This window comes from Arvicanthis niloticus, chromosome 10, assembly GCF_011762505.2.
Source record: "Arvicanthis niloticus isolate mArvNil1 chromosome 10, mArvNil1.pat.X, whole genome shotgun sequence".
Lineage (NCBI taxonomy): Eukaryota > Metazoa > Chordata > Mammalia > Rodentia > Muridae > Arvicanthis > Arvicanthis niloticus.
In genome coordinates this window covers 66,315,675-66,378,211 of record NC_047667.1, presented here as the reverse complement: position 1 = coordinate 66,378,211, position 62,537 = coordinate 66,315,675, and the positions used below count along the sequence as shown (strand labels likewise).

Here is a 62,537-nt window from a genome sequence, read left to right as displayed (position 1 = left end):
TCCCAACTGCACCAACTGCAGGTGTCACTATAGTGATTTTATGTTTGACTGCTGATTATTATTATTTTTTTGGTTGATTGGTTGGTTGGTTGGTTGGTTGGTTGGTTGGTTGGTTGGTTGGGTTTTTGTGACAGGGTCTCATGAAAAGCAAGCTGCCCTTGAGTTCCCTGCGTAGCTAAGGATGACCTTGAAATCTGATCCTCTCTCCACTACCTCCTAGACTCTTTGATCATAGGCCATGTGGTGATCTCAGCTCATGTGGTGTCACAAAATGAAACCAGGACATCATGCATGTTGGACAAGCACTATTCACCTGCGATATTCCCCCTAGCCCCTACTGAGTGTACTGGTGTCATTTTAGTAATGCCCTAAGGTAGTCAGGCAGTAGGATTTTTAATATCCTTTAGGCCAAACATGGTTTGTGTACACCTACAATCTCTGTGACATAGGGTCTCCCCAGACCTGGGGCTAAGACCACCCTGCCCCAGAGCTACACCCCCATCCATGTCAACATTATTGGTATGACCATTTAACAGTGGAGAGGTTAGATACTTTTCTAACTCTGAATGAGCCTTCACGGTGAAGTTAATCCAGCTTCAAGCTGAAATAGTCCAACTTCCTGGTTCCCCTGAGATCTGTGTCCCAGGCCACTGGTGTGGGAGACAGCCTTGGGGAGTGAGTGGCAGAGGAGCTCTGTAAAGGAATCCTGCTATTCTGTGGACAGTTATCTCAGATCTGAACTTTTGTTCCCGTAGAACAATAAAGTTCACCTTAACAGTGTGAATTAAGATTTGTTTGCGTTGGGTTTGCCAGTGGCTAATAATTACCACAACTTGATGCTAGGACACATGGTTAACTTTCCAATAATAGAGAAATCATTAAACAGCCCTAACAGTGAAAAATTATGAAGACGTGATACGTATTTATAACTTAGCACCAAGTTTAAACAGAAAACACAACGATGGGTAAAAACTCATATGTAAAAACAAAAGATGGGTAACTGTGGAAAGAAACTAAAAAGACAAAAAAAAAAGGCAGGGAACTTACTGTGTTGAGCAGCGGGATTTTAAAAAATCTTTTAGGGCCAAATGTGGTGGTAAACACCTACAATCTCAATGCTTGGCAGGACCGAAGTTTAGTTTAAGACCACCTTGAGCTACATGAGATTATCAAAAGAAATCTTTCAATGGTGCTGTTATACTTTCTATAAAACTGAAGAAAGAGCTATCCTGAGCTCTTCCCAGCAAGTCTGCAGTGTGTCTACCTTCTCCCATAAGCTGACATTAGTGGGTCGGTTCAAGACAACTCCCCTGCATTGAGACCCATGACAGACCATGCCAAATGAGAACAGCTTTGAAAGGTGTACGTTACAAAGTAGAAAAGGCTCCGGGGAGAGGAGGGACTCCCTCCGGAGTGGGGCACCATTTGTGACATTATTAGGATAGTTTAACGAGGGCTGGGCCTCTCAGATAAATAGCAACCACACTACTAGATAACCACATCACTGTCGAGCCCAGGTCACTAGAATCAGACAGTACACAAGCGGTCACCTCTGCTGAGTCCTTGGGATTGTGAGCTGAAGCCACCGCTGAGGGTTCTAACCTCAAAAGCCATCGGAGTAAATGGCTCTTACAAGGCAAACAAGTGGAAGCACTTCACATCTTTGATTTCTAATTAAAGGATGATTTGCTAACTTGGTAATTTATATAAATATGTCCTTAAGTAAGTAATGTCATGCCTCAGTCTCCAAGTACTGCTTTTTGGCTCACGCTGCCTAGAAGAGGTGGGAGCTTAAGCTGGGCCCTGAATTCAAGGTGGAACACTTTCCAGTGTAGAAAGCAGCCCTGTGGGATGAGGGAAAATCTTAACTCGTGAGTATCCTGTGCTTTTCTTCCTGGCCACAGAGGAAGGAGGAAAGATGCTAAGCTGCTCTGAAAACCGACAGCAGTGTGTCCTGTGTTGGCTGGAAGGCCTCTTGTCAGCTTAACCCTAACTTTGCTTTTCTGTCAGTTACTACATATGTGTGTACCCATCCATACATGATAAATCCCTCCCCAGACCTGAAGATACATCTTGAAGAATGCTAAAATTAAAGCCTAGTATGCCCCCCTCTTATCAGCCTAGGACGAACAGTAACTTGCCTTTTGCAATGCTGAAACCTAAAAACAGATCCTGTTATAGGTGCACTATGGCAAGACTTCAGGTCTTCAGCACTGTTGAGCGAAAGAGCAGAGAGAGATGAGTTAGCCATGCTGACTCAAGACAAGCCCTGTGACAGACACACGTGTGCTACAGTAAACCTCGAGGCAGCTGGAGGTGAGGCAAGCAGAGTCTCTAAAAGCAAAATGGAGATTAGATGAGATCTCTTAGATTATCCCAGTGACAAAGGTCAATGACAGTGGTGGCATCTGTCCAAGATTAAACAGGGCAGATGCCCTTGCAGAAGCTGCGGGGTGTGTGAGTGTGTGTGTGTGCGTGTGCGTGTGCATGTGTGTGTGTATGTATGTGTGTGTGTGTGCGTGTGTGTGTGCGCGCATGTGTGTGTGTGTGCGTGTGCATGTGTGTGTGTATGTGTGTATGTGTGTGTGTGTATGTGTGTGTGCGCGTGCGCATGTGTGTGTGTGTGCATGTGCGTGTGTGTGCGTGTGTGTATGTGTGTGTGTGTATGTGTGTGTGCGCGTGCATGTGTGTGTGTGCATGTGTGTGTGCGTGTGTGCGTGTGTGCGTGTGTGTGTGTGTGTGTGTGTGTGTGTGTGTGTTACTGAGTGTATACATGTGTATGTATGTATGGGGTATGTGTGTGACTCTGTGTGTGACATAGCAGTGGGCTTTGTGAAAGCTTGTGGCTCTGGCTCTGATGTAATTATTTTTTTATGTAGGATATATGGGCTAGCCTCAGACTCCCTATGTAGTAGAAAATGACCCTGAACTCCTAATCTTCCTGCCTCCATACCCAGAGCTCTGAGATTATATGTACACACCACCATGCCCAATTTCTGTGGTACTACAGATGAAACTCGGCCTCGTGCATGTCGAGTGGATAGTAAATAGTTCTTGGTAACAGGTAGTCACCTCACAGAATCTATACAACAAACAGATCTTGCTCATAGTGAATACTTCTTACATAAAAAACTGAGATTTTTATGTCTAGATGTCACTCCACCAACAAGGCCCACACAGACCCCACAGAAGGGCCTGTTCTGCCACAGATGTGAACTGCAACTAGCTCCATGTAGCATAGCAGGCAACCTTGCAAATGTAGAAGATGAAAATTGTTACCTCCTTCCTGATGAGTGGATGCAGGACCACCTCTGAGATGTGTGGACATCTGATTAAATAGTGACCAGCAAAACCCTTGAAAGACCAAAGAGCAAAGTCTTTGAAAGTGTAACAGTCTGCCTACCCAAGACCTGACAGACTCGGGGTTTGTCAGTCAGCCTTCCCTTGCCTTAACAAACTCCCAAGAAAATCAGTTATGAACAGACGTTTGGAAGCTTCAGTCCGTGATCAGTTCCTCAGATGTTTCCAGGTCTGTGATGGGGTGAACAGCACAGCAGAACTTCATGTCAGAGCAAAAGCTCACCTCGTGACTAGAAAATGGAAAGTAGAAAGAAGAGCCTAGATGAATTCTCCCCTCTAAGGCCATGATGCCAACAGTCTAACTTCCTTCCACTAAGCCCATTCCCAAGATTCTAGCACCTTCCAGCAGTGCAGAGGTGCAGAGCTAGGCTCTGAGCTGTGGGACTTGGGGGATCCAAACTACAGCAAGTACTACAGATACCACTAATGTATTAATAAAAGTACCTGGAGCTTTATTCTAGAATAACTTGCTTGGGCTGAGAATGCACTCATGTGTCCATGCACTCATGTACCCATCCACTCATGTGTCCATCCACTCATGTGTCCATGCACTCATGTATCCATGCACCCATGCACTCATGTATCCATGCACCCATGAACTCAGGTACCCATCCACTCATGTGTCCATGCACTCATGCAATCATGTACTCATGTATCCATGCACCCATGCACTCAGGTACCCATGCACTCATGCACTCATGCACTCACGTATCCATGCACCCATGCACTCATGTATCCATGCACCCATGCATTCATGTATCCATGCACTCATGCATCCATGCACCCATGCACTCATGTATCCATGCACCCATGCACCCATACACTCATGTATCCATGCACCCATGCACTCATGTATCCATGCACTCATATACCCCATGAACTCATGCATCCATGCACTCATCCAACCATGCATTCATGCACTCGTGTACCCATGCACTCATGCACTCGTGACACGTGGCTTTGAGCACACATTATTAATGTATTAGTCCCAGTAGCACGAGTGCCGCATGAGAGTGCCCAGCCCTAGAAAATGTTCTGATCTCTGTATACTTTTCTATAGAGTTTTTAGTAAGGTCCACAGAATCTATAGCAATTCTGATACAATCTCCTGTCTCCCTGTGTTCTCAGGTACCTCTCACCCTAGGCACCTCTCTGATCTGGGTTCTAGTGTAAGAATCTGGCCTGTGTGCTTCCTTCTTGCCTGATTCTTGCCTTTTTCTCTTCATAGAATGACAAGGTAGCAGTAATGAAGAGGACTGTGATAAGTTCTCCATGTTAACAAAACTTATCCCAGCTACTTGAGCATCTGCCTCATACCTGCTTCACACCTGCTTCACACCTGCTTCACACCTGCTTCACACCTGCTTCACACCTGCCTCACACCTGTCATCTGCCTCATACCTGCTTCACACCTGCTTCACACCTGCCTCACACCTGTCTCACACCTGCCTCATACATGCCTCACACCTGTCTCACACCTGTCTCATACCTGCCTCACACCTGTCTCACACCTGCCTCATACATGCCTCACACCTGCCTCACACCTGTCTCATACCTGCCTCATGCCTACCTCACACATGTCAAACTGTATGGTCACACCAGCCACATCAACCATCCGACCTCCATATTGTGTGGCTTCTTCAGAAGGTTCCAGAGCTGTTCATGAACTTGCACCAACTCAGTTTCCTGCTTGTCTATCCTGAATTGCTCTGGAATTTCCCTCGTGTAATAGTTTCTATTTAATGCATCAGTTCTCTTTGATTTTTCCCAAAACTTCTTAGTTCAACTCACTGGGAATTTTCAGACTCTCCTGGCTGCCTGCCTTCTGCCCTCTGGCCATGCATGTTTCATCCCTCCACATTGCCTCATAAAGAAATGAATCCAGGATGCCCTCAAGGATCTGGAACTCCACAAAACACAGATCCTTCAGACCACAGGAGACTCTACTCAATGTCAACATCAGAAAGAGGTACCCAAAGGAAAGAGAGACTCGAAACAGCTAGAGATGGTATGAGGAACATTCCTCCTGGGTCTTACCACAGAAGTGGCAAGGTTTGGAGATGGCCCAGAATTCATCCCTGTGTAATCCTAGAAGATATAAAAATTTAAACAGGGTTTCATGCAGCTAGGGCTATCCTTGAACTCAATATGTAGCCAAGGATGATCTTGACCTCCTGGTTCTCCTGCCCCTACTTTCTGAATGTTGGGGCTTCAGGTCTGGCTTTTCATGTTGAGGATGGAATCCAGGGCTTTGTGCTTACTAGGCAAGCATGCATTCTACCTACTGAGCTACAACGCCAACCACAGGAAGTGAATATTGGGTTGAAACTGCCGGAGAGCAGACCAATCAGGTAGTTGGAGAGTGGGTGCCTGGGTGGACTTCCTCACCAGCCCTGGAGGCCCCAAGGGGGCAGGGGCCCTCTCAAATTGCTAAGGGCAAGGAGAGGAACTGAGGTTTGTGAGCACTGTGGCTTGCGTTTCCTGTTTCAGCAGGCTGCTGTGCAAAGAGAACGTCAGTATAAGAAGAAAATGGTGAGGGGGCTTAGAGCCTCTGCTTGACAGCTTCCCAAGCCATCTGAGACCAGAGAGACCTAGAGAGGGTTGAAGGCTCTCCTGAAACACTTGAGACAGAACCTGGGACCCAAGGTAACAGTGGAGGAAGATGCTCTGGGATCCAGGTTTGGGTCTGTTGACTTAGGGTGGGGCAGAATATCCTCTGCCATGCCAGCCTCCATGCTGCGTAGCAGCAGGTGGTGGAATTTACTTGCTACAGTTTCTATAACCAAAAAAAGAGTCCTGTGCCAGAGTCCTCAGGCAACCACGGGGTATGGCTGCCAACTCTGCTCCGTCTGTTGGTTTAGATTAAGTGTGAGTCCCATGGCATAGTGTTGGTGTGGTTGGCATCCATAACACGAATTAGATGATCTTTCCCAATCCCTTCAATGCCCTTCTCCTTCAGCTCTCACTGAGAACTCTGAACTAAGCAGGTCAGATCCATGCGGGAAGCCATCCATCACTTCCTCTGCATACACAGCCTGGGGGTAGGTGCAAAGATGTGGAAAACCAGAATGAATTTGTCTGTAGGTGAGGGGCAGTGCACTGCTGTCTTCCTGCACAGGAAGTAGAGCCTTCCCTAGCCAGTACCAGCCGGTCCTTCTAGCTCTAACTAGGTCCTTTCATGTTGGCAAGGGGTACTTCAGAGACTACAGAAATCCTAGGCAGTGGCCTTGTGACCTTTCTCTGAACTACAGGACCAGTTCCTTTTTTCTGTAGCCTGTCCCTGTTCATCACACCTTCCACAAGCCTTCTTGCGTTTAAGCAAGCCAGGATGATCCCACCATCCTAGAAGGCTGTGTGGTTCCATACAAGTGTCAAACTCCAGCAGGTATAGATGGTTATGCATCTGGAAACACTCTTCTCTCTAGGGAGACATTCCTATTGCAACTTCCTAACTGTCAAGTCCTAATGATGCAGAGAGTAACACAGCCATATTTCAGTAGACTTACAGACAAGCTAGATGGGGAACAGGAAGAGATATCATCACAGGCCTGCCCTCAACCCCTCAGACCTTTCTTCTTCTCATCTGGAAGGCAGGAAGAAGCACAGACCAGGGAGCTCCCTCTCGTATGAAGCCCCACAGTGGGGGAGCCGAAGCCCTCACACTTATAATGATGTCTCCTTTCTTCACCTACCTCTTCTTTGCTTTTCTGTCTGACCTAATCAAGTTGATGATGGCATCCAGATCACAGAGAAGTGCTTTGTCCTTTTAACCCAAACTCAGAGACCACAGGAACCACAGCGGTAAAATTATTCCAAGATGGAGCTACAAGCCCTGTTCAGAACTGAGAGACGAGAGTAGGGGAATTAGGGGGCAAAGGTGAACATTCTCAGCCCTGGAGTCGGGCTTTGCCTGGGGCATTTGCTTCACAGCACCAAGTCTTCCGTATCTAGCACCAGCCATGATAACTACAATATTTTTATATCTATTATTTTTAAAAAGCTGTCATTTATCATATGCCATGTGCTAGGTATATATATATAATGTGGGTGTTGGGTGTTGTCTTTTAATGCCTATGCCCTTTCAAGGGAAGTTTTAGCCCTATATCATAAATGACAACACTGAGGCTTAGCAAACCACCCCCCACATACCTGTTTGGTGGGTACTGACAACCTGGAAGTGAGTCACAACCTGATCCCAAAGCAAGGGTTCCCCTCCTTCGGTGAAGATAGAATAGTCAGGTGCTGTGGCTTCAAGGTGCGCATGTGTGTAATTCCAAGTCTCCTCGATACATTCATTTATGACAGAACATGAGTAGGCCTTTTGGCTCCTTTTCTACATAATTAAATAAACAGGGTGTCATGTGGCAAATTTAGGTAGTCCCAGAGTAAGAGTGGGAAGAAGCCTGAGGAAAAGGCAAACACTTAGCCCCTCACAGTCTCACAGTCCTTGGGGAAAGCTCTGCCCAAGGCGGGGAGTGTCCCCAGCCCTCTAGAGTCAGATAATTAAAAGCATACAGGACTTGGCCACATAAGAACCCTCCAGAGAGTGAGACTGCCAGCCACAGGCTTGTGAATGAGTACTGTGACCAGAGGAAGAGCAGGAACCCTGCACAGGATTCCATCATGCCAGGATAGGCATCGAAGTCCCAACAAAGAAACACAGGGGCCTCTCTTCCTGCAGAGTCTGTGCAGCCCATACACAGGCATGAGGAGCCAGAACTGGCCAGTGTCTGCAAGACCAGGATCTGAATTCCTGGGCAGTGGGATAATCTGGGCACAGAGAAGAGGCAGCAGCTGTGACTAGGACCTTCTTCCATCACCACAGTCTGACTCCAGAGGGCACAGGAGGCAGGGTACAATCTCTGGTGATAGAGTGTAGCTCATCTGAGTCCAGCCCTGATTCCACCAGACTGCCAGAGCCCAAAATAAGACCAGCCAAATCCACAGCAGGTGGGAGAAGATGAGGGTCTGGGTACTATCTGGATGCCAGACAAGGCCACCTAGAGGGGCATCCAAGGTGACCTGTCCTGAAAACTGTTACTTGGGGACTTTCCGTTATACAGGTTTTTCTACTTGTTTCTTACGATTTGTAGGACTCCTGTTGAGAGCACCCCACACGTTTGTTAGTTTAGATGGCAGATTTGGGGACCAGACTGAGTCTGGCAGGAAGATGATCTTAAAGGAATAGAACCTCCCCTCTGAGTCCCAGAGCCAGATTCTCTAAAATGAACCAACACCAAGCACCTTGAAGGTTCTCAGCTAACAGACTGACTTGATCAGCAGCTAAGAGTCAGAGCCAGCACTAGATACACAGTAGATGACAAAGAGGAAGGTCGGGGTGGTGATGGAGGAATCAGAGCAGGTTTCCCTAGGCCATGCCAGTCCAGAGCCACAAGCTGGCTGCTGAAAGCTAAGAGTGGAGCAGAAAGTACCAGTCACAAACCTGGTCACCTCCTTGGGGGGTTGTGGCTACCCTTCTAGGTCTCAAGAAATGTCACTTAGCAAGAAACAGTAAAGATGACATCATCTTTCCTTTTTTAGACTGGGAGATAAAATGGGTCAGGCTGTCCATAGTTCTATAAGCCACCCACATGGGAGGCTCCTTATGGCTATGTCATTTCTTCTTCTTCGTGTTCCCTCGCCTAGAGGCACCTACTCAAGGAAGAAAGGATTCCAGAGATAACCAGCCACTTTAAGAGATTAGTGCTAGAGAAAAGTGGAAAGCTATTACACCAGTTCACGCAGGATTGAGCCCAGGAGTCCCAACACACACGGATGGAGCCCCGTGTTACTTCCACCCTGACCCAGGGAGATAGACTGTCAGTTTTCAGCCCATCTTCTGACTCCTCCCTCTTGGCATCTGGCAGATCCAAGCAGCTGTTCAAGGAAAGTAAGCCAAACACAACAGGTGCTCGCGAGGCCACCATGATCAGCTCAGACTCCAGGTCCTCCCCTGGCTTGGCTCGGTGGGCCGAGAGCTATGAGGCCAAGTGTGAGAGACGTCAGGAGACCCGAGAAAGCCGCCGCCGCCGCCACAATGAGACCACTTGCCGCCAGCCAGGGAAGGTGCTGAGGACCCAATACAAGGAGCAGCTTCAGAGAGCTCGGCTACTCCTGTTCCTCAAAAGGAGAAACCTGGAAGAAGAGAAAAAAGGCCAAGTCAGGGAGCGAGGGCCCTCCAGCAAGACAGAAGGAGGAACAGGCCAAGTGTCTATCCTCGAGGAGTCCTTGCCTGGTGCCAACAAGACCTCTTTCCCTGGACAGCAGGTGCGATATGTCCGAGACAACGCTGCTCCAGGCCCAGGGGTGGGGGTCTGCTAGGCACAAGGGATGAACGTCACTAACAATCGATTTCCATTAATCCCTTCCTCAGCATGCAGTCAGGTTTCCTTTAGCCACCAGCCAGTGCTCTTTCAGAGACTCTGTGGTGTCTTTACTTAACTTCTTTTGAAGAGGCAGGTCCTATATCTGCCTATTGGGAGAAAGGAAATAATTGTACAATTGCAAGTCAATAACTAGTATAAGATCTTCTTTTTTCCCTTGAGATAGGGCCTTGCCATGTATTCCAAGACGGCTTCAAATTCATTATCCTTCTGAAATTACCGGTGTACCATAATTAGCAGATTCTACCATGCAGCTTTCCTTTTGTTCTCTCGATGCTGAAGGCCTTACGCATGGTAACCGAGCCACTGGGCCACATCCCCAGTTCTATAACCCAAAGTGTATCACACAGGCACGTGCTCTCTCTCTCTCTCTCTCTCTCTCTCTCTCTCTCTCTCTCTCTCACTCTCCAGTAAGGCTTCACATCCACTCTTTCTCTTGTGACACTTCATTTCTAACATCTTTGCCCAACTGAAGCCTCATCTGATCAGGGAAGCCTGCCCTGGCAAGTCAGGTCACCTCTGCTCTCTTGGGTCTGCATGGTTAATATCGCATAAATACATAGAAAGCCCATAAGCATGGCTTAGGAGGAGCAGTGCTTACAACAGCAGGTTCTGCATTATCCTACTATAGTGTCAGCACACTGAGGAGAGAAATGGGTCCATGTAACACTGGGTACTGCCATACATACCAAGAATAGGTACTTCATATAGCAGGTGCATGTGCGTGTGCGTTTCCATGTCTATAGGTGTTCATGTGGATGCACATGAATTTATATGTGAAATCTAAAGGTCTACTCCAGGTTTTGACGCTGGTTCTCTCACTAGCCTGGAGCTCACCAAGTAGGCTAACCTGGATGCTCAGCAAGCCCCTGAGATCCAGATGCCTGGCTCCATCTCCTTGGCAATGAAATTACAAGCACTCACCGCCAGTCTGGCTTTTTAAACAAAACAAAACACGGGTTCTGAGCTTCATGGTTACAAGGCAAGAACCTCACTGACTGCACTGTCTCTCTGGCCCCTTCATCAGGCTGCCACACAGCTGCCCAGAACAACCATCCCGGGACATAACTGCAAAAGAACTAGCTGCCTACTTACAGGGCAACAAGGCCTCTGAGTGGCCTGGTCGAGGGAGCCAGGGTATGAAGGATAGAACAGAAAACAGTGAAATAACTCCCTGCCCACAGTTATCAGGTCAGCCTATGATGGAATTCCATAGATACTTCTTGGCTTTTAGTGCTTTTTTTATTTTGTAGGAGAAAAGATCAATTAGACTAACCTGTGACCACCACTATCCCATCCTCCCAACAAGTTCCCTACTCTGTCTTCTTCCAGTGGGAAAGCTCAAAGGTCCTGTGGCTCCTAAGGAGAGGCAGACATCCAGTCTAGGCCTTCTTTGATAGGCAGGAGCCAGAGGCCTAGAAAAGGCCAGGTCTGACTACTACCAAGTCTCTGACCACTTCTCCCACTAAATCAGGACATGGCTGAGAGTCTGAGACCGCTGAATGAAGGAAGACTGGCCCGTTGTCTGGTCAAGGAAAGACATTCTCCCTGTCCAGGAAGAACAAGTGGTTTTCTAGGTGGGAAATATCATATGGACTGCCATGATAGGTTACCTACCACACACAGAACAGCTTGTGCACAGAAAGGTATTTCTCATCATTTATAAAGTTCAAACCCAAGCTTGAGGCTCCAGGGTGTCTGGAATCTGATGAAGACACTCCCCCCTCCCCGCCCCCCCCCCGTGCGCAGATGGTCACACACTGTGTCCACGCATGGGAGAAAGCAGGCAGAGGGGCAAGCTCCTGCATGGCTCTTCTGGTAGAGCACTGACCTCACTCATCAGGACCCCACACTCAGACATAAGTATATCCCAAAGGCTGCATTTCCCAACACTGTTAGAATTTCAACATGTGAGTTTCAGGAAAACTGCTCAGTGCACACAGATGTGATTATCATTTTGCCTTTTTTTTTTTCCCATGCTGAGGATGGAGCCGAGGGCCTTGTTCATGTCTGGCAAGTCCACTAGCACTGAGCTACATCCCCAGCCTCTGGTCCTTCTTTCTGCAGTTGTCTGGAAAACTTAGGAGGCCCTTCATGGTGGCATCCTTCTTCATCCTTCATTTGCTTTCCAGGAAACAGGGATAAGCTCTGAGGTTTCCCAAGCCTTACATCATTCCTCCTCAGGCATCCGGAGGGATCTGGATGACCGCCATGCTTCCCATGGGAGAGCCTTTCCACCACAGGACTCTGACATCAAGAAGCCACACAGACACCACAGGGGTGAGAGCACAGCCCTGACACCTGCAATGGCAGTCCAGCTCCCCCATCCCTCCCCTCGTCCTCCCTCCTTCCCTGGATACTGAATCATCCTATCATCTCAGGTACCCAGACAAAGGCAGAAGAGACATGGCCAACAATAAAGAATGATGCCAGTCAGCAAACCAAGTGAGTTCCTTCTGTGTTCCTGACCCCAAAGTTTCACATCTCATCTATCCATCCACATGTTTACTTGGAACAACTCCACTGGACACACCAAGATGAGCCCACCCCAGATGAGGAGGAATTAGCCTTACCCACACTATTACTCTTCAGCAAGGATGCCAGATGCAGCTGACATCCTGCCTGCTCGCAGGTTCCATTCTTTGACCCACTGTCATGTTTTTCTTCTCTTCCCAGCTGTGGAGTTGCTGTCCTAGACAAGGTAAGAGGTCCCTCATTTGGAGGGGTCTGGCTCAGACAGCACCTAAGCGTTACTATTCAAGGATTCTACAATAAACTCAAGCTGGGGTGGAGGGACACCTTCTTCCAGGATGGTCAGATGGTCCTGAGCATAGATGTGGGGCCAGAAGGACCCTGCCAGATCCAAGGCAAAAGAGATCTGCTACATGTTAAGCCCACCAGGGCTCTGGTTCTGTGCTGAAGTCCTCCTGAATCTCTTTCATCTCTCTCACTAGGATATCATTCAACTCTCTGAATACCTCAAAGTAAGTATCATGGTGACCCCTCCCCCCCCCCCACACACACACATGACTCTCCACCTACTCTTCCTCCAGGATAATCTTTCCTTTTGCATTTCCCCTCAAGGAAGCTTTACAAAGGGAGCTGATCCTAAAACAGAAAATGGTGATTCTCCAGGACCTCCTGCCTGCCCTGATCCGGGCCTCTGACAGCTCTTGGAAGGTAAGAGTAAAATCTTCAGACAAGTACGCAGGTTTCTATGCATGCCCACCTCATTTCTCTTAGCGTACCATCTAACAAGGGAAGGGCTGTCTCACTGGAAAGAGGCAAAGGTGGGGATACTCAGATGCAGAGGTCAAAAGGGTCACAGTGAGTGTATACCTAGGGAAGACCCAGAAACAAAAGGAGACAGAGACCTGCCTTTAGACCTGTGGGGGAAAAGAAGGAAACGCCTATGTAGTGTTGTTACTAGTACTGCCAAAGTCAAGGGCTTTCACATGGGATTCTGTGTTTGTTAGTTACCTTGGTTGTCGATGCATCGAAACACCGGACGAAAGCAACTTCCAAGAAAGGGCCAGTTTTGGTTTATGGTTCTATGATTCATCATGGTGGGGAGGAGGGTCATGGCAGCAAGAGACCATGAGGCAGCTGATCACATTGCTTCCATAGATAAGAAGTCAGTCAAAAGAGAAATGTTGGTGTTCAGCTGGCTGTCCTTGCTTTTTTTTTTTTTTTTTCCATTGGGAAGCCCAGCCCATGGAATGGGACAGCCCCTTACCAGGTGGGTCTAACCACCTCTGCAATCTAGAAGTTCCCGTGCAGACTTTGTCTTCAGTGTGACTCTAAATGTCATCAAGCAGACAATCAAACTTAATCATCGAAGATCCATACCAAGGTTCACACAGGTCACACAAGCCTGTGACAATACTCAGCCAGGAAATGGGTGCCAGAATAAAGAAGACTTAATGGGTGATCTAGTCTGATTTTCTGTTTGCTGTAAGAGGCCAAGGCCTTGCCCACAGTCATAAAACCCCCGTAGCTAAGTTCAGGTCTCTAATGATGGTCTGTTCTTTCTCTAGATAGTCAAAGGCCATGTTCCTGCTAACAAGTACTAGGAATTTGTTCTTTAGGAAGTTTCATAGTTCCTAAAATTCATAGTTTTGAAACTGAAACATGCCAAAATAATACAAAGACATGGTAAATAAAAGAAATGCTTCCAGGGTGGAGCAGACAACAGGAGGGACCAGACAACCCCAGAGAAGGGAGCCGAGGATGTGTCCTCTAAAAAAGGTTTATTTTATTTATATGAGTACACTGTAGCTGTCTTCAGACACACCAGAAGAGGGCATTGGATCCCATTACAGATGGTTGTGAGCCACCATGTGGTTGCTGGGAATTAAATTTTCTCTGGACCTCTGGAAGAGCAGTCAGTGCTTTTAACCGATGAGCCACCTCTCCGGCCCCTACATCAGGATTCTTTATACTAATTTTTAACTGAAAATTCCAAAGAACTTCGGATGTATACCATATCAGAACTTACCTTGTTAAAAATTAAAACAGAAATTTAGAGATATTAATCCTGAAATGACAATAGTCAAGCATCATTTGCTCACTTAAATTAAGTGTTTTAATGAAAAACTCTTGTTTTCAAAAGGATAAAAACAGAGAAGCGGCATTTACAATATACATTTACAATATCTGGCTGAACAAAAGACAGCTAAACTCTATTTGCTCCTGAATTCAACCTCCCGCAATTCACTCTTTGAGTTGAAGTGTTTGAAAGCAGTCAGTGTCACGGAGACTTGTGCTGAAAGGGAGAGAGACCTTGAGGATCCCTTGAAAGAGTCTCTAGGAGTTCATGCATTGAGCAGATGATAAGGAGGTTGGTGCCACCAAAGCCTAAGTCAGCAGGCGTGTTGAAGGAGAATGTCGGCCTCTCAGGCCCCCATGCACCTCACTTTTATGCTTAAAGAAGTGAAACAGGAAGTTATGAAACACTCAAGGAAGTTTGCAGTGACCCAGAAGACCACCACTCCCACTCTGCAAGCCAGTCACTGGGCCTGGATTCAGGAGTCTTTCTGGTCAGGCCTCTGCTTGCCAAGTCATTTCCACTAGCAGAGCAGGAGCCCGAGTCGGGGCAGCTGGGCATGTGAGGTGGTTTCCGGTACTGAGCTAAATTGAGCTCATGTCTTGCACCCCTTCAACAGATACTTAGTGACTTTCAACTCTATGCCGGGGTTTCAGGAACAAAAAGAAGTAGAGCCCTTGCTTTGAGAGACTCATGGTCCAGCAAGGAAGAGTCCCAGCAGACAATGCCAGGGAGACAGGGCTGAAAATGTATGTGCAGTGTGACACAGAAAGAGAGAGAGGTGCTGCCTGAGGTAGAGTAAGGAAGGCTCTGAGCAAAGAGACCGTGTCAGCTGGGCCTTACAGGATGAGCCAGAGCTCACCAATTCAGAAGTAGCTTGATGAGGAGGAAAAGCAGAAAAACACTTAGGGAATTAGAATGTTTACAGGCCTAGGTGTGCAGAGCACTGGGTATAGCCCAAAGCGGTAGACAGGAAGGGATCCTGTCTGAACAGCACCACACAAAGACCTCTCTCACAGTTTCAGAACAAGAGACATGAACCTTTTCTGTTAAGGTTTGCTTGAGATTTAATGAAAAGCCACACAAACAAATAAATACATATTTGTACATGTGTGTGCGTGTGTGTCACAGCAGACATTTTGTTTTGGAATGGCCCATGAGACTGCATGCCACCCCCAGGTTGAGCAACCTGCCTGTCTTTGGAGGAGCTCGGTCACTACAGAACTGAACCGAAAGGAATGATCTGATTTGTGTTCCTAGCTTCTCTAATCAAAGGCCCAGCTGAGTGAAGGGAGGGGGGGGGGGCCCTGGAGAAGTCTAGAAAGCCCAGGTCAACTGTGCTTAGTGGGAATGAGGCAGATACTGTAGGAGCTATTTGTATAGATCTCAGGAATCTGAGACAGGAGGCTTCCAAACTCCAGGCCAGCCTGGGCTATATGTTGAGGCCCTGTCTTCTTTTTTAAGCCATTTCTATCATAAATGTGGGAGAGGGTACTATTTTATCCCAGGCTCCAGCTTGGTTCCCCTCTCCCAACTTCCCACCCTTCCCAGGTCTCACGCACTTCTCTTGTTTCTCCCACCCCAAGCTTCTAGCTTCCTGTATTTAAGAAAAGTCATCCATAACTGTTCATTTGAGAACCCTTGCATCTCCCAAAACAAAACATTTCCAATTCCACCCCTCCTGAGAAAGCCTCAGTACGCCATCAGACCGTGGCCCCCTTTGGTGATTTTAGGAAAATAGTTGAATGAATGAGGTCAGAACTGGGACTCAGACTTCAGCCCAGTGTCCACTTTGTCCTTTCCACTCGAGTTCACGTATGAGTCTCCAGATCCTCATGCAAGTCTGTTTGTGGCAAGACCTAGAGGAGAATCCCAGGGTCGGTGCCCCTGAAAACACCCCTAAGAACTGCTGAGAACCTAGAGGTGGGTCTGACCACGAACACAAAAGTAGCTCTGCCTGCAGAGGAAGCTGGAGTCGAGCACTGGGGCTTTGAGATCAAAGCAGAACTGAGATCCTGAGATGACAGCACAGAGAGCTTCACACGCTATGCAAGCTGTTAGTGAAGAGATGAGCAGCCATGGGAAGGGGCTTCTGTGATGAGGCCTGGTGTTTCTGGAAACAGAGCTGAGGCAGGGGACCAAACAGCAGCGGGATCTGAAGCCCTGGACCAACACCATGTGTGTGTGGCCTCTTTGCTGCCTTCCTCCACCAGGGTTGGCCTTTCCAAGGTGCTCCAGGATCCTGGGGTAAGGTCTTTAACCTCAGAGCCTCTCAGATGCTCTAACACTGATGGCAACACAGGGAGAGCTGAGGGCAGGAAACCGTGTGCTCCATTTGCAGCAACTTGGCCGGGACTTTCCTGCTTGCCTTAGGGAGTCTGGGAAGACAGAGCTGTGGACAAGAGATTTTGTTCAAGACTTGGGTGGCAGCCCCTATTCCTACTTGAAAGGGGATACTGTAAATTGCCTTGTATTGCAACATAAATGGAAAAATAATCTGGGGGTTGGCTGAAATACATAAACACTTGGAAGAGGAAAATACTGAATGAACATGATACTACAGAATAGGAAGGTGCCCAGAGGACATTTCAAGGACACGGTCTGGGGCTTGTGTTCCTTCCAAGCTGTAAGGCGTCGATCTTTAAACTTGGTGGGTTTGGCTGGCTTTTGCACTGTAGAGTCTGGGCGAAGAAAAGTGCGTGCACTTAGTGGGAAGACCAACGCAGAGCAGGGCGGGATGGGGCCAGCTTAGTGCAGCCGCCAGACTGACAGTGAACAGGCCCCTCTGGGGAATGCAGCTGTTCTACCGCTTACCCCTGAGCCTGAACAGTGGAAGCCTTTGTCCTTCTCTTTCATTGGTCCCAAGCCCTGTGGTTACTGTAAATGCCAAATCCCTTTCTCTCCGCTCTTTCCCACATGCGGCTGAGAAAAACATTAATAGTAGGAGGCACTTTAAAAAATTGTTTTTGGCAAAGGTTTTTGCTTTTGCAAGGCCCAGCTGAGTAACACAGGAAGCAGCAAGGGTGGGGGCTCCCCCCTGGTCCCTACAGTTAGAAGAATTAAACAAATAAGATCAAAACGGGGGCAGTGTAATACCACTTCCTGCCTTCCCCAGGCACCCTGACTCTCAGAAAGAGAGGCTCACCTCATCCTAGACACCCTCATCCCCAGTTTTTTTAACCATGAGGGCTGGAAGTGTTTGTTGGTTTGACACCAGGAGCTACAACATCCAGGCCTGGAGAAAGGTTCCCCCAAGAGTCCCACAGGACTTGGGTGGACACGTCAGAGGAGGAATATGAAAACCATTACAGACTAACACAGCCTATCTCACAGCCCTATCTCTAAGAAGCATACTGTCATTGCTGGCACCCCGGCTACTCCAGACGGATACACCCTGGGTAAAGCTCAAGGCTGGCAAAGAGGTACAAAGATCAACAAAGTAGCTGAAATGCTACAAGACTAGAAACCAGAACTGCACCTCTGCTCATCTTTCTCTGCTTGGTGTTAGATCAAGGGATACCTTAAAGTGCCACGGGGTACCTTAGGACCTGGGGCTCATGGAGTTGGGGCAGGAACAAACCATTAAATTGATCCAGCTTCTGAATTCCTCTGTGACTTTCTCAGAAGCCCTCTTACCACCACCCCCACCACCCCCACCACCCCGCCTCGTGCCCACACCTACTCTGCTTCATATCTGTAGGTTCATTTCTCACTTTTCAAAGAATTTCCCAGGAGGCCTGCCAGACAGGGATGGACACAAACATCAGTAGTCAGTCCTCTAGAGACATAGGTTTCAAAGCCTCAATTCAACCAATGTTGGATTGAGAATAAGCGAAAGGGAAAAAAAATCCTGTTTTTCTTGTCTTTCTTTCAGTTAGTCCCAAGTCATACGTTATAGCTGACATTTATATGGTATTTCCAGTGTACTGTGAGTCAGAGACAATTTTAAGCATACAGGAAGGTATGCATACGCCTTAGATAAATGCACACATTTATATACAAGGGAGTTGAGCATTCTGAGGGGCTCTAGGAACTAACCCTCAGTGCATATGAAGGGACTGTCATGACAGAGACCTCCACCCCACTGTCCTGGGGCCTGAAATCAAGGAATCACCTGTACCAGTCTCAGCTCCACCATGCAGTCTCCGCTGCATGGGTTGCTGACATCCATCTTGTCTTCCATTGTCTTCCCTCAGTTTATCCTGGTGTTCTGGTCTTGTTTTAGAAAAACACCATCAGACTAGACTAGAATTAAATTTGACTGCATTGAACTTCATTGAACGTGCACCTCTGTCTTAGTTAGGGTTTCACTGCCGTGAACAGTCACCATGACCAAGGCAACTCTTATAAGGACAACATTTAATTGGAGCTGGCTTACAGGTTCAGAGGTTCAGTCCAGTACCATCGAGGTGAGAGCACAATAGCATGCAGGCAGGCATGGTACAGGAGGAGCTGAGTGTTCTACATCTTCAACTGGAGGCTGCTAGCAGAATACTGGCTTCTAGGCAGCTAGGATGAGGGTCTTAAGCCCATACCCAGTTTCACACCTATTCCAACAGGGCCACACCTCCTAATAGTGTCACTCCCTGGGCCAAGCACATACAAACCATCACAACCTCCAAACATGCTCCCATTCTAGATAGAATACTGCAGCATCCAAACCTGAAGGGTGAACACAGTTCAACCACTAACAAGGAGCTGGAACACATACAGATTCTCCCCAGGAGCAAAGCCCAAAAGCTGTGTGCCTGTACTTTACAGACAAAGGCCCAGGTCCAGGATGACAGGAGGCAAGGAAAGTGAGAGGGGGCCATGGGGGGGACGATTTAGGAACCTCTCTGTCTCTCTATGGCCTTCTTTGCTGTTTGGGGCATTTGTTAGAGAAACTCAGGGTACAAAGAGGATACAAGGCCAGTCTGGATCACCCTCGGCCTGCAGAGAGAAGACCAACTTCCCTTCAGGACGCCTTAGCCACCTCTGCACTGGGAGGGGAAGAGCCCACAGCACCAAGCGCTGGCTGTGGAACAGGACTGGAGAGGTGCAGCCTCTTGGCACTGTTTGTCTATTTGCTTGTTTGTTTCTGCCTTAGCTCACTATCTAATGCTTTACTTTAGGGGCAGCTTAATGAAGACACACTGAAAGGCAAACTAAGATCCCTAGAAAACCAGCTCTACACCTGCCTGCAGGTAAGCATTCTGGAGAACACTTCTAGCACATTAATTTCAATAAAATTAAAAACGTTTGAATCTCAGCCCCGCCTTCTAGAAACGTTACCAAATGGAGATTAGCGTGCCAACTCTTGCCTCACTGTGCTTGTCTATGTCATGTTATCCCTAACTGGCATGTAACCACCTCCAACTGCCCCTTCTTTGTCCTACCATGCATGCCTTTGTACCCTGGGAAGGAATTCCAACACTAAACATGTTGTTGGCTCCTCGGGAAGTGCAGGGAGAAGCCGCTGGTAAAGGTTCACACCATACAGTCTCCAGAGACTCCAATCTGAGGACAGAGAAAGAGGCGCTAACAGAAAATCACAAAAAACGGTTTTCATCTCAGGAAGAAGGGGGTTTGTTTGTTTGTTTAGCAGAAACCCTGAGGAAGCAAAAACTCAAGAGTCTAAAGAACGTGATGCTAGTGTTCAGCTTCAGGAATCTCTTGATTTGCCCTATTCCCAGGTTACAATGAAAGAAAATCAGTTCCCCTGACAGGCGGAGAGATACCAGTAAAGGAGGTGGGAGAACAGGGGCCAGCAAGACGGCTTAGTAGGTGCTTGCCACCAAGCCTGACGACCTGAGTTCAATCCCTGGGATCCATATGGTGGGAGGAAAGATCTGCATCTCCCTCACAAGTTGTCCTCTGACCTCTACACACACTCTGTATATGTGGCAAGTACACACACACACACACACACACACACGCATGTAAAAAATATTGAAGGAAACCTAAGTAAGGAGGGAATGGGTGGCCTTCTCTCGTGTGGCAGCACAGGGTTCAGCAGTTTCCTACACAGCTGAGAACAATTTATAGTGTCTATAGCAGTGGTTCTTAACCTGTGGGTCATGACCCCTCTGACAAACTTCCATCTCCAAAAATATTTCCATTACAATCATCATGGCTGTACCAAAATTACAGTTATGAAGTAACAATGAAAATAATTTTATGGTTGGGCTCACCACAACATGAGGAGCTGTATTAGAGGGTTGCAGCATGAGGAAGCTGAAAACCACTCACTGGTCTCTGGGTTTCCAGGTCTACGTGTTTGCTTGGTTTTGATGGGAGCTGCTTGGATAGGCTCTTAGCTAAAATATGCCCACCAAACTTGTAAGTGACCAGCATGCAAGTGGGAACGCAAATCTTTAATTTGGTTGTTGCTGAGAAAGGTATAGCTATTAGGTTGACCTTGAACTTGTGACCCTCTCACCAGCCTCCCCAGTACTGGAGTCACAGATAGGAGCAACTATATCAATGTAATTTTTCTATTGGAAATGAAGCTAACCTGTGATTGCTATAGTAACTAGGACTTCACCATGTTTGGCTTCAACCAGTCACTCTTGGGTTTGACTTTTAATGAAAATCCTGAAAAGCAGAACACCCTTGCAGATACAAAAACAAAATTCCAGACAATCCCAAGGTGAGACAAAATGATCGCTAATGACCCTCTCCTTAACCTTCGTTGTCTGGACTTACCCAGATGGGTGCAGAACTGATTGTAAAAGCTGCCCGCCTTCCCCGAAATCGCAAGGCAAAAAGGGGAGGTGACAAGGGCTACCAACACTTTACTGGATCTGCAAATCTGTTTTATCTGATTTGGGGGTGTTTCCCTTAGTCCTAAAACCAGGGGAAACATCTAATGCAAATGTATTCTTTTAGAACACCAAGTCTTCAGATCCCCGGGGCCATCTTCTTTTAAACAGCAGTGTCTGGAAAGTGTTCGGAGTGAGGGAGAATGATCCACAGAGCAGAGCAATGGGGGGTGGGGGGGGGAGCTAATTATTGGAAATTCCAAAAACATGGGCCCCATTCTCATAAATGCAAATATGCCAATGCTCAACAAACAAGCCACCAGAGCTGAGGATAGAGGAATTAGTGTGATTTAACAGAATCGGTGCGTTCTCTACGTCTGGAACACAGCAGAGGCGCAGAGGCTGCTGGGTGAATGGATGGAGAGGGAGGTTGTAGTGGAAGTGCCCTACTGACGGCAGGCACTTCTCTGACAGCCTGGGGGACTCCTCTGCTCAGCTCCAGCCTGACAACAAGGCCCATCACACGACTGGTATCTCTACCTTGAGTCCGAGACCTACAGTGTTCCCATGTGTGTATCCCTGCCATCCGGTAGGCAGAAGTTCAAGGCGTATTTGTTGAATTGCTTCTGGTTTACAGAAACACTCCCCCTGGGGGATGAAAAAGGTACTGTTGGAGATGGAAGACCAGAGAAGCAGCTATGAGCAGAAGGCTAAGGCGTCACTGCACAGAGTGCTGGAGGAGAAGATGCAAGCGGAGCAGCAGCTGCAGACGGCGCAGGTGGAGATACTGTGCAGCTCCTGGGGCTGGGACCCTGGGAACAGTCCCCAGAGCAAGGGGGCCAGCCACCACTGCAGGGAGCCTGCTCCTCAAATTCATCCTGTGTTCTAAACTTCAGGAGTTCAGTGTGTTCCCTTTCTCTCAGCTTCTGCTCCTTGGGAACCTTCTCTCCTCTGGTCTCTCTCAGCTGTCCCTGGCTTTGGCAGAGCAGAAGTGTCAGGAGTGGAAGAGTCAGTACGAGGCTCTTAAGGAGGACTGGAGGACCCTAGGGGACCAGCACAAGGAGCTGGAGAACCAACTGCATGTGCTTCAGTCCAAACTACAGGTACCAGGCCTTGGGAGTGGGAGAGGAAGCGGGGCAGAAGGGGGAAGAGGTCTCCTGGGTTGGGCCCAAAGGACGGATACATATGTAACAAGTAGTTTTCAAGTCTTCATTCACTGCCCACTTAGTGCCAGACTCACTGTTTTGCTCTGCATTATAAGTGTGTACTTAAAGGGAATGCCTACACTGCCCGTGTAAATGAACTAAATACCCACTGGAGAGACACAAATGCCTGGGTTGGAACATTCATCTGGTTGATCAGCCTACCAATTGCACACTATTCAAACACCATCCCAGCAGGGCACCCAGTGCACAACTGCCTACTCTTTTGCACACAATAAATGTTACTGGTTTATTGACAGGTGCTAACACATCCTGCCTGTGCATTTCTTAACAAATTACAGTAAATTCTTGGCATACTCAAAAGTTCCTACACTTTCAATCTGCCACCTTAGGAAATCTAATGAACCTCCACAAGCCTGTTTCCTCATCAGCAAACTAAGGGTCTTCTGTTGCGTGGATTCAATGTGAATACGCACACAAAGTATGTAGCCTAGTCTCTGGTACATATGAACACTTGACTTGGGTTAGCAATTACTTTACATGTGTTTCCTCTGGCCTGGGTGGAGGCCTAACATTCCAAGCTCCCCAAAACATATTAATCAATCCACTTGGGCCAGTCAATCTTCTGGCTAATGAACCACCCATCAGGAAGGCAAATTCACCTTAAGTCATGCCAAAGAAGGAAGAATAACTATTCTTTTAGTGAGATAATATACTTTCCCTTTCTAGAACACCCACCCCTGGTGTAGTCACTCACAGAGCCATGGCCATGCTACTTGGTCAAGCCTGCCTATTCTTCCAAATTTCTCAGAAAAGTGTAACTTTTCTTTTTCGTGTCTTCTTTCTTCCGAGCACTTGCGGAAGCCTAAGATGTGCTTCCAGAACCTGGGCTTTCTCACTCCTCTTCTCTGAAGTTACTCTGTATCCCCTTTGCCAGATGGCTGCTTGCCAAACCGCCAAACCTCCATCCCTAACTCAAAAGGCATGGCTTTCTTTCCCTCTTGTCCACCTTTGTCCTCCAGGCAGCTGCTGAGACTCACAGAATTCCCACTCTGCTTCGCGTTGTTACTGTTGTTACTGTTTTGGGGTTGTTTTGGTTTGTTTTTAGTCTTCCTCAGAATCTGTTCTTAATATTTTTAATGTTAACAGTCTTAGGTATTTTTATTCTCAAGATCCTAATTGCGCTCTCCCTTCTTCCTCCCTCCAAACCCTCCCCATCTCCCTCCCAACTCTTCTTCACATTCATAGCCTCTTCTTCACCAACTGTGATCGCATGCATATATATTCCTGAATATAAGCTGTTGAGTCCAGTGGTATGTTCTCCCCTGAGGAAGAGCACCTCTCCTGCTCCAAGATTTCCTCAATTGCCTACCATTCTCTGTGGAGGGTTGAGGCTGTGTGGGCTCTCCCCCTTCGGGCATGCCCACTGGTGGCCTCCCTTTAACTTCACATCTGGGCAGCCATGTTGGTGAGACTTTATGGGTGTTGACATTGCTAGGAGACAAAATCTCACAGCAAACTCTCTGATCCTCTGGCCCTTACAATCTTTCTGCCTCCTCTTTTGCAATGTTCCCTGAGTTATTTTTATAAGCTGTAGTCATTGAGACCAGGCTCCACAAGTATGCATTGTGATTGGCTATAGTTTTCTGTGGTGGTCTCCACTGTTGCAGACGAGTCTCCTCGATGTGTTCTTAAATTATTTTATTAACAAATCTAAGAATTCAGAGAGGAGACCCCATTTCCCTAGTCACCTGTGGCACCCCAGATGAGGCTCCCCAAAATTTTCAGTTAACACATGGGTTTCACATACTTAGTTTGAAACTTTGAAGATCTGCCCCAATCTTTACAATTTCCCCCAAACAAAAATCAGAAAAAAATATACTTGATGGAAGAGGGCGTGAGATGTTTGGAGGTAAATATCTTACTGGCCGCACATCCACATCTTAACTTTATGTGTTTCTTCCCATCATACCTAAGGCAGTTCTTAGGAAAGTGTTTTGAGGATTTTTTTTTTTTTTTTTTTTTTTTTTTTTTTTTTTTTTTTTGTTCCTTCTCCTCTCCCTCTTCCTACAGCCCCACTACTCTGGGCCCTGTTTGCTCATATGAGAGCATCAAATCTCATTATGGTTGGTTGTGAACCACCATGTGGTTGCTGGGATTTGGACTCAGGACCTCCAGAAGAGCAGTCAGCGAGCCATCTCACCAGCCTATTTTGAGGTTTTAAAACATGAATTCTTTGTGAAAACAGCCTTAACTGCCCCTCTCCCTCAACAACTGATCATGTCAAAATAAAGAGCAAGTAAAACATTTAGAAAAGTTCTGGCCTGGTGCGGAGATGAGTCATCAAGCCATGCCCCCTGTAAGTCCCAAGTCAGAAGCACTGTCATACACATAGGGGATAGGCAGAACAAAGGGAAGGGGGAAGCTTCCACTTCCTGACACCTCATCTCTTAAAGTTCTACTGTGTCAGTCCGGTCCATGGCACTTGCTGCTCTCCAGCCACACTGACCTGCTGCTCTGGCTCCTCCCCCTCCTCTCTGCAGGGGGCAGACAGCAGAGACTCACAGATGAGCCAGGCCCTGCGACTCTTAGAAAGTGAGCACCGGGAGCTGCAGACCACACTCGAGAGCCTGCAGGGAGACCGAGAGCAGCAGAGCTCTGAGACCCAGGACCTACAAGGTACTCATCCTCTTCCAGGTCATAGGGTCATGAGAATCACAGCTGAACGGGCTCAGAGGAAGGAGGCTGTGGGGAGAGGCTTTGGTCTTCATTCTTGCTTGGTTCTATGATTTTTTTTTTCCTTGAGGGAAATGTCAATCAGCCAAAATGAACATTAGTTGTGCTTCATCTGAGAACTGTGCATATTCTATCTTCCAGCTGCTCCCACACTAGTCACACGCAAAGGCCATATACCTAATTTGAAAGGGAAAGGTTAGTACAAACACAGGCAGGATGAAGGCCTCCTAGTTGTGCCTGTGTGGGTTGAAAGGACCCACCAGAGCGCATGCACAACTTCACAACGTTCCTATGTGAATGCTGGCCCCTCCCTTCTGAAAGACACCTGACACTCCCAGGCCGCAGAGACTTACCTCTCTTCTCCAGCTCTGGTGCTCTCCTATTTCCATTTGTATTCTTTCACTTTCAGATCAACTAAGGAAGTCAGAGGAGGAGAGACAGGCCCTGGTGAGCAGAGTACAACAGCTACAGAGTAAGTTTCCTTTTTAGGGTTCAACCTGCACAGGTGGTTCCTGTTGCTGCTGACCACAGAAGGCATTCGAAGGAGCTGAGCTGTCCAGGCTCTAGTGTGCCCTGTTGCTGAGCCACTTCCTGCCAGGGTGTGGGAGGGTCATCTGCACAGCTCTCCATGAGTTATATGGTTTCTTTCCCAAGTTATACATTAGTGTTTGGTCTTGTGTTTCCTTTCTGTGTGTGTGTGTGTGTGTGTGTGTGCATGTGTTCGTGTGTGCACTCAAGCCCATAATAGATGCAGAAACAAGGGAGCTGGAGGGTGTTGAGAATCTACCTGTTACTGTCTGCCTTAGTTCCTTAAGAAAGGATGTGTCACTGTTTTCCAGCAAGGCTGGCTAGCCAGCAAGCCCCAACCATCTTCCCTTCTCTGTCCCCAGAACTGATAACATCAGGGTAACAGGAACAGGCAGCCACACCCAGCTTTTTACCTAGAGCTGACAAGCTAAACTCAGGTCCTCCTAATCACAATGTTGGACAGAAGAATCTAGGCAACAATGGAAATGCACATATTAAACCTTCAACCCAGGCTGGAGAGATGGCTCAGTGGTTAAGAGCGCTAGCTGCTCCTCTAGAGGTCCTGAGTTCAATCCCCAGCAACCACATGGTGGCTCACAACCATCTGTAATGGCATCTGATGCCCTCTTCTGTTATGTCCGAAGACAGCTACAGTATACTCATATAAATAAGATAAATTAAAAAAAAAAAAAGAAGTATTAGGCTTTCTAAGATAGTTCTTTTCTTATACATTCTATAGAATGCACATGAACAAGTCACTTAGATCTTTCTCACTAGAGTGGTTCAGAAAATAAGCATTCATCGATCCCATACACAAGAGTCCTGGACATATGCACTGAAGTATACCAACAAACAAAATAGTTTCTTAAGAAACTTCCATTCTAAGCAAGTCCAGAGATAGGTGTTCCATTAAAAAAAAAATCAGTGTATGTGAAGTCACAATAACTACTATAGGGAAAAAAGGAGCAGGTTAAAGGTAAAATTAATCATTGTTTGGTAGAATGTCACCTGGGAACGTGTTCCTTCAGAGCCACGGCAGAAGCTGGCATAAGGATGGTTTATTTATGAGGAAGTACCAGATTAGGTGACTTGGACAAAAAACCCAAGCTGTTCCACAGACCTGGAGGCTGCAGGCCACAGTCAAGCTGCCCAGAGGGTCAGTGCCTTCTGCTGTAAGGTCCACTCCAGGCAGGCCTCCTGCAGGTGTCTTTACATCACTTTTCCCTGGAGCAGGTGTGGGTGTAAATATCTCCTTTCTAAGATCACCAGTTATCTGGATGAGGTTTCATCTTAATGAACTTACGTTTAATCACTTTTAAACATAAAAGCCTTTTTAAAGACTCCATCTCAAGGAAGTTCACATTACAGGGGTTAAAACTCCAATAAAAACTTTTGAGGAACACACTATTCAGTCCCTAACAGATGATAACTAATCTTTTACAACTGAGGCCCCAAGCCAGTGTCTGAAATGAATCTTTACAGTAAGTCTGTGAGCACAGACAAACAAGTTCCTTTTGTCTCCCTCCCAACAGGTCTGCTTCAGAATCAATCCTTACAACTTCAAGAACAGGAGAAGCTCTTAAAGAAAGGTCAGCAAATTTCCTCCCACTAAATGTTGCTCTTTCTTTGCCTAAGGCTGGGGAAAGGACTACGTGACTTCTTAGGGTCCCTCCCACTTCTGAGTCTGTGAAGTCAGGGAGGTAGGGGAAACGGAGAAACGATCACTGGCCTGGACACTTCAGCCAGCCACCTGCTCTGGGAGGTATATAAACTGTGGGAGGGTTTCTACTTTCTCCGAAAACATGTGTCTCTGTTGAACATTTCAATAAACTGATTTTGAACTCAGGATTTCATGTCAGTTTTTACACAGTTGACTTTACAAACCACATCCAATGTTTCAACCCAACCATACAGTGTACAAGAATCCCCCTTCTCTAACCCTAACCATTCTGGGGCCCAAGCTTGCTAAGGACTCATCAGCCACAGAGAGGCTCCAGTGGCTCCTCAGCTCTCCACAGCACAGTCTGTTGTTTTATCCTTCCCGCTACTGGGTGTAATGCAGGAGAACGTAGAAACAAACGAGTGTGCCCTCACAGCATGGATAAGAACACAAAGAGCTCTGATCATATAAATTAACAACTGAACTAAAGCAATAGCCCAGAACCTGACTTGAGTTCAGTGCTGTTTTCAGCAAAACTAGGGCTACAAGGTGCCAGAAGCCAGCTTTAAAGTATTAAGAGGCAAGTCTAAAATGACTTCCATTTTCGAGACTTTAAAATGAGGGTGCAAAGGTCACCGAGGAATCATTAAGCAAACCTACATGAGAAACTAGATACTATATGACTAATGAAAACTATTTCAATTCATAAACATTCACAAAAAGTATCAGATTCAACGAAAATCAAGACAAACGTAAAGAAAAATAAGATGTCGACCTTGCCGCAAGGGTCCAAACTTCAGCTGTGTGTCTAAGCCACTTCTGTTTGTTCTGTTGTTTTCCATACAGGGTCTCACTATGTAGCTCTGGCTGTCCTGGAACTCACAGTGATCCACCTGCCTCTGCCTCCCAATTGCTGGGATAGACAGCATGCAGATGCCACTGTGCCAGCACACTAGAGTTATTTAATGCCGAATGTCCTACTCCATTCAGTGAAGCCATAGACAAACACACCATCTCCCCACTCTGCAAATGCTAAGGGTTCTCACAACGTGTCAGGCCCTCTCAGACACAGGCCTTACTGTCACTAAGAATCTGGCTGCTTTTTTAGATCAGGGTTTGCCCGTATGGAATCCAAAGTTCTCCCTTGATGAATTGAAGCCTGAAAGTACAGAAAAGGAGAAAGTCGAGGAGCTCAGAGACCAACTACAAAAGGAGACATCTCAGCTCCAGGCCAAGGAAAAGAAGGTGAGGAGATGACCTCAGACTGTGAGGGGTCATCTAGATTGATCGACAGTGCTCACTCCGAGTGTGAGGGCTCATCCAGACTGTTAGTGTTTATCCAGATTGTGAGGGTGGGGTGGGAGTGGGGCAGAGAAACCTTCTAGGAGGTAACTGGAAAGCAGAAACCTCTAAGCTTAAATTATTACTGGATGACCACAAGTGTTCATTTCTTCTATAAATGTTTTTGCTCTTGGATTGACTTATAATCTTTCTCCTTCCTAACTTATAACAACCTCTATTAAAGGATATATTGGTAGCCCATTAGAAAGTCAATCAGAACACAGAAAACAGCTGGTAAACACATTCACTTCTTATATTGTCATATACTAAGTATCAGCATGCTTTATTTTATGTTGTATCTTTTAAATAACAAACACTTTCCTAGGAACATTCTTCTAAACTCACACACCCTTGGAAGTGTGCAAAAGCAAGTAGATTCCAAGGAAGGGGGGGGGGGGGTCCTCCAATTATTTCTAAGTCTTTTGTGAAGAACTTACTTTTTTTTTTTTTTAGTTTGCCCACATACAAAGTACTTTCACAAAGTCACATGAAACCATTTACATGTATTGGAGCCAATAAGCTGGCTCAGTAGTTAAAGAGAAACACCTGTTGCCAAGCCTGATGTCCCGAGTTCAATCCCTGGGACCTACCATATAGATGGTAGAAGGACAGAAGTGACTCAAAGAGTTGTCCTCTGACTTCCACACATGCATATTAGTGTACACACATACATACATACACACAGATACATACACACACGTGTGCACACACGCTCACACACATACTACCAACAACAATGTAAAAAATTGAAAGCGTTCCTATATATGAAATGTAATATATGCATCATAACCAATCTTACAGCTCAATATACTCCCAATACACTATATGATAGGAAGAAGACTAAAATCTTTGAGAAAATTGGGGAAGAATGGTTCACTTAAAACAAATGAAGGAGTGTGGTACTCAGGGCAGTCTCTTCCAGAGTTCTGTAGAAAAGAGGATTGGAGACACCTCGCTATGCTCTTCTCAGTGCAGAGAGCTGTATTCAGAATTAGGCATCCTCAATGAGAAGTACCCCTCCTGTCTGCAAAAGCTACATCACTGTCAAGAAGTGCTGAGCCACAGCCAGCAGCCAGCTCCCAGAGTAAGAGGGGCCATCCTCCTCTACACAGGAGCCAGCTCCCAGAGTAAGAGGGGCCATCCTCCTCTACACAGGAGCCAGCTCCCAGAGTAAGAGGGGCCATCCTCCTCCATAGCCATACATGACAGAGGGGTAGCTCCTTTTTAAGTCTAGTGTTACAGATAAAATACATCAGTCCACACCAACATCTGGCCGTCCTGTCCCATTCCACTTGATTTACACTATGCCAACGATACAGCAAACATGAAAGAAAAACTGTCTATTACCTACCCCATTTTTATGCATCTCTAGAGTCTGGAAGACACGAAATTAAGCACCCCTGCTGTGGAAACCTGACGTGTTCTAGCTCCAGAACATACTGTGCACACAGAAACACGGTGCTCAAAAACTTCAAATAATTTCGGGGTATTTTGGATTCTTTTTATTACGTTTGCTCAAATGGTAAAGTCTATACAAATACTACTGGAGAAAAGAAGAAAAAGACAAAATTAGAATGCCTCCTAACCCCGAGCATCTCAGAAAACCATTACTCAGCCTGTGTTGGTCCAGGAATGAAAGTATTTTGATTTATTGTGAACATAATGACGAGGGCAGAGGAGAACTGCAAAAGTATTGAGGCACACAAATAGAGTGTGTTATTCTGCTGAGTTACTTTCTACCATCAATTATTCATTCCAGAATTTAAATAGCTGTCCTCTGTCAGCTATGGCTCTGTAGGCCACTAGTAACCTGGTTTTATCTCAATGGAAGTGACAAAAAGTGAGGGAGACACTGAAGAGAAAAAAAAAGTCCTTTTTGCCACCAGTGCAAGGTTTTCTACTGGGTTAAAATGTCAAGGGACTATTCTTGCCCATACTCTCTCCAGCTAACTCATGGCTGCTCTCCTGTCTCCACCTCCTCCCATACAGCGGCAGTGTGGCCAGTGGCTCCCAGTGCTGATGGTGGTGATTGCTACAGCACTGGCCGTGTTCCTGGCAAACAAAGGCAACCTGGTCATCTGAAGAACTTCTGGCAGCTATCTGAAGTAAAATTCAGAAGCAAAGAACTCCTTGAAAAACAGGAGTTTCGGTACTTTATAACTTAGGTCTTCCCTCCAAATGAATCCAGATTCCTAGTTTTATGTTTTTTACCATTGATATGTTTATAAAAAGATAAAAAGAGGGGGGTATGGTCTATGGAGGTGTAGTCAGGTATGGGGGAAAGCGGGCCCATGATGAGGCATCCCTTCACCCTCTGAGGGACCAGCCACACAACTGTATAGTATAGAATAGAGGTAATTTAGGATTTAGGGCATGGGGAAGGGAGTTAAGAGGGTAGTAGACAGAGAAAGGCAGTGGGGCGGGGGAAGGGTACAAGGGGAGAGGGAGGGAGAGAAAAGTAGAGGCCAGTCATGAGCACCTGGGGGGAGGGGGGAATGGGGAAAGAATGGGACTGAGAAGGGAAGAGCAAGAGCGAAACAGCAAGAGAGCAAGGAAGGGGCAAGCAGCCCCTTTTATAGTGAGTTAGGCAAACCTGGCTGTTGCCAGGTAACTGTGGGGCGGAGCTTAAACAGAATACTAACAACCATGCTGTAAATAAATCTTATTTCACAAGACTACTCTTTAGAAGTGTCTGTTCCTGAGAAATAAACCACAAGTGTGACACTTGAACATCACTGTCTCATGCCCTAATTCAGTTAGAGTTCCATAAACATGCAAATTACCTAGTCACTCTCCTTCCCTCTAAGGTACTGACTGTCCACCAGGGGCGGCCACCATCCAAGGGTATCCTGCTTACGTTTCCACAACACTCCTTTTCCTGCTCTTCTATCTCTTATTCAATGAAAAACAAACAAGTACCTCTGCTAAGGACCTAGGAACTCCTAATATAAAGGTGGAAATCATACTACTGCCGCCATCAACAATCCCCATTCACGTATGTGGTCAACTGATTGCACAACATCCTTCCCGAGGCACTTACAATGATCCTAATTGACATCTTCCACCCAGAGATAACCATTCACTGATACCTTCTCAACCGGGCAGAGTTAACTCAGAGGGCCACAGCAGGAAGTGTAATCACCTCAGAGGAGATGCTGAGGTCAGCAAAGGCATTCTGAGTCCTAAATCGGGTTCTGAGTTCCTTCTCCCAGGCACTTAGAAAATTCCTCAGGTCTGGGAACAAACTCTCTGGAACACTAAAGGAGTACAGCAGAATTGGAGGCTGGCCAGGCAGCCATGAAATCTGGGCAGTAAACACCCGCAGGGGAGTCATGGTTAAGCAGTTGCCATCTCCATGGTTCAGGTCAAATGTGTAAGAGACAGGATAGCCCAGGAGTACCCCAAATACAGTGCAGAGATTCCAGTCTGAGGAATGCAGCTTGCTGTAGGAGACTCCCGGAGACACATCCTTCTGCAGTCCTTGAAAATGTGTGATGATGTCAGCTATGAGAGATTTGAAGCCCGGAAGCTGGTCCAAGGACCGGACAGAAGGATGAGGCTGGGTGCAGGAAACATCCACGAAAGTTACGGTACCAAGCAGTGTCTGTTCCAAATGCCAACAGGCATGTTCAGGACTGACGATGAGGTTATTCTCTCCAACCTCAAGAATGTGAAGTCCTGGCTTCAGGACCCCCAGCCCCTGTAGTTCCTCCAGATAGCTTTGGAGCGCTGATACTCCTGCAGAGTTGCAATCATAGAGTATAGCTGGCTTCAGCCCGCGGGCCACAGCCAGCACCTCTCCTGCCAGGTGAAGGCAGGTAGCTCGAGGTGGGCTTTTTCTCTTTCCCATGCCCAGAGTCTGCTGAGCAGCTGCCACCAGCAGCTGAGGGCTTGGTGTTGACATGAGATCTGGAAATTACATGACATATGGCCTCCTTAGCTTGCCACAGTTCCCTTGCCTGAGTCACACACAGTTTGGCTTCCAACACTTGAGGAAGAGCCTAGAAACAATACGGTAGGGGGAAATCGTTAATACTGTCAAGATGAGATCATCATCGCTGCACCCCACTTCTCTAGCAGAACTAAGTCTCCGAAATCGTGGTTCTAGCTACATTTACATTGTCTCTGACTTCGATTCTAACTTTTACCTGGTGCAGTTTATGCTCTGGGATTCAAACCTTACAGCAACTGGAACAGTCTTTGGCAGAAGTTACCACGTCTCCCAAAACTGTCCTACTGGGACAGAGCTCTGGGCTCCAAATGTAAGCGTCCGTAAGCTCTCCACTGCCAACTCCTCCTATCTCCACTAAGAGCCTGGTTAAACCAGCATAAGCTACAATGCGAAGTAACCACCGCCTCACCCTGAGACACACAGGTAAGCGAAACGGCTAGAACTGGGGCAGGAGCCACTTTAACACTTGCTGGGAGCGGCTTCCCTTCTGGGGCGGCACGCTCGCACCGCCACACGTACCCACGCGTTAGATTATTTTAGGCTAGTTACAATCTGCCTCAAAACACTGGGCTTGCATTTCCGCCGTGGGTTCGGGGGCGCAGGAAGTCCTTCCGGCTGCCCTCCAGCGGCCAGGAAAGCAGCACTCCCCCACGCCTCACACACAGTACAGTGAAAACTCTACGGTCAGAGGAGAAACCCGAGCGGGGGTAAAAGAGGGCGGGGAGAGCCTGAGACGCATGCGCACTGACTACTCCGCCCTTCCGTGACGTCATTCAGAGTGCAAACGCAAGCCGGAACCTTTGACAAGGCCGCGGACGAAGTGAAAGGTAAAGCCACCTTAGACCCGCCCCTTCCGGTAGAGCAGCTGCCAACCGGCCTTGCAAGGCGGAAGTGGAGAGAAGCATCCGGGACCTCCTGCTGTCAGTCCCTGGCGTAGCTGGAGTGCGCACCTCTTGTGTGGGCAATGCTGTAAGCTTTTTTATTTTTATTTTTTTAATGTACCTAAACTCTGAACTTGGTAGGTATGCCAAGACCATGCATATTCACTCCTTTAAAAAAAAAAAAAAAAAAAACGCCTTATTGTGTGGACACACAATGGCGCCTTTAACAATATCTTTAACTTACTCAGCTCCAGGTGATCCTACTCCCTTTTCTGGCCTCCTGGGCACCCGCACAGGAGGTGTCCACTTTATAAGTGGGTCCGAGGGACTGAACTCGGGAAACCAGGCTGCTGAGCAAGTGCCATTAACTGCTGAGCCGGTACTACTGTACTGTACTATTTTACTTCGAGGCGGCATTTTAGGTAGCAGGGGCTGGCCCGAACGAGACTTCTCGCTCTCTGAGAGTGTCCAGCTTGCTGATCATCTTATTTTAAAATATTTATTTTTATGTTCATGTGTAAGTTCGTATGTGCGGGTGCCCAGGAGGCCAGAAAAGGGAGTAGGATCACCTGGAGCTGAATAAGTTAAAGATATTGTGAGCTGCCTAACATGGGCTTTGGGAACCGAATTCAAATCTTAAGAAGAAAAAGAGGGTCTCATCTCTGTAACCACACTGTCGAGATGGAGGTTTTGGCGTTTGTTTGTTTGTTTTTGGTTTTTTGAGACAATGTCTTGCTATGTATCCCTCAAACATGACAATCCTCCTGCCTCAGCCTCCGAAGTTCTGTGGTTAGAGTCTGTTCCACTGTGAGACCACATTAAGGGATGGAAATGAGCAGTGAAGATCCAGAGGCCAAGTAGATCTGGTGGTGCAGCACCTGTCCTTGGAGGCAAACTGCTACCATCTTCTTGAGTTCAACTGTGTGGTCTTGTAAAAGATCATTGCAGCTAGGCTTAACTGTTGACATCCCCTTATGGAAGGAGGATCTTGGGACCCTCATCAGAGTCTGCAGCCAATTGTATGCAGTCCTGCCCTAACTGAATGATACCTCAAGGAAGTATCTAGGCTGGGAAAAACTAAAGAGGGGAACACCATCCAGGAAGCCAGGGGAGAGTTAACATCCTTACTGGCAGCTTGAAGGTCACCCACACTCCTTGCCATTGGGATCTTAGAAAGTCCCTTGCTCCTTTCCCGAGAGAAAATCTTAAAACAGGAAGGACAAATGTTGACATTAGGAGTTAGCCTATATCTTCTGTGAAGGGAATCCTAAGAAAACGTGAGCCTGGGCAAATGGCCCCAAGTTATGGACAGCAGAATGGAGACCCAGACTGGAGGGTTTGCGTTGGTGCTACCTTACTAGTACCTTCATGCCAAAAAGGACCAACAGTGAGTTAAAGACAGACAGTATATAAGGAAGAACAGTTTGTAGGGCCTACCAATCTAACTTAGAGTCTTAGCTAAAGGGCGTCCATACTAAAAAATGATACAACCAGTACTCTAGCTTTATATTTTTTTTTCTTCCCAAATTTATTTTACATTCCCATGGTAGTTACCAATAAATCTCCAAATTGAAAACTTAGTTCATTTATTATAGCACAAATATCTTAGAACACACTGTATCAGACACTGCTAAAGACCTGGCAATAAATCTAAGACAGACAGTTTTCACTTTCCAAGTTGTCAGTCAGACATAGATGCAGAGCAGTTAACAAATGACACGGTTACTCTGAAAGTTTAAGATGCTACAGGAACATACAACCAGGAACTTAATTGTGGAAAGGAGATTAAACATCTGCCTTCCCGGTTTGACTGTAGTGGTTCTTTTAACAGAGTTAATCTGGAGTGCACAGTAAGAAAAAGGAGGAACTGAGGGAAACCCTCCTCCCTTCTGAGTCTGCAGATGAAGGCAAGGAAAAAGACAGCTGGGGAGTGAAGGGGAGCAAACTTAGTATTCCTAAAAGGAGGGGACCTGGTATCTACCAACACCAGAGAAAGCTTACTGAAGATGACAAGAGAAGACCCTGCATGTACTCCCAGCATTCCCAAACAGATGCAAGTCAAGAAAGAAACTGGACTGTCTAGTTAGGACCACACAAAATCATTCATTGTCCCAACAGGTTTGTCAACGTTTCATTATAATCATACACTAAAAACTCAATCCGTAGCCCTTAGAACATATTTTTGCACCATTCGTTACCAGATCCTGTTGTCTGGCTGTTCCTCATAACCTGTTGACATTTGACAGAAGGGAAAGGAAATGTCCCTACCCACTTTCTCTATAATGGGTTATTTTTAACTTTGAGCTCCCAGATGGAGCATCCACAAATCAAGACTCCCTCACTTCATCTCACCAAGTGATGCTACTCATTTCCTCCAAAAAATAAAATAAAGTCCCTAGGCCTTGCATGATTCCTAGTCAATAAAAGTCCAACTTTTAAACTTTTACCTAAACTTCTCTTTAAAAATTTTAATTAGCATACAAAGAGTTTTACTCTGACATGAGCCTACTATGGCTATGTGTGTACAATTATGCTGTGCTCTTATTCACAGATACCTGCCTTTCTTAACTCACTCAGATTTCTCTTTGTCCTCCTTTTAATAATCTCGTAGAGAACTTTAAACCAAAGCTTATGCATCCTAAGTCTCACAGCTACCCAAGATTAAGTTGAGCTTTTAGACTTTAAATGCACCCCAACTTTGAGTGACTAGAAAAGCAGAAGGTGCTACTCTTAGCATAAGGGCAGCAGACTGTACAGAGAGGCGTGGTCCCTGTGACACCGGTATTCAACAGGATTGACGCTATACCCAGAGAGATGCATCTTGCTTTTCATCTAAGTCTCAGAATTCAAATTATGAGAAGGGACTGGGGCAGACACTCCGTGAGACATAGCTGCATTGTTCTTCACTGTCCCCATTGCTCATAGCAAGTGATATAAGCAGGTTTGAACTTTTCCCAGAAGAGCACTGTCCAGACCTTTAACATAGGCAACACCTTGTTTTTCACAAATGGAAAAATCCGAATGTCAGGAAGACTCTTGGAAATCTTTGAACAAGAACCATCCATTTTGTCGTCGGAGTATATCCTAGGTGCCCAACGCCCTCCAGATTGTCTTTGAGACGAAAATGAGGGAGAGTCTCTGCTCTGAGTCACATGGAATCAAAGTTTCTCATCAACTTCACAAATAAGGTGGTGTGAGTGGTGATGAGGTCCACGGCTGATGATGACTCTCCCATGGAGTCCCTCCGTGGCTGAACATTCTCTCTCCTGGAATCCCTCCACTGACGACCTTTCTCTCATGGAATCCTCTGGCTTTTCATGTCACCAGCTTTCCCTTTGACACTCACTTTATGAGCTTTTACTCCACACACAGGTTGGGTGACTTTCAGACCTTGGCACCATCTCTATTTAGCTATCAAGACTGGTTGCTAGGCAACCAATCAGCTCCTCTCTTACTTCCCCCAGCAGGGAGCCAGCTGACTGTACTAGCAGAACAGGTCAAACAGAGCTCAATTCAGATCAGATCAGTGCTCAAGGAACTTGGATGAAAGCAAGAAGGGGAAAACATGTGGACTAAGAACAATGCAGAAGGGTCCTGTTCCAGGCAGTTTTGTCTTATACAAGTAGAGGAAAATAATCAAGTCAGAGTTTTAAGGCCGAATGCAATTTTGGACATCATTCCAAAACTTTTTTATTTCTTAGTGATGCATCTGATGCCCTCCTGTTAAACGATCTGTCTAAAGTCAGATGGAAACAGAGCTGCAGCTAGAGTCCTGGTGTCTAAACTTGCAAATCAAACCTCTCCTACACCAACCATGGAAGATCTAAAAGGAACCCCTCAGAGGATGAAATCTTGATAAGTTAGAGGAACTTTTAAAACTAAGCATATTTGTAAAGTCTCAGACTTCTAATGAGGTTATAGAAAGGAGATTTAAAAGTTGACTAAATCTGAATTTAAAAAATCCTTATGTACAATATAAAAATGAGAGGAGAGAAGAGGACACGCACGGCAGTCTGGGTCACTGGGCAGGCAGAGGAGGCGGCAGCTGCATGGTGGTGGCAGGCTGCAGCTGCATGCTGGGGGCAGGCTGCATGGGCTGCCAGCTCTCCTGGGTTTGAAGGATGCGGTACAGCTGCTTGAGCTGAGCAACGATGTTATCTTTGATGTCTGGAGTGGAGATCTGCAGGCGAACGCTGCCACTGTCAAAGGACCGGGTGAAATCACCAGAAAACATCTCATAGATCATGCGAGCCACCACTGGAATGACCTGTTCAGGCAAGAGCACACGAGTTTCCACTGAAGAACGGCCATTTTTAAGTAGCAGGAGAGGCTCCGACATTGATGAAGAACCTCTGAGGCCCTGAGACCCACTTAGCCTCCCCACCCACATCTAGATACTAGTGAACGCCTATATCTTCACTAGTCAAGGTTCACCTTAGAAGTTGGTTAATTCAAGGAAAGGAACCTAGATGCAGCATCATTCCACATGCCTAACTAGATGGCAGCTTAGCAAAACTGTGAATCAAGAGGCATCCACTGCCTATCTTAATGTATAATTCCATGCACAACCCCAAGTAGACTTGCAACAAGTCCCAGAACACAGTTACTTACATCTTATAAACATGGCCAAAATGTTTTATAAGAAGAGATGGAAAATGTTAACATTTCATAAGGTTAGCAAGATCCTAACATCAGCAGGAGAATGAAAGGTGAAGTGTCCATTAAATTGTTCACCCATGTTAAGAATGTTAAGAATTTACAACATAGTCTTACTGCACAAAACTTAAGTCTGCTGCCTCACTGAGGGCATTAAAATACACATTGGCCAGTAGATGCTCAACCAGGACTCAGACCAGGGGCTAAAGCTCCAGCAGAGGGAAGAGTTGCTGTCATGGTCTTTTATCTCCTCACCTGGACCAAGATGAGTTTCCTCTCCAGGGGCTTCCCATCTGGCCATTCTTCCCCAAAGCATAAGTAGATCTCAAAAGGTGGCTGTTTCTCTATCTGTCCTTTCTGGTGGGCAATGAGCTCTGCAGAAGACGGAAAAGCACTCCTGGATTATTCTCTGTATGCTAATCAGTGTTGCCTTCCAGACAGCCCAATACCATACCCACAATTCATGCATGGCTATTAATTTTAAATTAATTAAAATTAAATTACTCCTTGGTCATACCAGTCACATTTACATGCTTACCAGATACATGTGACCAGTGTTTACCAAGCTGAACATCACAAAATACCACTTGTCTTATTTCAGAGGGTTCTACTGGAAACTGGGGATATAGACTTGGGATTCAAAACACATTATAAATTTATATCTCAATACTTTTTCTAAATGCGCCTCCTTAAATTAACTACTCAAATATTTCCTGAAGGAAGAGGAGTGTGAGTTTTGCTATGCTGAACAAGTTCACCTTCCAAAGTGAAAGATAATATAACATTTGGGGAGAGAGGTACTGGCAAGACTGTTTTCTCTGCCCTCAAAGGAGCCATGACCAACTTCAAAACACCTTTCATGCACATGGTCCTGGAGCTCAACTCCCTTTGTGACTATCCCAGTCCTGGTCCTAGCTTAAAACCAGGGTTCTCTTCTCCCTTGACCTTTCTGTATGCCAGGAAAGATTAGGTGGGGAGGGAGGAGAAGGAGGAAGAGGAAAGGGAAGAAGAGGAGGAGGAGCAGGAACAAGAGGGGGAAAAAAGAAAAACCTTTAAGGTGCATCTCCCAATATCAATCTTCTAAAAACACACTTACCACTCAGGAACGTTTCCAGACAAAACAACTTGACCTTCTTCTGCCTCTCAATCAGGTTAGGGGCAGCAAGTGAGGGGGCACATGGCCCTGACCAGTACACTTTGCACTGGCACAGCCTGATGGCATAAATGGCATGTCCGCTGACCTCCAGGATCAGTCCCCTGTCCATGACATCCAACAGCTTACTAGTGAACAGCTTCTGCTTCTCGTTGGTGATATGCTCTGGACCTGGAAACTTGACCTGCTCCAGGCTGACAGGACCAAAGAGCTCCTCCTGGTCAGGCATGGGGCCCAGGTCCCCATAAAAGAGCCGGCAGCCCTGGGGGTTGCTCACCGTCATCGTTTGCCCATACTCCTTCCCACGATACTGAAACTTGATGTCCAAGTCAGTCACTACAAGGTGAGAGATGACAGTGAGTCCTGTTGCTCTGCTTTGTCTGTCCATCCCTAAGACTCATGAGAGTCCACCAAGATCAAGCCATCATCTTTCAACCAGCTTTTAGGAAGGCCATTGCCATAGTTATCCTTCCTGCAATAAAGGGAGGTGTCAACATACCCCAGGGTGGTCACACAGGAAGACACCTTGCAGAAGAGATTAAGGCCCAGATGTACTATCTTCTCAGTTGCCACACCCTTGGGTCTAGAAACTAACTCCACTTACTGATGGTCCTGATATCCCAAGTCACAAAAAAGTAAAGATACATTGGCAACATCTGAGGGGGACTGCAAGACTGTCCCTCCAATATGGGTAACCGCTTGCCACATGTGTGCACCAAGAACATGTGTAATGAATGTGACTAAGGATCTATTAGATGTCAATTAATTAAATTAATAGTCACATGTGGCTAGTGGCTACTCTATTGTGCATCATGGAAGGTGTTTATTGAATGAAGAGACAATGGCCACATCTTCAGAGAATAGGCAACAGTGTCTGATTTGCACCTCACTTTTTTTTCTGAGACAAGTCCTCACGTAACCCAAACTAAACCTGAACTCCCTATGTAGCAAAGAATGGCCTCGAACTCCTGATCCTTCCACCTCCAGTTCCTGAACGCTGGGATTCTAAGTGTATGAAACCCTACCCAGTTTTATTTAGTGTTAGGAATCAAAACCAGGGCTTCCTGTATCCTAGGCAAGCACCCTACCAACTGAGCTACACGCTTAGCCCTGCATCTCACTTTTTAAAGTAACTGGAGAAACAAGAAAAAATACCCAAGCCATCCTTCTGAAATCATACATGCTAGTACACACCCTGAACCTGTTCTGCACATGCTATAAAAGGGGGCTCCCTGAGAAGTACATTTTCACTCAGCAAGTCTCCCCTGACCCCAACAGGCCTTATCAAAGCTACTCAGCTTCTTGGACAAGATTTTAGGTTCATGTCCCATCATGAAGAGTGTGAAAAGATGACAGGGGAAAAGAGTTAATTCTTCATCAAGATAAACGTGTACCTAACTCAGTCCCTAAAGTCCCTCACCAAATCCATGCCACGGCCTAGCACTTCCCTGTCTTAGAGCACACCTTGTCACCAAATCCCCAAGAACAACAATAATTAACTTGTACCTCTTACCAATCAGAACAGCTGAACAGACAAGAGGGGGTGGGCAAACATTTCTTTACTTCCCTAGTAACTCATCTCACAGCTCAGAAGCAGACACAGAGAGCACATGGGCAGGGCAGGTAGCTAGTCTAGACATCTCAAAAAAAAAAAATAATAATAATAAGGCAGACAAGGTCTGGGGGTGTTTGCCTTGCATGCAAGTGGTTCTGGTTTAATTCCCTGCACTTCTGGAGAAGAACAGAGGAGGTGGGAGACAAAGGAGGAAAGGCCATGTAATAAGAGATGAAGCCCCAGCAATATAGAACAGGCTCGCTTACTGGGGAGGGAGCTGATCCACAACTCTGGAGAACTATAGAAGGGTTGAATGGGGGCCTGGGGTACTTCCATCTCCAGAGGTTCTGTTTTGGGCCACACTGATTCAGGGCTGCAGTTTCCCACACTGCAGTTGCCCACGCTGGCTGGCGCCATAGGAGAACCTAGAACAGAAGAAAGTGAGTGAGCACACAGGGCACTATCATCTGGCCTGAGGCTCAGAGAACAAGCAAGGTAGGTACACAGGAGTCACCGAACCATAACCTGCTATGATCTCCCAGCCTAGCACAGGTCCCATGACTCATGACCAGGTGGCTACACAGCTCCTGATTCCCAGTCGTTTTATTTCTCCCATAAGCTCACTGCTTTAAAAGCCCCTATTTGCTAAAGATCAGATGGAGACAAGGGAACTTTCTCTGTAAATTGACTCAGAACAGTATGACTGAAAGGTGCTCTGCCAGAGCCAGAGAGATGGCTCAGAGGTTAAGAGCACTGACTGCTCTTCAAGAGGTCCTGAGTTCAATTCCCAGCAACCACATGGAGGCTCACAACCTTCTGTAATAGGATCTGATACCCTCTTCTGGTGTGTCTGAAGACAGGGACAGTGTATTTATTCACATACATAAAACAAATAAGTAAAATCTTTTCAAAACAAACAAAAAGAAAAAAGAAAGGTGCTCTGCTGCTTCATCTGTACATGGTGTCTCAATGCCTTTATAAAGGAAGCGCTGAAGTGTGCAATGGGGACTCCATGTCTTCATAAGAAGAGCACTGCACAGAGTGCACACAGTGACTCAATGCCTTCATCAGGGAGCACTGCATAGTATCTACATGGTGACTCCATGTCTTCATAAGGGGAGCACTGCACAGAGTGTACACAGTGACTGTACACACTAATGTCTTCATAAGGAAGTACCACTGACTCAGCCAACAGGCCTCGTCAATGTACCAATGTTCTAGTAAAACAAATGCATTTTATAATCATAAAGTCCGAAAGAGGAGTTAGATAGATAGCTCAGTGGGTAAAGAACTTGCTGCCAAGCCCAACAACCTGAGTTTAGTCTCCAGATCTACACAATAGAAGAAAAGCGACTCCTATAAGTTGTCCTCTGACCTCCACATGTGTGTGTGTGCCCCCACACACAATAAATAAAAATGCAATAAAATATTAACCTGTCTGAAAGGGGGGCTGGAAAACCAACTCAGCAGTTAGCACACTGGCTGCTCTTCCAGAGCCCGTGTTCAATTCCCAGCACCACATGGCAGCTTACATGTCTGTAAGTCAAGTCCCAGGAGATGCCACACCCTCTACTGGCCTCCACAAGCACCAGACACATGTGGTACACAGGCATGCAGTTAAAACACTGACATACATAAAACTTAAAATAAAAAAATTTTTTAAAAATTAAAAGAATGCTGAGAGACCTAGCTAAATGTGTCTATATTGATAAATAAAGCAGAACACTCTGTGATAGGATGCAAGGAAAGTCTTTCAACTGGGGCTGGTGAGATGGCTCAGCAGTTAAGAGCACTGACTGCTCTTCTGGAGGTCATGAGTTCAAATCCCAGCTCACAACCATCCGTAATGAGATCTGATGCACTCTTATGGGGTGTCTGAAGACAGCTACAGTGTACTTACGTATAATAAATAAACAAACAAGTAAATAAATAAATAAATAAATAAGCCAGAGAAGCCTGAGCAAGAGGGAGAAGGAAAGGGGAAAAAAATGTTAAAAAAAAAAAAAAAAAAAAAAAAAAGTATTTAAACTGATTATCTTTTTATTCCGTTAAAAATTGTAAACCACATTTATTCATTCAACCAGATCTAATTACAGCTTTTCAAGAGAGAATGAAAACCCTCGTCCTTGGCAGGCTTGATGGCACATGCCTATAATCCCAACACCTGGGAGGTTACGACAGAAGGAGTGCTTGTTCCAAATCAATCTAAACTACATATTCAAAACAAAAGGAAAAAAAAAAAGGAAATCCCAACTCTACTTCCTGTTGCCATTAGTGCTGGCTTGTCCATGGCCCCACCTAGGCCTCATCTCTTAGGCTTCTGTGCCTCCATAAGAGGAAGACCTGCCTTCCGCTGCCCACCTCCCCAGCACTGAAATAACAGAAGCCGATGTTCTTTGACCCTTTTAGTTCAATATGAAACTATCTTACATTTCTGTTGGTAATGTATATCTACAACTCTCTAATAGAGACTCGAGGTGGCCTCAAACATGAAGAAACACAGTAGTAGTTTCAAATAAGAAGCCAGAACACTGGAAATAAGTTACAGCTTTTCAAGGAATGAAATAGAATGAGTGAGCCAAGAATCTGAGAAAGGGCCCATGTTCCCAACTCTTGTTTTGTTCTGTTCTGTTCTGTTCTGTTCTGTTCTGTTCTGTTCTGTTCTGTTCTGTTCTGTTCTGTTCTGTTCTGTTTTGCAATAGGCTCTCACTAGACCAGGCTGGCTTCAAGTTTGCAGTGATCTTCTGTCCTTGCCATCCAAATACATTGGTTATTACACTCACTAAGAGAGCAGCGTGTAGTAATACTGTCTAGATTGGAAAATCTCTACAAAAGGTGTCTTTTTTTTTTTCTTTTTAGATATTTCTTTTCATTACTTTTTAATTGTATGTATGTGTGTGGGCCCAAAGAGGCAGGGGACAGCAAATGCTCTGGGCCCAGATGATTGTGAGCCACCCAAAATAGATTCTGCCAATCTCTCCAGCCCCTGAAAGTTGTATCCATCACTTGTTTTCAAGGGTCAAAAGGCACCTAAGGGGCTGGAGAGATGGCTCAGCGGTTAAGAGCTCTGACTGCTCTTCCAGAGGTCCTGAGTTCAATTCCCAGCAACCACATGGTGGCTCACAACCATCTCTTCTGGTGTGCTTGAAGACAGGTACAGTGTACTCATATAACTAAAATTTAAAATAAATAAATCTTAAAAAAAAAAAAAAAAAAAAAAAAGGCACCTAAGGCACTCACCTTCAACCCCAGCACTGGGAGGCAGAGGCAGGTGGATCTCTGAGTTCCACACCAGCCTGATCTACATGACAAGTTTAGACCAGGCAGGGAACTATATAGTACCCTGACTCAAAAAACAAAACCAACAAGAAGAAGGAGAGAAGGAGGCAGGAAATGAAGAAGGGCTGAGAGCAAACAGTGTCCTGCGTCACTCTAGGTGATGCACTAGAACCAGCGACGCCCAAACCCTAAGGCAGCATCATGGTTGACTGAATTCTCAGGTGGCAAACATCACCTCATCTGACCCAGAGCTTGCAGACAGTGTGAGGTGTGCTGGTGGTCAGTCATTCTACTAGCATCTCCACAGGCAGATGTGGTAAGAATGATTCAAGAGGGCAGTCCAGAGCACAGTGGGGATCTTTGGGTGAACAGCTACAGATAGACACAGACCCTGATGCCGCCCAGCAGGTCCTAACCTCTCCAACTCCTCTCTGCTGGAGAGCTGAATTCAAAAGTCCATACAAGAGGGTGTGGCTACAAAGCCACCACGAGGCTGCTGGGTTGGACTCTGGAAGGCCTGCTTTTTTTTTTTTTTTTTTTTTTTTTTTTTGTTTTTTTTTTTTTTTTTCTAAACTGGCCTAAGTCTGAGGATACCTCTCCAACACACTGGGCTATCTTACTCCTTCCATAGAGTCCCTCATTCATACTCTGCCACGTGGCTGCCTTTGCTAAAAATAAGTTCAACTCAAACGACATGGCCTTCTCTCTTCCTCCTCTCCATCTTCTTCCTCCTGGCAGTTGTCAAGATTTACAGCTTGCCTGTCTGGGGAGTTTTCTTTTAAACGCTAATAAAATTGTCAAAATGCCTTCAAAATCAAAATGATAAAAGATTCTTGTAGATAAACCCACCGGGCCAAGTACCATCAGCTAGAATCAAGTTTTTCATGGCACAGCTTCAGCAGAGTGAATTCTGTTAAGGACATAACTCAGAATTCATACCAGGGAAACTATTGGGAGTTTAACTACAATTCATAAATGGGATAGCACTTCTCTGAAGTAACGTCCCGACTTTATCATTCACCGGGAATGAGTTACACTTTTTCTATTTCTCTGAATTGGATGTTCTCCAGAACCCTAGAGCACACCCTCTTGCTTTGGGGTAATTGAGGCATCAGGTCTTCTGCCTGTGACTCTGGCTTACTAACACACCAGCAGACTGGCTGGGGAGCCCTTCCCCCCCCCCCCCCGCCCACCACAATCCCTACTCCCTCAGAGCAATGGTGGCTGATGGGTCAGTAGTTCCAAAGCCAAAGTCAGTCACATCCTCCTCACTCCTGGGGGCCACCAGCCACCCCACTTACCATTGATGTTCAGGAAGGGGAAGGTGTCCTGGATGGGGACGTGGTGCTGTGACTGATCCAGCTCATCCTCCTCATCGTCTTCATCCACATCGTTATCTTTCTCATCCCAGGGAGCAGAGCCTGTGGATCCTATCCAGGACACATGCGCCCACAGAAGAGCAGTTGGTTTCACTGACATCTCAACCGCTGGCCCACCACCCAGGCTAGAGACACCTCAGTGTGCTTAGCTAGTCCTAAATCCTTCTACAGAGACTGAACTCAAGGTCTCTTATCTTGACTCACTTTTCACCTTTGAGAGCGGCATATGAGGGAGGCACCAACCCTCCATTACAGCAAGGTCTGACTGGATGGAGCTAAATGTCTTCATATTCATTCGTATTCATTATCCACTGAGGATCGGGTGGCATGTTCTCAGCAGAAATACTCTACAAACCACACTATCTTGACCCAACGTTTATAGAGAGCACAATAGTTTGCACAGGTTATGTCCACTGGTTCTACAAGTAACCTTGGAAAAGGCAGAATGATGAGAGTTCACATCTTGAAACTGAAGAAACAGAGGCTCAATGTGCCCACTAACTCAACTGGAGTCCAACAGCAGTAGAGCCATCTATGAGAGCCAGGTTTGGAATGCAAACCCTTTAGTTGTTACTCCTCCGTCCCAAGAGAGGCTGTCCTACAGAACTGTCCCCTCATCCTTCTGCTTAAAGCATTTGTTTCGTAAGTCCTTATACCATCTCTGAGCTCTTCCTAGGCAAAGGCCTGATGTCAACCTGTCTCCCTAAGGGACCAACCCTGGGTCTGTCCAAGCCTCAGGCCTCACCTGGGTTAATGACAGAACCCTGGGGCTGGGGGATGTCACACACTTGGTAGATCTTCACGGGATTCATGGGCACTTCCTTGGTGCCGTCGTACATCAGGCTGAACTCCCTGCTCTTGTTGAGAGCACAGCGGAGCTGGGCCTTCCATTTAGCTGGGTCAGGATCATCTACCCCTTCCTGGTACTTTCCGGTCTCCACAGCCCAAGCCTGAAGAATGAGACAGTGTGAGTGCTGACCACTGTGGAGAACTACTGCCAAGCATGCGCGCACCCCTCACTCATGCACGCGCACGCACACACGCTTGCACACACGCCTCTGAGTGCTCCACCATTCCAACGACAATTTAGAGGATGCGGCGGGTAATATTGACCTCAGGGCCAACAAAGGCAGGTCAAAAAGAAATCAAGCCGTATGCAAACAAATTTCTGAATGGAGTCTTAGTTCAGGCTTTAGCACTGGCACCCGTCCAGACAATGCTGAACTTGAAGTCTGGGGGACACTGTACAGCAGGCTTTACTCAACCTTTTTCTCCTCCAATCTCTGTCACCCTTGTTCTTCCTCCTTTTTTTCCTCTTCCTTCCTCCATCTGTCTTTTGAGGTTTTACTTAAGATTTGATTCTTAATTATATCTATTTGGGGGTTAGGTATGTTAACATGCATGCGCATGCCCTCTGATGCCAGAACAGATCACTGGATCCCCCAGAGTTGGAGTTACAGGTGGTTGTGAGCTGCATGTCCTAAGTGCTAGGAACTGAACTCCAGTACGCTGCAGAGCAGTATGGTGTCCTAACCACTGAGCCATCTCTCCTGCTCCTGTCTCATTATGTACCCCCACACACACTGAACTCAGCTCCAAATCCTCCTTCTTTAGCCTCCCCGGTGATGAAAATGAAGTGTGCTCCACCCTGCCAGGCTTTCTTTTAAAACAAGAATAGCTCACACAACAAGTATGACAAAAGGAAGTGAGACAATATAAAGACTTTCAGGAGCCAGATGTGGTACTGTCTACCTATAATTCCAGCACTGAGGAAGCCGAAACAGGGGAACAGTAAGTTTGAAATTAACCTGGGCTACATAGTAAGAGAGTCCAGGGTGAACCTGGACTACGTCATGAGGCCTCGGTTCAATAAAAAACAAAAACAAAAACAAAAAAAATCGTTCAGGAAGCATACTCTGACTTACAGCTTGTCCCAGCCCCTGAGGGCGGCAAGCTTTAACAAATGTACACACATCTCTTCCCGGTTCTTCAAAACTACCCCTTCCTTGGAAACAGTGCCTGGAGGCAAAGCCTGAGGGCCTGATCTAAAAACCACTGTGAAGCTTCCTCTGTTTTCCTAAGTAGAAGTTAGAGTACCACTGCAGATAAGAGGAACAAGATCCTCTGTCTAGGGAGAAGAAAAGAACCAAAGACCCAGCCCCTTGGGAGCATCCCTTGGGGGAGGAGCAGACCAGGCACTGCTTCCAGGATCCCCTCACCAGCTACCCACTCTCCCCGCTGGCCATATGCCCTCTGATCACTAAACTTTCTTCATGTTCTCTAACACAGATAGAGGAGACCTCATTAGAGATCTGTTCCTCAAACAAGAACACACTAACTTGTTTAAATGTTTAACTTTACCATATTTTATTTAGTTTGTGTATACAAATGGGAATTGACTCTCTCCTCCTATACCTCGTGGGTCCTGGGACACTTGCTGAGCCATCTCAACAGCCCCACTCAAACCTTTTCAAGCTGTCAGGGCATATTACTTGTCCAAACTTTTGCCACATAGAACTGTTTTTCTTTTTGATTTTTTTCTGAGACAGGCTCTCACTACGTACCTCAGGCTGGCCTCAAAAATTCACAGCAATCCTCCTGCCTTAGCTTTCAGAGAACTAAAACTTTAGGCATACACCACCATGCCCAGGCACAGGCTTTTTCCTTAAGCTGAAACGGAACTTTTGCACCCTCTTTTGAGATCTCTGGTCCCCCTTAATCCTACCCTGCAGAGCAGCATAGTCCAGTGTTAACTAAGTCTTCTTCCAGCTCACACTCACTACTCCAGCCACCTTCTCTGATTTGGTTTCCTCTGTGTGTTTTGCACTCTAGGATGAAACATGCCAACCAAGTTGAGCTGCCCTGTGTGACTTAGCAGGCACCAGGGTGGCTAAGGCTGGCTCCATCCATAGGGAGGCTCAAGTTCACTGCTTCTAGTACCTGAGATACAAACCTGCCATTACCTGGTGTGCCTGCCCGCTGCCTCCCCTATGTCCCCATGGTTTGTCTGACCTTCTGTATTCACACTGGCTCTGACTCTATCCAGCTGACTCCAGAGGCAGATTCTGGAAGAAGTCTGTCCTCTGTGAATCCCTTAAATCCTGCGCCTTCTACAGCACAGCTGGACTAACTGAGCCCCGGGCTCACACCAGCTTCCTGCTCACATCCAGTCATCTCCTCAGTCAGTTCATCTGATACAGAAGAGGGCTATACTCTTAGCAAGCTTCAGCATCAGGGAGAGCCATGATGCACTGGGTGGGCCAGCGCTGTGACATATAAACTGTACTTGTTCAAACTCCTCCCTGAGCCTGGTTACCGTAAAGTCCCTATTTCTCTTCCTAAAATGTCTCTTGTTTCTACATGTTTATGGTACTTTACAAATATCTCCCCACACTTTGATTTCCATGACAATTCTAAGAAGCAGACAGACTGGCTTCACCCCCAACTTACCAAAGGAAAAATGAGCCTGAAGAGGCTGCATGCTTTCCTCAAGACCAACCCTAGGGTTAGTAGTTATAGAAGTTGAGGTTGAACACTTCAGTTCCCACTCAGAATCATAAGGGGACAAAGGGAACAAGATCGGAGACCCAGGTTCAAATCCCGGTGCTACCGTTGATTGACAGGGGAAGTTACTCAGCCCCACTGATAGCTTCTAAATGTATAACGCAGGATGGGAGGAAGACTCTCCCTGCATGGTCATCATGAAACTCAAGAGACATTGGGAACACAGGAGTCCATGCTGGTGCCTCCCTCCTCTCTGTATCTCACCAAAAACTCACCAGAGTAGAGGACCTGTGACAGTGTCCTGTCTCCTACCACTCATATGCTCCTCAGCAATCTATAAACAGACATACCCATGCAAAGCTTTCCTCACACACTCCTGAGAGGGGCCTACAGGAACAGCCTCTTCCCATGACCAATCAGATACTACAACAGCAAACTCAGACCCAGAGCAAGGCTGCAAAGGATGCAGGCTTAGCAAGCTTGTCCCTTCCTCGATGTTAGCTCCACCAGTGATAGGCACTGGTCTGCAGATATTTCCCTTAACACTTTCATAACATCCATCCATAATATTGACACATTATTAATATTATTAGATTTAGTATTTTATTTATATACTTTCAAAGTCCTCTCAGGCCAGTTTTCTCTCTGCCTCTCCCCTCTACACCGGAAATAGGTGGGAAACAGCCCGGTCAGCATGGCTTTCCTCAGAGCCCTGGACTTGACTTCCCTGCCACTTTCTGGTCCTACAGTCAGTCAGGACTGGATGGCAGCTCGGCCTTCCAGATTAGAGACCAAGTAAGAAAGGACAAGCATCTTGGGCTACGGGAACTAACTACTCCTGAGATGGAATGGAGAAGTTAGTCTAAAGTGGAGAGGCAGCTCCTGAAGCAGACATGATGAAACCCTTCTATAACCCCTGCCTACTTACTTCTGTCTGAAGTCAAGCTTGGGTTTCACTTAAATTTAGTAAAGTGCTATGTGACTAAAATCTTGTCTCCAGCAGACGACAATGAGGATCACAGAAGAATTACTTGTTATTTGTGAAAACATAATTAGGGCTTGGGGTGTAGCTTGGTGGTAATGTGTATGCTTGGCAGGCACAAAGCCTTGGGCTTGATTGACCCTTAGGGTTGAGAAAGGAAAGGTGGGAAAAAATCAGAAGAGGAGTGGGGAAGATACAAGGGAAAGGGGAAGGAAGGGAAAAGGTGGAAGAAAGACATTTAAAGAATAACACTGTAAGGCTGGAGAGATGACTCAGTAGTTAAAAGTGTTCACTGCTCTTGAAGAAAAGCTGAGTAACTTGGTTCCTAGCACACTTGTCAGGTGTGGTAGGCAGCTCACAATCAACTGTAACTCCAGCTCCCAGGAATACAATCTTGTGACTCCCAGGAATACCAATCCTGCACTACATGTGCACTCACATGTATACACACACACACACACACCCTCACCCCAGATCCACTCGGATATAAACTACGTATCTTACAGCCAATGATAATGTGAAGACCCCAGACTCACAGACACAGCTAGAGACGAGGCATCACAATTTGGGCGTCTCATCATATAGATTCCACTATACCAGAATGCCAGAATAGAGAAAGCAAACAAACCCAGAACGGCCTCGGAGAACTGAAACAAAACAATTCATCTCAGATGGAAGAAGGAAGTTCTTTACCTTAAAAATGGTGTTTTCTTCCTCTTGTTGGGGGCTGTGCCGTGTGGCATGTTTCCAGGGGATCTGGAAGCGTTTGGAATCTCTATGTAGCCAGATGAGACCAGGGTAGAGGCCACTGTCCACCTGGGCCACCAGCCAGGGCTTCAGCCGGACTCTTCTAGGGTGGAGGGCCATGATCTAGGAGTAGTGAGAATGGAAGAGTGGAGCTAGTCACTGGGAACTTTCCCGGCCACTGCTCCTGTGTGCTGCAGCTACAGTTTCACTAGATTACAGCAAAGAAATTAAATATGGCAGTAAACTGTGCCAGAGAGAGGAGAAGGAAAGGGGTAAAAGGAATCTTTTGATTCTTATTGTGAAGCCATTTATACTTCATGCTCTGGCCAAATCAGACTTATCATGCAAGCAGATCACATTTCTCCTATTTAAATCCTTAAGCAGAGAAATGAAAGGTGATGTCATCTTCGCTGGAGCGGAGCTTCCTCAGGGGCTCTGCAAAGTTAAGGCAACTGCTCTTTTCAATCTTGCCTCAGGAGAGGGAAGGAAAGTTTTGGAAACTTTGGGCCAGAAGCTAAACAAACGGTCTTTCCAAGAAGACAATGGAGAATGGTTACTTGAGAGAAGCAGGTGAGGGGCGGGCCCTGGTTCCAAAGTCCTCACTTGGGTGAGCAGACAATCTTTCCACCAGCCCAGACAGCCTTTCCTCTTTTGGCTTCTAGAAGGAAAAAAAAAAAAAAAAAAAAAAAGAGTCCCGGCTGATCTCCAGTGCCTGAGGTACAGCTTGAGAATACTTCCCCATTGCGAGCCTGAGAAAGCTCTAAGAAGCCCTACAACAACCAAATTCTGTTGTCAAAGCTAAGCCCTGCACACCTAAGCCGGCCTCCTCACCTGGGTCTGTTTATCTCCCCACAGAAGCTGGAGGAAACCAACTGGTTCCAGGCGCCAGGCTGGGTAAAGTCTGCAATTGATTCTCCTCGAAACATGGACGGACCCAGCGATAACATACAGCAGCCAGCACTCACAGCCCAAAACAAAGGCCTGTGGATCCGGTGCCAGAGGCAAAGCCACTGGCTAGAACCCTGTCTGCCCCGGGGTATTGTGTTAGATTCTTTTAGATGAGATCAGGTGTGTTCAGAGTAGTACAGACACTTGGGGGTTTTAGTGTTCTTGTTTTGTTTTTTACTTAAGTTAGAAATGGACACCTGGAAAAAGTAAGTCACTCCACAAATATTTGTTCACCAGCAGCCGTGTGTGCCAAGCACTGTGTTAATTAGAAACGTCGTTCATGTTCTCAACCTGTGTCCATTCCTTCTTGAGGAAACCACACTGGAACTATAAGCCCCACGGTGGCCTGAAAATGCTACCTTCTTCACACCGGAAAGCCCTTACCGGGGTCACAGTTCTGAAACGAAGCCAGTTGAGTCAGCTGAACTACCTTCAGAAAAGCTTGCGCATGGGTGACCCCTAATATCACTTCTTTCCCTGGGCAGGTTCCACCCAAATACAGGGAACTCAACCCAACTCAATTTCTGGCATTTTAAGAGCAAGGTAGGACCTGAGCCTCCTGACCCAATTACCAAGTCCAGCAACTGAAACCTTCCCCCCTGGGAGCAGGGCTTGCTGGACAAGGTGAGCTGAGCCTAGAGCCTTCTAGAGCCCTTGCTCTTGGCCCTGGGTTGGGGTGCTTCACAGGGCACCACATGGAGCCATTAAACCCAGGGAGCATGTGGACACAGATGAGAAGGACTGACTGCAAGGCAGGACTGGAGATCAAGATCAGACTGGGTTACATGAGACCCTACCTCCAAGAGAAATATCAAAAAGGAATCTGTACCCCACTGGCAAGTGCTGCCTTCTTCTCCCAGGCCCTACTTTTGCTAGAAGAGGATGGGGCAAGAACAAGGGAGAAGACAGCAGATCTGTTAGCCCAGCACTGAGCTATGAACAGCCCCACTGCAGTCCTGAGAAGTCCTGATTATGGGTTTGTCACGCATGAGAAATCCACTTCTTGTCGGACAATGCACCCGAGAGCTTATTACAGTTGATTCATTCACAAAAAGAACAAAATGAAGACAGTCATGACAGTAGTCTGCACTGGCAAGGCAAGAAGAAGAGCCACCCCGGTCGCTGGTGACTAAGATCGACACTCTGGATTCTCCAAGTTCTCCCAAGATGGGGCCGTGCATGTATGGCTCCTCAGCCTGCCCTTCTCTACCTCACTTCCTTCTCTGCATCCCTCTCTGCCTTCTAAAAGTCAGCCAGGAGTTCCCCCATCTGCCACCTGAGATTCTTAGAACAGGTATGGGGGGTGGGGAGGGGTAAAAACAGCCAAGCCAAGATGTCAGAGAGGGAAAATGGTTTATTAAACCAAACCCACGGGCTGTAAACCCCACAGCCATGGCTACACAGCAGAATCTCCACTTCGTAACACACACAGACACGAACCAGGGAAGATATTGCAAGACACCATGATATATTTAGTGCTTGCCCTGAACTTCGTATACTTCTCTGTGTCGTTATATATATGACCCACATTTTGTTTTGATTCCTAATTATTTAAAACTGCAGCAGCCTTTTTCTACACCACAGGACAGTGACACTTTCAGGATGGAGACCAGCACCATCCTCCAGACCAACACAGGCTGTATAGTGTCATCTGTGTTACCCTGCCCTCAGGATCCAACACAAAGTGTCAGCCCCATTTGACAGCTGAGTTAACTGAGGAACAGGGGTTAGGTTAAGCAGCCTCTTCATTACCTCTGGGTTGCATCCAATTCCTGCCTTTGTGCCCTGCACTCCAAGCCTCTCCCATTCTACACATAAACCAAAAGGACCCTGAGGAAGAGCTACCACACTGAGAGGAAGAGATGAAAGACACCTAAATCAGACCTCTCTAAACCGTCAGGCCGCTGAAGCTGTGCCCTGCCATCTCTAGCTGCCACCACATGAAAATGAAAGGTCTGTTTTCTCTGACAGGTAGAAACCATCCAGTGATAAGGCCACCACCCACTTTCTCAGTGTGAGCAGAGGGCAGGGGCACTTTAAGGCTCCTGGGGCACTAACTGTCCACTCGTTGCCTCTTCCGGGAGCTCATTTAGAATAAACACCCCAGTGCCTCTGCAGTACTCACTGGGCTTTTCCAGGACCACAGACCTCAAGCTAGAAGGCTGTCGTGGTTTGGGCCAGGTCTCAAAGGCAGCTGTTGGGACTGCCCTAGTTTCCCATTCTTCCATAAGGGAACTGAATTGCCAGCTCCGTAAATTTTCGCCATGCCTGGTCGTAAATGCTGGGCTCCTGGGTCATATCCTCACACACCTCCTCCCTGTGGGTTTGGAGTTGGTCGAAGACAAGGCCAAGCTGTAGGCCACTGTACTGTCATGCGTGACACACAGATCTAACTAGCAGCTTCACCAATCCCTGTCAGAGTACCTTCGTCCTCTCCCTTCCCTAGCTTCCATCTTGATACCCGCCAAGAAAACAAGGAAGGCTAGTGACCACTTTATCACTGAGAGAAGATCGAGTGAAGATCGGCAGCCCAGGCCTCCCTTCCAGGCAGGTATGGGAGACTTTCGGCTCTCCGCAGAGCCTCCAGCCCCTTCAGGCCAGGAGGGCCTCACCCGCAGAGCTGCCACGCCTGGCGCCACCCTCTCCAGCACCTAGCTTGGCTACCTGGAACTCCACAGACGTCTCCCAGGCCCAGTGAGTGGCCTTGACTGTGTTAAGACACTCGGAAAAAGGAAAACAAATCCGCCCAAACCCTAGGTCATCCTTATCTCGATTTCCCCAAAACAACCACTAGGACCCAGGACCTTAAGACTTGGGAAGTTCCCGCTGGGACACAGGAGCCAACCTCTGAGTAAGCTAGTTAAAACCAGAGGGGCTAGGGTGGAGGGGATGCCTTCACTCCATCCGACAGTGGAGCAGGCGGGGCAGAAAACGAGCTCTTTCTGCCGGAGCAGATCAGAAGAGGTCCGGTGCCGTCCCAAAGCTACTTGCAGAAGGGTGCCCAGCACCCAGCCTGGTGCGGGACATGGAACCTAAACCAGCTCCCCCGCCCACACCAACTCCAGTGGGCCCGGCCCCACCCGTCAGGTGTCTGTCCTCCCTCAGGTGGCTTGCCGACGCCGGGGTCCCCACCTGGCCTCAGTCGGCGCTCAGGAGCAGGTGCACAGGAGTTCACGCCGCCGCAGCACAGGAGCTCCCCCGACGGCTAGGCGCGGCTGGGAACCGCGGGCTCCTCTGCGGCCCCGCACAGGCCCGCACCTGCCCACCTCGGTGCCGGGTGCTCAGAGCCCGGCCCGGGATGCCACAACCCCTGCACGGCCTGGCCACTCCCTCCAGGTGTGGCCACATCCCCGGGAGTTCAGGATTGGTGCATTGCGAGAAATCTGATACTCTGCGTTCCTGGGCCGCGGGCCCCGCCCTGCCTCTTCGTCACCCTACGCCCCTGCCACCGAATGAGGGAGCGGTCCCTGTGTGGGCCTCTCACCCTGCGGGTGTCCGATCGTCCTGGGGACTTGGGGGTGGGGGGGGGGGAGGGAAGGATCGTGTTAGGAGGTCACATCGAAATAGAAGAGAGTTCTCCCTCCCGTAGTGACCCTGCACAAGTGAGGGAGTGAGGGTTTTGAGACTGGGCCCCACAACTAGCGCAAGGACCTGCGTAGGTGGACTTGGCTTTGAGAAGCTACTCCAGAACTCGTCAATGCGCCTCTAGGACTGCCTGTGGGACCCCAGGTTCTATCTTACGTTCTCATCTATTCAATTCCCGCCCTTTCCGTTCTCCATGAAGTGCTAGTTGAAAGCACAGACCCCGGAGTCTGTTGTGGAGTTCAACCCCCACCACGCCCCCGACTTTATCAGGCACTAGAAACAGAGGAAAGTTTTCTCAGCTCTCTGGGCTTCCGTTTCTTTTCTGTAGAATGGGATTTCTAAAGCTGCCTGCCTGGTAGATTATGTGGGTATTCACGACGTGTCTAAAGTACATAGGACTTTCAGTTATTGTTGAAGTGAGGGTAGAATCTCCCACAGTGCCTTGCAGAGTAAGAGTGTCGTTTCTGTCACCTGGAGTTCATGTTCTGTGTGCCTGAGGAGTACCACCCACCTTCCCTATCCATAGATCAACTATGAAAGCAGCGTCCTGCCAGTGAGGCAAACCCCTCACCCCTAAACACCGCTGTCACAAGGAGATGGAACATGGGCAAGGCGCTTAGGACGAAGACTGGGGATGGAGCGTCTTTCTAGAGTGTTTCCAGGTATATCAAGCCTGTGGGTGAGAACCATAAGAATAACAGCAATGAAGGGCATCCGCCACTCAGGAGACTGAGGTGGAAAGACTGAGCCTTTGTAGCTTAATACTGTAGAGTGTGAAGTTAGTATTAGCTGTCATCTGGACAGCCAAAGGGCAGGCCTCTGGACATGTGTGAGGGATTGTCCTGATTAAATTAATCGATGTGGGAACACCCACCTTGATTGTAAGCAGAACCATTCACTGAGCAAAACAACGGAGATGCTACGCCAAGCTTTAGCGTGCACGCATCTCTGTCCCGGCTAAGGAAGCCTGAAGCTCCTGGATCTTGAAATCCCAGGAGTTGACAGGCTGTATGTATTCCTGAACTGAGCCAGGAAAAACCTTTCTCCCTTTATTTTTTTTTTTTTTTTTTTTTTTCTGGTTATTTTATTACAATGAGAAGAAGGAAAAATAAGACAGTGAGTTTGAGGGCAGCCTGGGAGCCACAGAGAGGCCCTGTCTCAAAACAGTAAAGTAAGGTGATAAGGACGAAATTGTGGAGTGGTGGTCTGAGGGGCTGAGGAAGGGGCCCCGGCACCAGAGTACAGCTTTATTTGGATGCTTAAAGATGTGGTGGAGCTAAGATGAGGTCATCGTGTTGGCTCTAATCCAATATGACTGCTGTTCTTATAAAAGAAGGAGAGTTGTACACTGGCAGCTGCGCGCAGAATGAATATGATTCAGAGATAAGAGAGAAGACGTCATTGAAATTCAAAGGCAGAGGCCAGGAATAGCTTCCTTCCTACAGTCTTCAGCCGAATGACACCATGACACTGCCCTCCTAAACGCCTGACTGACAAGACAGTAAGCAGCCTGTCTGTGGTATCTATTCTGGTGAACGTAGTAAACTAATATAAGTTGGCTGGAGTTATGGTTGGTGATAGATGAAGGTTTGCTCCTAATCCCAACTCAGCTTGGGATGTCACCAGGCAAAGGCTGAGGATGGCAAGGAGGCCCTGAAGTCTGACTCAGCCGCTCTCTGCTCCAACCACTGCCTGTGGCCACTCTTCCCTCTGCTCAGGGGAGGGGCTGGCTCACCAGTCCAGCCTGCTCTCTAGGACTGACACTCAGGAAAGCTCAGGTCTTCTTTGCAGGGTACGGGGTACAGCTAGCCCTTGAGACCAAGCAAATGCCCGTTCAGGTGTATGTATGCAAAAGACTACACAAGGCCTGTCACCTGAGAGGAGACAGGAGCCCAGATGTGGCACTCATTTTTGCCCTGGCCGACACTCCCAGGACTAAATTAATTTCTCAAAGGACTTTAGAAGTATTTTTGAAGTGTAGGGGGTTGAGTGTGACATTTGCTTGTAATCCCAGCATTTAAAAAGTTGGGGCAGGAGGATCATGAAGTCAAGGCCAGCCTTGGCTACATAGTAAGGTTGAGTCCAGCCTCAAAAATCAAGACACATATTTTAGAGTGAGGGAGATTTAAGCTGAAAGAGAAAATTCTCTAGTTCAGAGGTTGAGGACATGGCAGAATAGTAAAGTGCTTGTCCAGTATATGCAAAGCCTGGGCTTAACCCCCAACACCACAAAAGTAAGCAAATTCTCTACTTCAGGGCTAAGACTGGCTTAGAAGTGTTTGTTAGGTTCACACTGCATCTTAAGCACTGGAAAGTTTCATGTAAGCCCTGGTGTTCACAGTATGTCTTTAAAAGTCTCACTGAGGACAGACACCTGGGCAGCCAGAAATGCTGCTCACGCAGGGGGAATCAGTGTATCGTAGCTAGGACAAGATACCCTGTAACAGTAGTTCTCAACCTTCCTAATGCTGCCACCCTTTAGTATGCTTCCTTATGTTATGGCAACCCCTAACCATAAAATTATTTTGTTGTTGCTTTATAACTGTAAGTTTGCTCTGGTTATGAGTTATAACGTAAATATCTGATATGTGGGATATCCTGTATGTGATCCCAAAGGAGTCTTGCTCAGCATGCCAGCCAGGCTTTATTCTGACTAAGTACTAAACCACAAATCACACACTGAGTGGGGCACAGTTGTTAACGTGATGCAAAGAACAAAACTCCAGTTTTCATTTCCCTTCCTGAAGAAGCAACAGGAAGAAGGAGGCAGGGGCCAACCAGGAGAAAAACCCTGCCTCCCAGTAGAGAACTTGAGGTCTCTTTTGCTTGAGAGAAGCCTCTTCCGTGTGGGCTGAGGATAGGGTATCTTGTGAGCCCCATAACATCCTGGAGGAGTGGATTCTATGTTCTTCTTAGAGGCTCAGTCCCCTCCACCTTGGTTGGGCCTGACCTTGCCTGTGCTGACTCACCTGTGAGTCTGAGTTTCAGGTAGTAGTCAAATTCGGCATACAGGGTCCCTGACTCACACACAGCACAGAGAGCTGGGGAGTCCCTCCCCTGTCCTGTCACCTCTCATTTTGTGGGAAGGAGTCTCCTCAGCTGCTGGAGGTGTCAACCTCTATTAATATTATGCGCATGATAATAAAGCAGCAAGACCCAATCCTTCTGTCTTCTTGGCAGAGCAAAGGGTGAGGTAAAACTGGAACCCCAGCCAGAGCTTGTGCAAGGGAGGCCTGAGCCTTACTGGAGTCAGTGACAGTAGCTGCTCTCCCAGGATGTCTTCCGTATAGCGGGCTGCTGAAGAGGGCCGGACAACACCAAGCTAAGCAATCCAGCCTCGCACGCTAATAACAAAACCTAGACCCCAGCAACCTTCTAGAAGGCATTCCACAGTCCATGGGACTGCTGCTTTCTTGGCCCTGGTCACTTCTGCCTCCATTCAGTGATTTCAAGGTCTCAGAGCTGCAAATGAACCTCAAAGCCTGGTTTAAATAACTGTTTAACCTTAAATGCTTGTACACGGCATTCTAGATTATTAAGATGCCCGGGAGCAGCAGCCAACCCAAATGCATAAACTAGCCTCACTTTCTACCTCAGACTGTGAACACACTTTGGCTCAGGCTCTAGATCCCCCGCTGAAGCACCCAGCTATTCATTTCTGACTATCCTTGAATCAAACACAATATTGAAAACTGCTGCCAGAGACGCCCCTTTCTTCCTGGGCAGGAAGACCAGAGGAAAAAGAAGACAAGATGTGTTTCTCAGAACTTAGTAAGCGTACCCTGGGACTCTTCTGTGCTGTACCCCTGCCCCGAGAATCTGAGATTCTGTTTCTGTCTCACCCCGATGTGAGGGGTTCCATCTAGAGCAGAAGAGTCAGCCACCAAACAGCACTGTGTGTGTGAAGGTTTGCACTTCTGCAGGGACAGAGCAGTGGCCAGGCTGGGTCAACAGTAAACAACCTACCCTGTCACCAGAGACTGGTAGGTAAGAAAGTGTCTTCAAAGTGGCCAAGTGGTGTGAGGTGAGAGCCAACCTCACCATTGTCTGCCCTTCCCAAAGACAGCCAGCCATGTGCGGACTCTTGCCAGCCCTCGCGGTACAGCCCTGGACTCAGTATGAGTTGAATAACTTCACACAGTTCACTGACTTTAGAAAATGAGATGTGGACGGATACTGACCTTTTCTGTGGTGAAGTGGAACAAGAAGCTAGACCTCTGCCCAGCTGAGTAGCCAGACATGTTTATCTCTTTGCATTGTTTAGATCTCTCCGGTATAATGGCAATGAGAACTAGAGACACATAAATATTAATCCACGGGGTGGGGACAGGGCACCAAGCATGAGAAGGGAGCTAAGAATAGAGAAAAAGGTTGTAGTTGTGGTTCAACTGGCGGGATGCCTGCCCAACGGTCAAGTCCTGGGTCCTATCTTCAGCACTGCTTAACACCAGGCATGGTGAGCCTTTTAATGTCTGCTTCACAACCATGATTCGGAGGCAGGAGGTTTGGAATGTCAGAGTCATTCTTGGACACATAGTCGAGGCCAGCCTGGGCTACACGAGGCCCTGTTTCTAAACAAAACAAAGGGGCTGGGACATGCACCGCTGGGTAAATTGTTTGGCATACAGGCATGAAGGCCTGAATTCAAATTCTCCAGAATCCATGTAATGTCCAACAAGGAAGTGTTCTGAAGGTAGGGTGAGACAGAGGACTCTCTGGAAACTTGTGGGCTAGCATATGAAGTAGTGGACACCAAAGAGACCCTGCCTCAAATACAGTGGAATGCAAGGACTGCCACAGAAATCGTTCTCTGACCTCCGCCTACACACCGTGGCATATACATACTTGTACTTATTCATATGAGTATACAGAGAGAGAGACACAGAGAGAGACAGAGACAGAGACAGAGACAGAGACAGAGACAGAGACAGAGAGAATAGAGAATGAAATCAACAAGATATTAGAAGACAGAACATTACTTCAGTACAAACAGGGGAAACGCTGCTTGGGTTATAAAGCTCCCTGCTGATCTATGCTTAGCAAAACACAAACAAAAAATTAAATAATATTTTTAGATTTAAAAAATGTTTATTTATGTGTATGTATGTGTGCCGCATGCGTGCAGAACCCTCAGGAGTCATAAGGGGCTTCAGTCCCCTGGAACTGGAGTTGCAGACAGTCATAAGCTGCAGTGTGGGTGCTGAGAACCAATCTCCAGTGCTATGCAAGAGCAGTAAGTGCTCTTAACCGGAGCAGGGGACATCCTCTTGGAGATAGGGCAGAGGAGGAATTGGATGAGGAACTGTTGGAGGGAGGACCAGGCAGAGGGGAATAACAACTGGACTGTAAAAAAGATTAAAGATAATTTTTTAAAAAAGAAAATTTAGAAAATACTAAAGTTTTCTTTTTTTTTTTTTAAAGTGCTCTTAACCACTGAGCCATCTCTCCAGCCCTGGGATTTATGTATTACTTTTATTTTATTTATTTTATTATACATTATGTGTATAAGTGTTTTGCCTGCATGTACATATGTACACCACATGTATTCTTGAGAAAGTCAGGAAAGAGTATCAGATTCCCTAGAACTGGAGTTACGGGTGGTTGTGAGCTACTGTGTGGGTGCTGGGAATTGAACTTGGGCCCTTTGCAAGAACAGTAAATGGTCTTAGTTGCTGAGCCACCCCTTTATCTATTTTAGTTATGGTTTTATTACTATGAAGAGACACCATGACCACGGCAACTCTTATAAAGAAAAACATTAAATTGGAGCTGGTTTACAGTTCAGACATTTATTCCATTACCATCATGACAGGAAGCATGGCAGTGTCCAGGCAGACATGGTGCTGGAGAAGGAGCAGAGAGCTCTATAACGGAATCTGCAGACAGCAGAAGGAGATTGCTAGTGGGCTTAGCTTGAGCATGTAAGACCTCAAAGTCTGCCCCGCAGTGACATACTTCTTTCAACAAAGCCACACCTACTCCAACAAGGCCACACCTCCTAATAGTGCCACTGCCTATGTAGTAAGCACTCAAACACATATGGAACCATACCTATTCAAACCACCACACCATCCCCCAACAAAATGCTTTAAACATTGGTTTGGTTTTGTATTTGCTTTTTATTTAAAGAGGGGAAGAAGAAAGAGAACTTCTGTTTCCATTGATGAACATGTCTTCTATGGCTACATTTCAGAGGCAGCACAGAAACCCACAGGAAAATGAAATCTACTCAAATGTGCCTCAACTTCCCTTCCCCATCTCCTAATTGCATCTGCCTCAGTTTACCCTCTTTACTGTCTCATGGGCTCAACAAATGTGATTTGTTCCTGCTGCTGGTTGACTTACATTCTTGTCTTTAGACAATGACAAGCACAGCTCCAGGCTCTAGTCTTCATCCAATAAAAGCCTGAGGATTCTCAAAGCATGAGACTGAACACTGAGTTTGGGCAGAGATTAGAGGATACCTTGCTTCTGTGGATTGGACCAGAACTGAGGCCTGAGCATAGATTTCAGAGCCTAGTGAATGTTTCTGAAGGACAGAGATGAGAAAGGATAACTGAGAGATTCTTTGGCCAAGCAGTAGCCCTGCCCTTCATCCCTCTGCCTCAGAACTCTCTCTTAACTTTGTCCATTCCCCAGCCTTATCTGAGACCAACTTCCAAGAAGTAACCTCTAAGCTCCATGAAAAAGGCAAAGACAGTGCCTGCAGGTTCTCCCACTCTTTTGGAATAGTCAAAGTGACAGACTCTTGTGCACACAAATTCCACCAAATTGTCCAAAACTGATTCAACAGTACTCAAAGAGTCATTTGATCTGGTTTATGCCCCTAAACATGCACAACCCAGAACCCACCTGTTTCTACAGCCTAAATCTCAGCTTTGTCCATGCTCAGGTTCCATAGTCCACAGGAACACAGGGGCTCAGTGGTGATATTATAGGACTCCTGGCTAGGCGAACCCTCTGGAGAAAAAGTGGTTCAGATCTACCACCGATGGACCAACCAACCCAGAGCCCTGAGTTCACCTCACATGACACATACTTTCATTCATCTTTTAGGAAACAGTCACTGGGCAGCTGCTGGACACCAAGGGATTCCTTCCCTTGAGAAACTTCCCCACTCCTGTGGTCTCCTTCTGTTCCCACTGAAGGTCTCGGTCTCCACTTCTGTGTTCTTCTGCTATTGCAACCACTTCCTCATTGTCTGCTGCTACTGCAATCACTTCCCAGACCCACGCCAGTCCATGCTTCAGCCAGCCTGAGCCCCAAGCCCATCGTTCTGCAGAAAACAAGACAGATCAGTGGCAGCATCTGCTCTCAAGCTCCCAAGGCATTACATTCTAGTAGAGGAGACAGGAGATGAACAAGAAAAGTAGAACGTGTCAGTTAATGCTAACCCCTAAGAACTGCAGGGCAGGATACCAGACTAAGTAGAAGATGATACTGGAATAGAGAAACC

At 46.9% G+C, this 62,537-nt stretch overlaps 3 protein-coding genes across 9 annotated transcripts; 1 reads left to right on the top strand and 2 right to left on the bottom strand.

The window, feature by feature from the left end:
* Positions 1–9,285: 9,285 nt before the first annotated feature.
* On the top strand, positions 9,286–30,683 carry Traf3ip3 (TRAF3 interacting protein 3). 2 transcript variants are annotated; one of them, XM_034513269.2, is made up of 15 exons: positions 9,286–9,627; positions 11,876–12,023; positions 12,125–12,188; positions 12,420–12,444; positions 12,698–12,727; positions 12,828–12,923; positions 19,404–19,475; positions 21,670–21,810; positions 21,998–22,135; positions 24,739–24,874; positions 25,341–25,403; positions 26,992–27,048; positions 28,228–28,364; positions 29,431–29,544; positions 30,450–30,683. In XM_034513269.2, the coding sequence occupies exons 1-15, from the start codon at positions 9,286–9,288 to the stop codon at positions 30,540–30,542; spliced, it is 1,656 nt and encodes a 551-aa protein (XP_034369160.1). In that variant the 3' UTR covers positions 30,543–30,683. The 2 variants fall into 2 exon arrangements, with proteins under 2 accessions (XP_034369160.1, XP_076797759.1); XM_076941644.1 differs by lacking the exon at positions 29,431–29,544.
* Positions 9,364–33,129, bottom strand: C10H1orf74 (chromosome 10 C1orf74 homolog). Of its 4 annotated transcripts, XM_076941646.1 has the most exons (3): positions 32,822–33,129; positions 31,603–32,461; positions 9,364–9,495 (listed from the first exon to the last, which is right to left on the bottom strand). In XM_076941646.1, exons 2-3 carry the CDS (start codon positions 32,362–32,364, stop codon positions 9,469–9,471), a joined length of 789 nt encoding a protein of 262 aa, XP_076797761.1. In that variant the 5' UTR covers positions 32,365–32,461; positions 32,822–33,129; the 3' UTR covers positions 9,364–9,468. The 4 variants fall into 4 exon arrangements, with proteins under 4 accessions (XP_076797761.1, XP_034369222.1, XP_076797760.1 ...); XM_034513331.2 differs by lacking the exon at positions 9,364–9,495 and having other exon boundaries at positions 31,301–32,461; positions 32,822–33,127; XM_076941645.1 differs by lacking the exon at positions 9,364–9,495 and having other exon boundaries at positions 31,301–32,461; positions 32,932–33,126.
* Positions 33,130–34,862: 1,733 nt separating this feature from the next.
* Irf6 (interferon regulatory factor 6) lies at positions 34,863–54,804 on the bottom strand. 3 transcript variants are annotated; one of them, XM_076941642.1, is made up of 9 exons: positions 54,629–54,804; positions 51,106–51,206; positions 50,495–50,671; positions 46,061–46,265; positions 45,238–45,366; positions 40,924–41,082; positions 39,046–39,438; positions 38,205–38,323; positions 34,863–37,560 (listed from the first exon to the last, which is right to left on the bottom strand). In XM_076941642.1, exons 3-9 carry the CDS (start codon positions 50,666–50,668, stop codon positions 37,312–37,314), a joined length of 1,428 nt encoding a protein of 475 aa, XP_076797757.1. In that variant the 5' UTR covers positions 50,669–50,671; positions 51,106–51,206; positions 54,629–54,804; the 3' UTR covers positions 34,863–37,311. The 3 variants fall into 3 exon arrangements, with proteins under 3 accessions (XP_076797757.1, XP_076797758.1, XP_034369345.1); XM_076941643.1 differs by having other exon boundaries at positions 51,106–51,203; XM_034513454.2 differs by lacking the exon at positions 51,106–51,206.
* Between the last annotated feature and the right edge of the window lie 7,733 nt (positions 54,805–62,537).

Coding starts and splice junctions, on each gene's coding strand:
- C10H1orf74 (XM_034513331.2), bottom strand. CDS start 32,364: ATGTCAACACCAAGCCCTCAGCTGCTGGTGGCAGCTGCTCAGCAGACT.
- Irf6 (XM_076941642.1), bottom strand. CDS start 50,668: ATGGCCCTCCACCCTAGAAGAGTCCGGCTGAAGCCCTGGCTGGTGGCC. Junction 38,324..39,045: donor TCTGGAAACGTTCCTGAGTG/GTAAGTGTGTTT, acceptor CGTCTTCTGCAG/AGCTCATTGCCCACCAGAAA. Junction 37,561..38,204: donor GGAAACTCATCTTGGTCCAG/GTGAGGAGATAA, acceptor TTGCCTGAACAG/GTCATTCCAGTGGTGGCTCG.
- Traf3ip3 (XM_034513269.2), top strand. CDS start 9,286: ATGATCAGCTCAGACTCCAGGTCCTCCCCTGGCTTGGCTCGGTGGGCC. Junction 12,189..12,419: donor GATGCCAGTCAGCAAACCAA/GTGAGTTCCTTC, acceptor TTCTCTTCCCAG/CTGTGGAGTTGCTGTCCTAG. Junction 12,924..19,403: donor CCTCTGACAGCTCTTGGAAG/GTAAGAGTAAAA, acceptor GCTTTACTTTAG/GGGCAGCTTAATGAAGACAC.